The 72,089-nt window shown below is 39.9% G+C and overlaps 1 pseudogene; it reads right to left on the bottom strand.

Moving 5' to 3' along the window:
* Positions 1–30,598: 30,598 nt before the first annotated feature.
* Positions 30,599–36,903, bottom strand: LOC127672069 (sorting nexin-18-like; annotated as a pseudogene).
* Between the last annotated feature and the right edge of the window lie 35,186 nt (positions 36,904–72,089).

Genomic DNA, 72,089 nt, shown 5'->3' on the forward strand with positions numbered 1-72,089 from the left:
TTCTCCAACTGCTCCATTGAGGAACCTATGCTCGGTCTATTGGTTGGTTGTAAGCCATCGTGTGTTGATCCACCTTTCAAGAAGGATCAATGTACCCACACTTTGGTATTATTCTTTCTTGAGCTTCATGTGGTCTGTGAGTTGTATCTTGGGTGTTCTGAGCTTTTGGGCTAATATCTATTTATCAGCAAGTGATTACTGTGTGTTTTCTTTGTGATTGGTTACCTCACTCAGGATGATATTTTCAAGTTCCAACCACTTGCCTAAGAATTTCATGAATTCATTCTTTTTAATAGCTGAGTAGGACTCCATTGTGTAAATGTAACACATTTTCTGTATCCATTCCTCTGAACTTCTTAGACAGCAGAAACTGAGTTTTCCTTCCTCATGGTCATGAAAATGCATTACGTTCCTATGTGTACAGAACCACTCATAACTATGTGAAGTTTTCTGGTTCTTACTTCAATAAATAGGCTATTTGTAAGACATCTCCTAAAGTTGAACATTCCCTGAAAGCTCTTGTGCATTACATGTTTAATGGGGACAGACATCCCAATCCCACGCCTACCACTTGATTACCATAATAAGGAAATCCCATGGTGGGATTATTTACCAAATTCATAAAACTCAATCACCACATGTGAGGTTCTATCCACTCTAATTTCTTTAGCAAAAGAGATCTGTGAATCCAACACAAACATGCAGCAATACAGATGCACAGAACTATGTGTATGTGTTTGTGTGTGTGTTTGTGTGTGTGTGTTTATGTGCATGCATGTGCACGTGCGCTAGAGATCTGGAATGGCAGCAGGCCTGACCAATGGTTTTGATCTTTCCTGTCTTTTTTTTCTGTCTTAGAACATCCTCAGACATCATAATGACACTCTACCTCCACAAGAGAGATTCCAAATCTTAAGTGCGCTAGAGCAGAACATTGAAATCAACAACAATTATTTGTTGGCTTAGGAAAACTTCTTCAAAATGGCAGCCGACCTAGATAAATGTGGACAAGGAAAAGCCGTCTTTGTGCTCTATCACAAATTCCTCACATGAGAACCTGCAGTTTCTACTCCTTTCCTGGAACTCTACCCTTGTTCATCCTGCTGTTCTATTCAGGGTTCTCTCCTTGGCTGAAAGCTATGGAACTTGAGGCTGTCATCTCTTTATCAGATTTCTGGCAGCTCACACACAGGCTTTTTCTTGCAATTCAAAGACATGTGGACTAAAGGTGGTGATATCATGAGTAAGGAATATTATTGGTAGTAGACTTAGTTCTTGAACCTGTGCACACATGGTCCAGATCATAGTAGAAGAAAAGGGGGCCAGAAAGCAGGGTGTATCTGACCTGGTAGGTGTTTTGATTTCCAAATCTCCTCTCAAGAAGTCACTGGCTTGTCTCTGATGGGTGGCCAAGCTCAGTGAATTCCACGGGAGAGAGGTAAGGGTTCCTATAGTTCCATAGTCACCAGAGGATTGTGGACTACTTGTCATCAGTGTTGTTAAGCACAGTTAGGCTTTTTTCAAACTGGTTATCATATTGGGTAGACAGAATAAAAAGTAGAAAGCAGAGCTGTCACCAGGAAATAACTATTACAGCCTCAGTGACTGACAAGTGTGCTTTACCTATAGTAAGGGGATGATAGAAAAGTCTCACCTACCATAACAGGTCCTGAGTTGTGAAACAGAATATAAGGAGATACACGTGACTCTGAGGAGCTCAGGCACTGGGGAGGGGTTTTCTGGACATGATTTTATTGATCTTCTGAAGACTGTGTGATGAGCAGATATAACACTTCCTTGTCTACAAAGATAAAGCTCAGGTTTACAGTTGAGCTCAGGTACCACAGTTTGCATTATCCTTGTTTTATAACTCCTAGAACAAGGTTTCTCTTGGGTTTCCACTGGTGCTTTCCAGCAAAATAAAGGCATTCTCTTGAGATCATAGTAAATCTCCCATTGTTTCTTCTCTTTTCCAAAAATAAATCACTCTTACTAAGGAGTCATATAATTACCCAGACATCAGTTTCTTAGACTGAGTTTATGGTCATATCCTCTTCTTAAGCAGAATTTCTGACAGGTTTGTGAATCGGTTTTGAATCTTGGACAGACCTGAGGGTTGAAGCAGTTCACCAGCATCTTTCAGTGTATCATCTGACTAGGTGCCAACAGCACAGTACCTCCAGGAACTAAGAACCTTCGGTGTCTAGTCATTACCTGATGACATCTGATGAGGTTGTGCACTCCTGGTAAGCAATAAACAAACCTTCTATGTGGACAAAGATTCATATTGTGATTGGGAATGGAAGACTGTGAACACTCTTTATTTTCTAGTTTCAAATTTATGAGGACAACCAGTTTCCTCAAATTTCTGTGGGTCCATCTGGTTCCTCCTGAGTGCTGAGGTGAGAGTGGCACTAGGCCACTTTAGCAATGCCCATTGACAGTTGAATGTTTGCTGAATGTGCCATTTTAATGGAAGACTGTGGATATTCTCTTTCCAGGCTAAGGGATGGAAATGGATGTGGGATGTCAGCGTGTACCTTTTTAAATATGAGAAACATGTGAAACCAAGTATACAGAGGCCAAATTTCCTTAGGTCCTCATTTAGACACATAATTTTCTCTGCACAGCTTTCTCTCTGTTCTATTCTGTTAAGACTCTATGTAGAAAAATCCCCACAGAAAAAAAGTACCAAGAGATTTTAGAGAATTTTAGAAGATCAAATATCCTCAAGGTAGGTTTTCATTCTCAATGTGGGTGACCAAAAATCTAAAGAGTAGTACAAGGCTACTCACAGAAAAGCCACAGATGATGACACTAGATGGAATGGAGGAAAATTCTCCTTCAGGGAGAATTTTCAAAGCAGGGGATGTCAGGGAATGGCGTTCAGGTCATGACTGAATTACTGCTGCCCTGCTAACTCATTTTCTTTGTCTTTTTGCTGACATTAGAACTGTTCTAATTATCCATTTTGGTTTGGTATTGCAGAGGACAAAACAAGTTTTTAGGAGAGATGAGGACCTGAAAAGGGAATTACTAAAGGAATACTTGGAAGAATATCTAAGCTACTTGGCAGAGAAAGTTAGTGTGAGAAGCATGGAGACAGGAGAACTCTGTGTCACCTACTAAGTCTGTTCCCAGGACTGTCTTGTGCTGTGTCAGTGGAGTGTGTTATTTAATAAAAGGGCTCCACATGCAATGTGCATATGAAGCAAAGACACACACACTCACACACACACACACACACACACACACACACACACACACACACACTGGAGTGGCATACTGAGAAGACTCAGACCTAGCTTTACTGAAAACAGAAAATGAGTAAAGTAGAAGAATGGATTTTCAAACACACCAGGGATACAGGTCCTAGACTGAGATGTCAGACTTTAATAGAACTACATTTGGTTAATATCTGGGCTGACAAGAATTTGCTTGTAAGACTTAAAGCAGTGGCCTAAATAATTTTCCCTTCCTACAGAAGGACAAAGAGGAACTTTACCAAACAGCAGCCTTCTGGGAGGAGATAAGAAATATTCTAGTAACATGGGGATTATTCAAATGGGCTTTCTACCCATTTGGAAAAATGGATGGTCCTGAAGGAAACAACTTTGGGGAGGAGGGCCCTGGAGCACCATTAGCATAAAAGGAAGCTCAGCCTTCTTCAGTAACAACAAGGACCTTCAGCCCACCAGTGGTGTCTTCAGGAAAGGAAGCCTGTGAAGAAGCAGCCCCAGCTACATCACCAGCTTCCAAAGAGGCTGCAGAAACACGCACCTTGGAAAGTCCAGGTAAGTTACCACAGGTTTCTGACTTGGACAAGCCTTGTGTAGAAGTAGTTCCAATTTCTTCTGGGTCAGTCACACAGGAGTTCAACTGAAGCTCATAAGTAAGGTAAGGCAGAGATGCTGGACAGGTGTCTCAAGTCTGGAGCACTGGATCCCACAGAGAATACTCAATCTCCGGCCATGTATTCAGCATTTTGCTACCAGGGATCAACTCACTATGCTGTGGTAACAGAACCTACTGTGATGAGTGTTTCTTTTTTCAGTCTTGACAATCTAACTGTCTTGTCACCTTGAGTAGACGTAGAAATATTTCTGGATGTGTCTATGAGTTGATGGCAAGAAAGAAAACTTCTGAGCTTGCCTTGAAGTTCTGAGGCCACAAGGGTCTCTCTTTCCCTACAGTACTGTACTATTGTGGATATCCCCTGATGGTCTGATCTTGAGAATAGACTGTCTTTCTGCTGTGTGCAGCCTCTTAATACCTGATGGCGTTTCTCATAGGCTCACAGCTCTAGTGTAAATGCTCCATATGATTGAGCATGCCCACAGCTGGCTTCTTAAAGGAGGACTCTATGAAATACTTGCAGTTTGACTCTATGTCTGGAAGTCACAGACTTGTAAGTCACTTGTGTGAGACTGTGCCTAAGGAAAATCCCAGCAGGACACAGGAAAACACATGTCCAGATCTTAGAATCCAGAGGCCAAAAAATCTGGAGATATGAACTAAGAATAGAGGCAACATGTCTCTGCTTGGGGAAACACAGCAGAAGTTTTCCTATTCTCTGACTGTTTAGATCCCTGGAAGCATATGGTCCATACCTCAGTTAGAAGACTTTGTCCAATGAATCCCTCCACACACATAGAAATTTTATAATCATCTCAGATTCACATCCAGAAACATTGCTCTATCCACTTAAGCTGATAGTAAAGTCCACGGCCCCATCTCCCAGACACCAATAGCCAGAACCTAGAGTAAAACTTCCTGCCAATTATCAGGAGCAGAATGAAGGAAAGAATCCCTATGACTTTAAATTTCTTTCCCAGGCTGACTGACTGAGTGCTGCTCAGAGATACCAGCCCTGTCACCTCAGACTTCTCTAAATTTTTCATTAGAGTTCAGAAGGGAAGAGACCTGCACCTGCTGGTCCTCCCTCAGGATGTATGTGAGAAATTCCTCACCTCAGAAAGGAAGAACACTAAGAGAGGAATCAAGAAATGTGGGGTGTTACATGGAGCCTTGGTAAAGATATGAACACTTCTCCTGATCTTAGGCTGTTTCTTCCCCCTTGTTTTTCCATGACTGTCAGGGAACATATCTAGGGCATATATCCACATACATCACCCTCCAGAGGGAACTGTGGGTGACAAGGACTGGCCATCTTGAATTTGATGACTGTATTTGGTTGCTTTTCAGAGTTCATGGAAATGAACAATGTGGTTCAACACTATAATTAGAAATTTTCATTCTAGTTGGGGGCTAGAGCCAATAATTCTAGTCACTCACACAATGAGGCTGAAGGCTTCCTACAAGCTCAAATCAGCTCCACAGTCTGAGTGCCATATTACCTAAAGGATAAAGAAGGCAGACCGAAAACATAAGGCAGCCAGGGAGGCATAAAGCAGGAATAGAGACATGGTGCCTAGTTGCAAAGAGAAAAGGAAACACGAATTGCTTTTGGGTCCTTGACTTAGTACCTACACTGGTAAGCTTTGGAGTATAAATTATCAAGACACCTCAGGACACCTGAGCAGACCTGCTGACTGCTACAGGAAAGAGCCTAGGACCAGGAGGTGTCAGGGTGAATATCTCCGATTCTACTTAACATCTTTTCCTTTTTACTGTATCTCAACAAAGCACAATAGCACCCAAGGTTTTGAAACACTAAAGAGAGTAGGAACAATGAGATGCATGCACTGGTGTGGTCTGGGTCATGTGTGTGTGAGAGTATGGGTCTGAGTCCTCCAAGAGTTGTGACAAGTTGTTTTCTCCTGGTAGGTTGAAGGGGAATATCATGTTACCCATATCATCATTCCTCTCCAGAAAGGAGCCCTAGATTATTGCTATAAGGATTATCAGTTCCTCATATAAGAAGAACTGGGGTTTCTTACATTAGGATGGATTCATGTAAGCAAATGGAACTCAGTAACTGGGGAACCTCTTGTCTCTCTCTTAGAAACAGCTAGCCTAAATAGTGCTCTGCACAGAGTCAATCCATTGCAGATCTTCATCACTGACCATATACAGTCAACAGTGAGCAGTTCAAGTGAAAGGAGCATTTCCTAGTACTGTTACAGCTCCTTGTATTTTATGTCTTACTTGGAGTAATTCTTCAATGTTCCAACTTGATACGAATCTGCATGGAGAATGGTTGCTTACCAGGATGTATTAAAACAGTCTGTACAGACCACATACCTAAAAGATGTAGAAATGAAACTTAAGTAAGCCAAGAGTGTCCTTTCTAATGGTTGTGTTTTGTATTTATGAAGAAGTACGTCCTCTGTGCCCAACAAAGAGATCCTACATGCTAGGTTTTCAAGTATTTGCACATGCACAGCATACATCTCTTGATTTTATAGGGGAGGTAGATAGCACTGAAGAGTGATACACTGACCTCCTGTATCAGTGAGCATTTCTGTTGGCTAGGATTTATCGTATGTATTGGAAAAGAATGCCTGATATGTGTTGATATCAGCCATTAGAACCATGGCATCCCTTGTCTTGGATGGCCTGGAAAAACAGTGGCCATTTTGAGTAGGGGGAAAACTCTGTGGGTTATTCTGAGCAAAATTATGGTGTGATCAAAGCCATACTCTAGAACCTAAAATGAAGGAGATGCAAAGCTGCTTGGTTAGGGAAAGTCAGGTGAGGTTTGGGAGCTGATACCATGGAATGATGATAAGAGGGTGATAGTCTTGTGTGTGTGTGTGTGTGTGTGTGTGTGTGTGTGTGTGTGTGTGTGTAGGACTGATCAGGGGATTTCAGATATCCAGGGAATAGGGATAGAGATTGAGGAGTCTGAGACAGGGCAGGATTTCAGTTGGGATCATGGAGGGGCCAGTGTTTATCTCATAAACATGAGTAGGGTTTGTAGAAGAGGACAGAACTTGAAAGTGAGATGCAGTTATAAAGTGGAATTGAAGGCACCTGTGAGATATTACAACATCAACATTGGGAGGATGTTGTGAGAAGGCTAGAGAGGGACCTGAGGCAGTTAAACATGCAGGTGGCTCATGAGCTCAGTAAATATGGAGAACTGGCTGCAAGAGAAACAATTCCTGGTACCTTAGGTGAATGTCTAATGAGGAAATCAGGGAACACAGTGGGGATGAAGGAGCAACAAGGATGAAAGGGCACTGGATATGAGGTTCACTGAAGCCACAGGATGGGGACACAGGAATCAGGAATTCAGGATGGAACCTGCTGGCATTCTGGGGATATTTTAATCCATGGTGTACAGAGACTGCAATGTTCAATAATGTCATCAAAAACTGGGTATACTGTCACTCTCCTAGACCCCCAGCATTCAGGAAGATAGACTGAAAGTTGGTGAATTTGGTGCCATGTTGACTGAACAGTAATATTGTGCCTCAAAACAAAAGTCACTTGATGAGAAATTGGCCATTGTGGATTCTGTTATAACTGTCATACTGAAGCTGGCATCTAGGCCCTAGAATCTAGGGGAATTTGAAGTGAGAAGGCTGCTCTTTTGGAATGGGTTGACGGATTACTGTCATATAGGACCTGTGAAATAGTTTGGACATGGTTTCTTCTTGTTTATTGTTTTTTTTTTTAATTTTTCTTTGATTTCACTTTAGATTTCCAAAGGCTTGATGTTTTAAATGATAGCTTAGGTGTGAGTATACATACATAAACACAGTTGTTTAATGGCTCTTGGAGGAAGAATCTATGTTCATACACAACTTAGAGAAAGAAACGAGAATCTGCTAGAAGCCTGCTCCAAATTTCTCACTTTCTCCCTCAAAGAATGAAACCCCTCTTGCTCTCACCATGTCTTCCTCCATTTTACATGTGCACCACTTCCATTCTAAGAGTGATTCAATTGCAATGGGTAGAAATGTAACTTTTACAACTGGCTTTCAGGGTTTAACATCTGCAAGATTTATCACCATTCATGCATGCAATTGTTTGCTGGGTTTTTACATATGCTGACCCAGTGAAGGAAGAAGAAAAGTAATGGAAAAAGACATAGTATGATCATATGACAGTAATACTATACCACATCAGAAGGACAGAAGTAGCTCCTTGTCACATAGGGAGAAATCCCATGTGTCTCAGGGGCAGGATTCAATATAATCAGCTGCATTCCCAAGAAAATTGTTGAAGCAGTCATCAGAAATATTGATGAAGCAATCAGTCTGCTGTTGTCAGGAAAGAAGCAGAGATAGGTTAGAAGTGAAGAGAAAACTTGGAATAGTTACTGTCTAGACATCAGGTTTAACTAAGCGTGGATGACCAAAAGGGCCCTGTCCTGAGGGACAAGATAAAAGTAAGTGGTTGGAATACTCCTGTCCCAGGCAGGGTATGGTGTATAGCCTTGTTGGAGTAGTATTGGCATTGTTTTAGAAAGTGTGTCACTTTGGGCATGAACTTTGAGTTCCTCCTTGAGAGAGGAGGAGACATTCTTCTGTGAAACATTCTTCTCCTTTTTGCCTTTCAAACAAGATGTAGAAGTCTGTGTTCATCAGGCACCATGTTTGCTTGAATGCTATCATACTTTCTGCTATGATGATGAGACTGAACCTCAGTACCTATAAGCCAGCCTCAATTGAATGTTATCCTTTATAAGTGTTGGACTGACCATGGTGTTGATTCACAAGAATGAAAACACTAAGGCACTAAATGAGAAAAACACAGTACATTTTGAACATTATGAATTAGGAGGACAAAGAAGATGGTTCCACATTACTGCTGCACATGACAGATGGCAGTCTACATTCAAGGATTTTGGAAATCACAGGAGAGAACAGATTGTTAATGCTCCTTGTGCCTCCCTTCCTTGGTGAATCAAGCACAGCTGGCTGGGCTAACTTAGAATTCTTTGCTTCTTTTGTCTTCTCAGACTGATCAAACCCAGACAGCCTTCTGGTCAAGTGCAGAACTGCACACATAGTTTGGATATCAAATGGTGCTCCCTAAATCCATAGCTGTGGTGTGTGCCCCCAAGTATAAACAGTAAGTATGTGAGATTCAAGTCTGGAATTTACAAGTATAGAATCACCAATGTCTCAAAACTATTTAAAAACTGTCTTTGTTCAGAATGTCTTAACTGATTGCTATGAAAGCCTTCCTTTTATGTGCATATTCTAATGATCACCAAGCACTCTTAAAAGACATAATGATACCACTGCTGGTTTTTAAGACAACCTCTTAAGAAGTAACTTTAAGGGGCAGAGATTGAAGAAATTCCAGAAGAAACACTGAGATTTCCATGATTTTTCCTTCCCAATGCTGTATTCTTCTGAATTCTTTATGCAAGGTAGTGTTCAGCAAGCAATGAATATGCTTTCTTTTATAATACGTTTTGTCACTTGATGTCCTAAAGGTACAAGCTAACACTAGTTCTAGAATATTGTCCCTTGTTCCTCACAATCAATGGGCAAGAATTCATTGTACAAGAAAGGGATCCAGAGACGTTGAGACAAAGATGTTTATATACACACAGGGGAAAGAGAAGGAGGACACAGAGTAGAGATGGAAGGACATTGAGAAGATGGAGGAAAAGGAGGAGGAGTATGAGAAATAAAAGGAAAATGAGCAAAGAAAGAAAGAAAACAAGGAAGGAGGGAAAGAAAGACAGAAAGGAAGAAACAAAGACAGACAGAAAGAAAATGTGGATGGAAGACAAGGGAGAAAGAAATAGAAATGAAAGAAAGGACAAAAATAAGAAACTAGAGGGCATTAAGTTTGGACAGGAATGACAAGGTCTAGAAGGAGGACAAAGATAAAAATGATGAATTGCAAAAGGAAGATTAGTTCACAGTTTCTAAAAGAGAATGGTAACATTGTGCAGAGAAGATGAGAGGAGAGATGGGAGGCAAAGAGAGAGGCAAGAAGGGAAAGAGAAAGAGGGAGAGATAGGGAGAGAAATCTAAGAAAGAAGAGAAGGTAAATGAGTAATGGAAAATTGAATGAAAGGAGGAAGGTGGAGAGAAAGGTGGACATGAGAGACAGGAAACTTGGACTTGGAGGAAAATGTGTGCAACTGTGAGTCTGCCTTTTCTCATTTCGGAATTGGGATTTTCACACTGACACCTACTGGATTAAAATAAATATCCAATTGTCTACAGAGTGGGCTCCATGCCCACAGACAGGACACAGCTCTCTTCTGTGTATGTATCTTTGTGCAAGTAATCAAGGCCGTGTTTTCAGGCAGGACACAGCACTGATTGGGTTTTTTCCTTACCCTCCTGGCAGTTCATCTTCATCACCCCCCTTCTTAGAAATCCATAATAACCAAATATCTATGATTCTGGGATTAGTGAACATAAGTTTTCTCATATTTGAAATCTGATCATTCACTGTCTCTGAGATGCTATTCCTTTCTGTCCCATAATCCTGATATCCTGGGATACTAATACTCTCAGGAGAAGATTAAGGAAGTAGGACTTGTGTGTACCTCAGGGTCAGAGTGTGAGAGCAGCATGCTGAAGGCTCTGAATTTCATCCCCAGTAACATGAGGAAAAGAACAATGTATGAAATCCATTAGCTTATACCTCTCCTGGGCATATACCCAGAGGATTCCCTGGCATGCAATAGGAACACATGCTCCACTATGTTCATAGCAGCCTTACTTATAAAGCCAGAAGCTGGAAAGAACCCAGATGCCCCCAGTGGAGGAGTGGATACAGAAAATGTAGTATATTTACACAATGAAATACTACTCAGCAATTAAAAACAATGAATTCATGAAATTCTTAGGCAAATGGTTGGAACTAGAAAATATCATCCTAAGTGAAGTAACCCAATCACAAAAGAATACACATGGAATGCAATCACTGATAAGTGGATATTAATTTGCCCAGTAGTTCTGAATTCTCAAGACAACAATTAGCATATCAAATGATAACCAAGAAGAGGGAAAGAGAGGGCCCTGGTTCTGAAAAGAGTTGATCCAGCATTGTAGGGGAGTACCAGAACAGGGAAATGGGAGGGGGTGATTGTGAAATGGGCTGAGGGAGGGAAGAGGGCTTATGAGACCGATGGGGAGGGGGTAACTGGGAAAGGGGAAAGCATTTGGAATGTAAACAAATATAGGAAATAAAAAAAGAAATCCATTAGCTTATTTAATGCTTATTCCCTGTTACTTTGTCCTTTATCAATGTCAGTTACAAACTTTCAGTCAGAGATCTGAATGCAAAGGACAAACTGGCACAAAAGGTAAATTATGCAAATCTTGTTCTGGAATTTTGTCTAGAAGTGTATGGTTCTCACCATCTAGGGAGGTGGTTTTTTCTCCTATGTTGTGTTCTATGATCACACACTTAGTATGATCAGATCTCTGGGTGTCAGATCCACCCCAGATGGCAAGATTATATCACTTTACTGCATATCAGCCAGGACTCTTCCATTGAGTATAGATTCAGAGGAGATGCAGCAACATAGGGAAAGGACCAAAACGTGTCCCATGAAATAGATAAGAACCAGAAATTCAGTCATAGAGATCCAAAGTAATCTAAGATCCTATATCACTCTCTCTCTCTCTCTCTCTCTCTCTCTCTCTCTCTCTCTCTCTCTCTCTCTCTCTCTCTCTCTCTCTGTGTGTGTGTGTGTGTGTCCATATAAATGTGAATGTATATGTGTACACCTTTTGAATTTTCTCCTGATCATAAAAATACTGAGACCTAATAAAATTTAAGATTTCTTTTACAAGATACACATATTATCTTCTTTCTGTAGCATCATTGTGTAGACATGTGAAAACAGATACTATTGTTAGTTTATGCCTTTATCTGTGGTTTCAGTACCTGTTGTGAGAAGAATTTGGCAGATGCTCTAGATCTGGAGTCAGGTTATTGTGAAGTGCCTGCTTCCCTGCATGATCAGTGGATACTGTTACACACTGTAAGATTTCCCCAGATTCCCTTTATGTAATCTCATGGATCAAAAGCAGAGAATGATTTTCAGTTGAATGTGAGAAAGACTTTTCTAGCAGATCTGATCTAAACTACATAGCCCTATCTTGGGAGACAATAATGTTTAGTTACTGGGATGTTGAAAGAGATTGCACAATTATAAAAATTGCCTAGAACTCCAAACCGAAGGTTCTTTGTTGTAAAGACCCTTTCTATTTCTGGCCAATGTAAAGCATACCTGTAATGGCAGCAGCAGGACAACTATAGCAGGCGAATCGTGAGTAAGAAGCTATCTAATACTAAGTAGTCAAATTGTGTTAGTCTGATTAATCCTTACATTTTTGTATGTCATATTTGAGCATCCCTCCCCGGCATGCAATAAAGACACATGCTCCATTATATTCATAGCAGCCTTATTTATAATAGCCAGAAGCTGGAAAGAACCCAGATACCCCTCAAATGAGGAATGGATACAGAAAATGTGATATATTTACACAATGGAATACTACTCAGCAATTAGAAACAATGAATTCACAAAATTTTTAGGCACACGGTTTGATCTAGAAAATATCATCCTAAGTGAGGTAACCCAATCACAAAAGAATACACATGGAATGCAATCTCTGATAAGTGGATATTAATTAGCCCAGAAGCCCTGAATATCCAAGGCACAAATCGCATAACAAATGACTCCCATGAAGAAGCATGGAGAGGGTCCTGATCCTGGAAAGGATTGATCTAGCATTGCAGGGGAATATAAGGACAGAGAAAAAGTAGGGAGGTGATTGGATAATGGATGGAGAGAAGAAGGTTTATGGGGAGGGAGCATCCAGGAAAGGGGAAATCATTTGGAATGTAAACAAAGAATAAAGAAAATAAAAATATTAAAAAAATTATTAGGTAACTTTTACCATCTGATTTATATCATGACTCCAATATGACTGCACTAACTGGTACTTTTAATAAAGCAATATTTTGCAAGTGACTCTGGGTAAAATGTGCCAAGGTACGTGGTCGTGACACACTGACTCTGACCATAAGGAGAACTATGTAGGAGTACTGGTCCCTAGACCCTTTCCCATAGCTGCCACCAACATTGCAATCATACTCTCTAGGCTGAGAACTATTGCCCTATAGTGCACTTTTTATATTAGAGGTTGGGGACAGGGCTCAGTAGGGAGAGTGCTTGTTTTTTAAGCTTTAGGCCCTGGATCCAGTTCCCAGCACTTATGCAATCTGTCAAAGAGCTGCTTGCCTGTAATACAGCACTAGAGAGCAGGTGTCAGGAGGATAATTCCAAGATCCTTCTGTGCTCTCTAGGATATATGGTGTAGCCTAGATCACATGAGACTCTCCTTTAGTATAATATAAAATGTATAAGTTGTTTCAAAATGTGAGTTTGCCATGACTTATCAACATTTCCTTTTCTCCAATACAGGACTGCAGTCATGTCACCATCTGGAACATCAAAGTAACTGTCACAGATTTGAGATGAATCAAATCTCACACACCTTCAGTTGTGGGAGTGTGTGTGTGTGTGTGTGTGTGTGTGTGTGTGAGAGAGAGAGAGAGAGAGAGAGAGAGAGAGAGAGAGTTTAAGTGTGTTTGTGTGTGTCTGCACATGCACTTATAAATGTCTTTGTGTGTTTTATATATATGAATGTATTATATGTATGCATGTAGTGTAGTGTAAATAACTCTGTATATTCAATGGGTCTTATGCATGTTGCTTTTATGTCATGTATAATTTATCTATGTCATTTATGTGCACTGGCATGGATGGAAGGCATACTATGATTATATAGAGTGTCCAGAAGGAAAAAAAATATATATATGGCTTATTCAAAAATAGACTAGTATTTGAGGAGTTCATAGCAATTAGAAATTAATTATTTTATATAGCATATTTATTAAGAGGTTAAGACAAAAGTTTTGGCTGTGTACCAGTACGTGTGTAAGGTTCCAGTGCACCCAAAGCTGCTCTGCCTCATCTGCTGCAGTGTCAATATGGGCCAGATTGTAAGTCCAACCCTAAGTAATCAACTGCAGAAGAGAAATATCTCAAAGGATCCAGATATTGGTCTATATTTTTCATGTACTCAAAGTGTTACCCTGAGTGATAAATTGATTTTTAAATAATTAAGAGAATTTTCTGACTCAAGAGAAACTTACTTTCTTTTGGGCTGACTTTAATCTGAGATGTCTACCACCAATATTCAGTTTCTAATACAAAGCGCATGATATGATGTTTCTCTACGTGAGACTCTATTATCCTCTGGTACCCCATCATGGGAAACTGAAAAAAAAAAAAGTATTTCCCGGAAAAGATCCTAGTGTTTCTGCTAGGCTCCCGGAAGAACCTTTGAGGATGCCAATTGAGGCTTATACCATTAAAGCAGTGACAGTTGCACTTTGATATTCACTGCATATTGAATCTGCAGTTCATCACAGATGGGAAAGGAATTTTGGTAACTAAGTGAGCACCTCTCAAACCCTGGAAGACAAGAGGTAATGACTACAGCCCTGTGGAAATTGTTACATTTATATAACATAAATAGGACAAGAAAGCCTTTCTCCATTCTTCATACACCATGTCACCTGCTCCAGTCTGTCCAGTCCTGCAACCAAGTTGTCCTGATGGTCATATTCCTGACTGACCAATCTAGCCACAAAACACATCAAAATAGACCAGGAAAATCTGTCTGACCTAGAGGCAGAAAAGTGCTTGCCTGAACATGGTTCCTACAGCATGTGATTTCCGTGAATTGTTAATGACCTGGCCACTGAGGCTAGGGTTTGTGTCTACCTCACACAAAGTTATTGTCCTGAACAAGGGATGACACAACAAGCTCACTGTTGCTGACAGACTTGCAGAAAGAAGCTCACTATGACCTGAGGGTGGACATCCATTCTCTTCAATGCCTCTGACTTTGGCCCTGTGCACAAGTGAAGCTAATCACAACACATTGATATTTCCCTCAAATTTCACAGAATCCCTGTGATTTAGAGCTTCAGGCATGGATTCCATCCTGTGAAATGGCCAAAAATTCAACCAGAAATTGTTGGTTACTATTATAACAATAGTTCCATGATTGCATCTATAGGCATATCCTTCCTATCAGGTCAGCATTATAGCAATAAGAATCCAATACTTGTCAGAAAATTACTTTTCTCCCAACACTATGCATAGCACCATACTGCACAGAGAATGAAAGGCAGCAGGGAAGAAGTTTGCCAGTCTCAGATCATTTCTCTATTGCCAAGACTGAACTGTGATGTCTTCAACAGTAGGTTCTTACCATCTACTTCTGGTCTGTAACCAAGAGAAATAGTACAAGTTTATATTGTTCATGTAGCTCTAGGCTTCCCCAAATAAAAGTACATAGTGGATTTCTCACACCTGAGCCTGAATTTCTTTGGTCATAATCAATAGTAGCTAATAGAACCTTGCTGTATTCTCTACAGTGGATCCTCCCTTTTCCTTAAGACTTATGGTCTTCAGCTTGGGCTTTGAAGTCTATTCAGAGTCCCAGATTACATACAATGTAAGAGTTCAGTTGCCCAGACATCCATGCTCCTAAATTAACCTGTTGACCCTTTGGCCTTAGGACCTGCCCTAGGATGGTGTAAAGCTGAAAACAATAGTGAACTGTTATTTATGAACTGAGCTGGTTATTTCAAGGTTGCCTAGAAGTGTGTGAAATTAGCATGACAGGACTGAGTATCATGTGTTCATAATGATTGCTACTGTATCCCCAAGAGCAGCCAGGGGCTCACTAACCATTGCTATCTGATAATAATGAGCTCTCATTTATTTCCACAAGTCAACACTCAGACAATGGATAATACATGGAAGTCACACTGATGGCCGTCCCATCCCTACAGTGCAAGGCGTTCTTACCACTGGCTTCTTGGGTGTCTCTGGGGAGATGAGTACAGGAAGTGCATCTGTGTCCTTCCTGCAATGCTCACATTCCAGTGCACATGTGTCCTAGACAAGCTCTGTTTTTCACTTCTATTATATCCTTCCTTTGTATGCTCTCCTATCCTTCTTGTTGTTGGTGTAAGTGAAGACAGACAGTATGTTTTTGCGTATCACAGTTAGTCCTGTTGACAGGGATACAACTCAACCCTGAGCCCAAATTGTTGCAGACCAGTGCAGAATTTAAAGTGAGGTGGTAATATCAGTAAAAGACCAGGCTAAGTGTCCAGGTCATCACTTTTATATGTTCCTAGATGAAAAGACGAGGAGTAAACGAAGCATTCTGATCTCCAATGCTCTCCAGAGCACCACTTACTTTAAAGATGGTAAATGGAGCTCCAAACAAGATTCAGTGCTAAAAAGAACAGCACTAAATCCGTGGATCTTATTTGATCTCAGCACCCATATGTTGGCTCACAAGTCTTTGTTCTCTAGTTGTAATTTCCTGTGGTAACCTCGGCTCCCATCAGGAATGCATATACCTACATGTTGATGAAATATTCACACAGAAAATCTATACAAGCAAGAAAAATAGAAATATATAAACATGGGAGTCTATAACCATGTACCTGCTCATGAGATACCCTAGGTTTGCTCAGACTTGAGGCAGGTCCCTCAAGGGAATGTAAGCTGAGGATTTGGACAGAGAAACACGGGGAAGCAGAGACTTTAGAGTTCTAGTGGAAGCTTATTGTGACTGAAAACCCCAAGACACCAAGAGATGGAGAACATGGAACATTTTAACCAGGTGCATATGGACTTTCTCCTCAGTCATTAGCTCTCCCTGATTTGCACCAGAGAAAGCATAATAGGATTCATGATGTGGGCACTGAATGAGTTTTCTAGAGAAATCTTGGAGCTGCAAGTGAGGACCTGAAGGAGAAAATAGAAGATAGGAAACCTTGCCAATCTTCCTATAGTTTATTGTCGTGAGCACAGGCCCCTCAGTACGTGCTCTGGGAGTTCAGCCTGACTGGGATAAACTTTATGTGCACATGTTCTTGGCTGAGTTAAATGACAAATTTAAACAGTGTCTGAAGGAACATGGGATGAGGAAATTGAGCAATGAGGAAGGAATAAATTTCCTGGTCTTGGTGAGGTTTTAGGTAGAAGGTTGCTAATATCTTTCCTTTTCACTAAGGCTCAAGGTAATTAAGTAAGTCGTCCTGAAGAAAAATGCAAAAGTGTTTTGGTCATGCTGGCTTATATCTGAAGTCTTGATACTTTGGATAGAGACAGAAATATACCATGACTTTTATCCTGTTTTGATTTTATAGTGAGACCTGGTCCCACTAAAGGAAGTTCTAGATAGGAGAAGAGGAGTGTTGGTACTTCTCCATCAACAAGCAGAGAACCTCTCAGGTGCTTTCGCTAGCACACTTATAGAGCTGTTTCTCCTCCCTGCTGCTGACATTTTCCTGTTATCATAATAACTGGGATTTGTAGTCTATGAGATGCCAGGTATAATGACATATCTGAATAAAAATCATGTGGGTTTTTTTTTTTTTTGAGGTAGGATATCTATTTAAGGCAGGCTAGCGACAGGATTTTCTTGCATCAGCTTCACAGAGCTTTGGGTGACAATGATGTTGATGTTCTATTTAGGCCAGAGTTAGTGATACAGAATGCTCAAGTTCTGGAGCACCAAAATCCACAAATCATTAATGTAGCTGCTAGAAGCTAAAAGATGATACACAGGTAGGCAAAGACACAGGTGACAATAAACAAAAGCTTATTGCACACAACATAGGTCAATGCCCTGCTCTCTCTGGCCACTTACCTTTCTATAGCCAATAGAGATTTAGTGGGAGCAGAAGAATGAAGTTCTCCACAGACTGACTGGAGCCACCTGAGGAGACAGAGATTCTAAGCTGAATGAGGAAGTGGAATGCCTGTCAGTTACCATTGAGTGCCTCTCCCCTCCCTGACTTTCTGGATAGATGGCTGTAACACTGGCCACCACACTGGTTGTCCATTTGGCATTCCAGGACTCTTAGCAATTTCATTCAGCAGTATCTGTAAGAGAAAACATGATTGTACAGTGGTTGGAATCCCACACATTATGATGGAAGACCAGGGAAAGGAGGAAGCAGTGGATGCTACAGTTTTCATGAACTAACACCCAAGCTTGATTTCATGGAGACAAGGGGCAGTTTCTCATGTGCACAGTAAAGAAAATGGTGATACAATTATAAAAATATTAGTTGAAGTATGTGTGCATACATGTGCGTTTACATCACAGGAGGTTTCTCCACTTATGTGCAATATATGAGTATGTATACAAGTGAGGGTCTTCATGAGTGTGAGCATATACTTGTAGACGTTAACATTCATCCATGTGTTCTTTGGTCTGTGTGTGCTCTCCCTGCCTCTAAGCATATAACCTATAAGGATAAAGCAAAGAACTTGTTGTCAGGGATTCTACTGCTGCCCTGGGATCCTTTTACCACAGCTCAAAGGGCATCCAAGCAAGAGAGAGATGTGGGAAGGCTGGGATGAACTTGAAAGCCTAGAGGGCCCAGGGTCTTCAGAAGAGGGATGGAGGCTTCTCTGGATTCTCTGTGAAAAAATCCTAAAAGTGTCTATTTCTCAGCTTACTCCTCCATACACCCACGAAGCTGCAACCCATGCTGTTTTGGAGATATGCATTGTTGAGTGCATGGGGAAAAGCAGGGCTTTTCACAGACAAGCTTACAATATAAAGAACACAGAGATTTCTGTATAGGTCAAAGCTGTAGGCCTTTTGATGAGACAGACTCTCAGCTATCTCAATTAAACTTACTTCAAGTTGTTCAACAATCTACCTACCCACGTGGTTCTCACTGACTGTTTACAGCTCTTTTTCCTATCTTCTGTCTTCATCAGTATCTTTTGATACTCCTGAATCTGCTTTTGCCCCTTTTGTCTCTCTCCTCCCTGGTCAACCCCAGTAATTTCTGACCCAACTATTGGCTGTCAGATATTTATTATTAGCACTCAACAGTAAGACAGTGCCAAAACATCTTCTGGGTTGCCATCAGGCAATGGCAGGTGGGAAAGGACAAAATTTGCAAGTCTGAAACCCAGTGATGGGTCATAGAAATGGCAGTATCAAACTCCTGCCTTCGCTGGGCTGGGGTGGCACATGCCTGTGTAATCCCAGCACTTTGGGAGGCAGAGGCAGGTGGATTTCTGAGTTCAAGGCCAGCCTGGTCTACAGAGTGAGTTCCAGGACAGCCAGGGCTATACAGAGAAACCCTTTCTCGAAGAAAAAAAAATCCTACCCTCACTTTGCTCTTTGTCAGTACAGAATTCACAATTGAAAATGAACACACACCTTCATACAAAGTAAGTAATGCCACCACAACAATTGGTGGATGTGCTCACAGCATGCAAATGTGGAGGACAGAAGACAATCTAGGGTGTTCCTTTTGGGATGGCTCTACTTTTACAGTTTTGAGCCAGCTGATGAGGTGCTAGCAATTAAATTCAGTTCTTCTGCAAGAGCAGTGCATGCTCTTAATCACTAAAGTGTCTCTCTAACCCTCATCTAACATATTTAACATTTGTTTGTGTGTATCTTTGTTTGATATGGAGCATTAGTGGTATGAAGTGTGCACATTAGCAGACAATATCGGGAAGGGAGTTCTATTCTTTAATCTTTATATTGAATTTGGGAATGAAACTAAAGCTGACAAACAGAAAATCACAAGAAATTACGACATAGCAAACCAAAAGAAGAAGAGAGCTTAGGAGAAGACAGAAGATTCTGAAACATATTTTTACATATTTAGGAGTCACCTAAAAATACTATATTGAAAGCTGTGTTTGGGAAAGACTTTGTAGAACTCTTTAGACCCTATGGTTCCTGCTTCAGTCTCGGTTTGTACCAATCAGCTTTGATCAGTTGACTTAGAAGGTTTTAGTCTTCATGTGTCTAGTGTCTCCTCTGGCAATTGTACTATTTCTACTTATTTTTCTACTTCAGGGTTCCCTGAGCTCCTCCAATGAGGGGTGTTTAATGGAGATATCTCATTTGGATTGTGTGCAGCTCTCTCTCTCTCTCTCTCTCTCTCTCTCTCTCTACTCCCCTCCCTCCCTCCTTCCTCTCCCCCCCTCTCTCTGTGTGTTTCTGTCTGTTTGTTTCAATGTCTCTCTGCCTGCATAATGTCTGACTGTGGGGTTTTGCATTTGTTGACATCAGATACAGGAGAAACCTTCTCTGATGGATGAATAAGGCACTGACCTATGAGTATAGCAGAATATCATAAAAGGGAATTATTTTGTTCACTGTATTCATTTGTGTATTTATTTTTAGATCTGTAGGATTGATATTAAGTATTCTGAATATCTAGTTTCCTTTCCTTGGCCACTTAAGCAGGGTCTGATATATGTAACTCCCTTGAGGCTCAGGAGTGGCTAAGCCCCTCCCCCCTGAGCACCTCCAACTGCCAGGTTCCACAGAGAGAACACTCTAACTGCCCTACAGGCTGGCCTCAGTTTCCCCATCCACACTCCATCCTCACAGAGTAGCCCAAGCACAGAAGTCGAAATCGCAGCCATCCCTACCCCAGAAAGCTCTGTGCCCAGCCCCATGAACAGGTTTATATCCCTGTCTTGGATTAAGTTTTTCGATGCTTTGCATTTGAGCAGAGGCAGCCGCACCAGAGGAAGTTAAGTTTGCTTCTTACTCCCAGCCCCATTCCCCAGGAAGAAGACTCGAACTCAAAATATATTTATAAATACACTCGTCATATAGTTAGGCTCATTTCTCACTTATTCATAACAAAAATTAAGCGATTTAGTCTAATTGATATTCGGCTGGGAGTCTGTTTACCTTTGCTCAGATAACGTGGGCCTGTTTTGTCAGTTTCCCAGGAGAATCTTCCACCCAGCACTCTCCCAGAATCCTTTCTGCCTCCTGTATGTCCCGCCTCCTACATTGTGCTAAAGCTATAGGCCATCAGACTTTAATTGACAGGTGCCTCATCCACACAGATAGAAGATATTCTCTCCACACAGCCCTCTGGGTTTTTCCTTCCCAATAAAATTTTTGTGTGAGAATTTTGGGCTGTGTGACTCTATAGAATTCCTTGCCTTCTGATTGCCAGGTTACTTTTCTATCCCTGCTGTAACATGTACAGGGGGGGTTCCATCTCATATGACATGAACTCAGATTGTTTGGTTACTCCCACATCTTTTGTGTCACTATTGTTGTAGCATATTTTCAGTTAAGATATTAAAAATATTTTTACATTTCTTGGTTATATAAGTGTAAGTATTTTGCATGAATATTTGTGTGTGTGTGTGTGTGTGTGTGTGTGTGTGTGTGTGTGTGTATACAGTGCATATCTATTGGCTACAGAGGTCAGAAAATTGTTTCCAAGTCCCTTGAAAATACAGGAAGTTAGAGGCAGTTCTGAGCCATTCTATCAGAGCTGGAGCCCAAACCAAGGTCTTCCAGACAAACAGCCAATGGTATTAATCACTAAGCCAACCTCCCAATCTGTCTCTTGTTTTCTTTCTGCATCAACTGAAAGATACTTGAGGCATAAGAAATAATATTAAAATAAAATAGATTATCTCTACTTTCTTATTTTGGACATTACACATAGAAAAACATGATCATACAGGTTACCTAAAATGAGGAGCCAAGATGACATGCATAGGAGAAAAATGATATTTAGATATATTTGCTCTGTTTACTCTTTGGTGTATATCTCTGACTGATTTTAGTGAATTATTCACTCCATGAAGATTTGCTAATTTTTACTGTTCAGGAAAAAGAGAAATAATAACACATTTAGATGTATTTCAAAGATATTTACTACAAATTAGAAAATGGTTTCAGAATGCCATTATAATCAAGTTGTGCTTGGCTCCAAAATGATGAATGTAGATATTTCCTTCCCTTGATTTCACAGTTTATGGTTTTCTAATGTAACAAAGATAACTATTTTAACTAAGTGTAGGATCCAGAATATCAGCTGCCAATCACGAAGCAACCACTTCAGAAGCACTTTTCCCCGGTTATAATTGAGAGTGATTGTTTGCAGGGCTGAGACTGCTTGGTGAACAATTAAATAGGATGCATTCCATTGTCATGGTGCTAAATGAATGACATAATCCATGTCCATAAAGAGGGAAACATTTTGTTCAAAGACTCTCAATAACAATTATAATACAGGCTTCTTCAGAAACAACTTCCAGGATATAAAACAGCAAGGGAAGGGACAGAGAGGAAGAAGAGTATGGAATTCTACCCTCTGGAACAGGCAGTAGGCAGGGAAAGATATTTTATTAATATACAAGAATAGTTATATGGAATCCATTGATCTTAGATGGATTAATGTCAACTCTCTGAAGTTTTCAATAAGTTTTAATAACATAATGTTTAAGCCTATATTTAGAAGACATCCTAAAAAATTTAAAAGTCACAACTTGTTGATGCTAATAATAATAATCTGTGTGTCTGTCTGTGTGTGTGTGTGTGTGTGTGTGTGTGTGTGTGTGTGAATGTCACATTGTAGCCCTATATAGTAACTCACATGTAGATCAGGCTGGACTCCATCTAAGTGATTTGCCTGCCTCTGCCTTCACTTCCAGGATTAAAAGTATCTACCAGTACTCCAGGACAAGAGCATCAATATTTTAAAAGCCTGAAGAATTCTTTACCAGGGCTTCATTAATAGTTTATTAGAACTCCATTCATTGAAAATAAAATTGTTAATTTTAGAGGTTTTCATCTGAAAATTGCATGGATAGGAGAGGAAATCTGAAACAATATTACCTTCAGTCACTTTCCTATATTTTTATACCTTTCATGTATACATCTTTAGAAAACGTTTTAGATCATCACTAATCATTTAAACTTTTACTTCCTTAGAAATGTACAATTTGTATTTACACATCTTAAGCTACTTTTTAGACCCTCACAACTTACTTGAGCTTGAACCCTTTTCATCCAATCATTTACCAGGAAGCAACAACTTTAAATAAAGAAATAGTAAAATAATTACTTTGAAACTTATTTTGTGAGTTTGTTTATTTAAGAGGGAACTAGTTCTGCAAGGTAGACTGTGTTTGCCTTTCTCAGCAAGAGGCCTACAAGTTCTAGAAAACTGTAGGTAGAAGCCACAGTTATATGACTTAACAAGGCAGCTAGTGTCTTGGTAAATAAGCTTATGTGTTTGCCCTGTTAAAGCTACAGTTCATAAGTCCATATGCTCAAAATTCTGAAAAGAATAGCAGGAAGTATTATCCAAATGGTCTCTGTTTCCACTAAAATTACAAAGACTTGCAGGCTACCTAGATATTTGTCCTGGTTTCCATGGTCAACAAGATGGCTTCCTTGGCCAGCCTTTGGCTGTCCTACAGGAAAGCATTAAGTCTTCTGTTCCTGCCAAGGCAGCATGGACTTTCAGCTCCCAGAACCAGAAGGTCTAAAAGAGTTTCCTGTAGAGAGAACACACTAGGGAAAACTGAACTTATTTGAAAAGGCAGTGTCAACAGGTGTCCACAGTCTTGACAAACCCTGCTGGAGAAAGAAGCTTGTGCACACTTCAGTCTAGTGGTTACCACAGTCCAGGTGCACTGTTATCATGCCCATTGGTCAATTAAATCTCTGAAGAGATGGAGGATCATGTATTAAGTAACCCCCATTTTAAGTAAACTTTACTTGTTTTAATTACCAGTTTTAGGATTAACCTTGAAGACACATACAGGAAGCTAAATAAAGTTTGTCATTCATAGGAATGACATAACAGTTTACAAATTAGTGGCATTCATAAGAGTAAGAGTTGATAATTTTATCCCTGTTCAACTTGAGCTTTATAATTTTGAGTTGAAGATTTAAACTGGAGATCTTTTGCCATTAAAATATAATGTTTAACTATAAATATGCTGCATAGAAGGCCTGGAAATTTTTCTTGATCCTTTTTACAGTGCAACATTATAGAACATCATAATTTCTTGTATAACTCAGTTTACCCAAACAGCTAAAGCTCAGTAAAGTTAGCAAACAAATCATACAGACATCTATTTTTAAGTCAAATACTTCTTTTTTTTATTTTTTTATTTTAGTCGATATATTTTTTCTTTACATTTCAAATGATTTTCCATTTTTTGGTCCCCCACTCCCCGAAAGTCACATAAGCCCCCTTCCCTCCCCCTGTTCTCCCACCCACCTCTTCCCACTTCCCTGTTCTGGTTTTGCTTTATACTGCTACACTGAGTCTTTCCAGAACCAGGGGCAACTCCTACGTTATTCTTGTACCTCATTTGATGTGTGGATTATGTTTTGTGTATTCCAGTTTTCCAGGCTAACATCCACTTATTAGTGAGTGCATACCATGATTGATCTTTTGAGACTGGGTTTCCTCACTTAGTAGGATGTCCCTCAACAGAAGAATGGATGCAAAAAATGTGGTATATATACACAATGAAGTCAAATACTTCTAACCAAGTAGATCTTAGGTATTTATCAACCTTACATATCAAATACATATTGTTCCTCACATTAATTTAGAAGTCTGATATTTAATATCATTAGCAAAGATATAAGCATATCCCTAAGTCTGTTTGTGTTATCCTGAGTATATCTTTATACTTTTAGGAACTTATCATAATACAAAAATACCCTCCATTATAATTCCAATACTTGGTTTTGTTCCTATATTCAAAATCAAATTGCCTTAGTTGGCTTACAGTATAGGGTCATCTTAAAATGGTGATGAAATCAAATGGATTGAACCATTTAAACTTAGTAAAGATTGCTGCCACCTATGTGCTTGCTATTTAATACATCTTTTTTTTTTTTTTAGTAAATCTGATTTTTGAACAAGAGTTGAATCCAAGTTTCATATACAGTATATATATTTTACTGGAAATCAATGTGTCAGTTTATCATAGGACTGGGAATAGTCTCACCTCGAAACACAGCTGTATCATTCCTTGGCATATACTTAAAAGATGCTCCACTATCCCACAAGGACACATGCACAACCACGTTCATAGCACCTTTGTTAATAATAGCCATAACAGTGAGCATTATAATATAATATAATATTATATTATATTATACTATATTATATTATATTACAATATAATGTGTCCTGCCAACAAATTGCGCAGAGACAATGATAGAGACCGAGGGAATGGTAAACCAATGATTGGCCCAAATTGATACCCATCCCATTGGCAATAACCAGTCCTGAAACTATTAATGATACTCCTTTATGCTTACAGACAGGAAGTTACTCTAACTGTCCTCTGAGGGACTATCACCCAACGGAAATAGAGGCAGACTTGCTCCCAAACTTTAGATAGATTTTGTGGAGTCTTATTGCAAATTTATCCAACTATGAAGATGATGAATTTAATATTGTACTTTCATCCACAGAGATGATTCAAAGTTGCATGAACATAGAAATAGAGGAACATGCAGAATGCCCACATTATCATACAGTTTAGGATTAGTGGGGACAACATGTACGTTGTACTTTTCAGATGGTTATTGCATTTAATATAAGAATTTGAGTGTTATTCCTGCTACCTGTTGGACACTATTACAGTTGTTACTATTGGTAACAACTAAAAAGAAATGTATTAAAGGTTATTTAGTTCTCTTACATAGCAACAAAATATGGCCAAACTTATTCTCAGAATCCATCTACCTCCAGGATGTCTTCTCTATTAAAAACTCAAAAACAAACAAATGAAGAACAATAACAACAACAAAAAATCAGAAGAACAAAGCAATGAAAAAATGAAATAATCAATGATATTTTCTCTCATACCCTTATTTATTTCCCTATATCATCTATGGTACTCTACAGAACATATTCAGAACCTACCATCTCTTTGTGTAAGGGTACATGATTCACCTAAGAAGGAAACGCTGCACACTAATCTGTATAAGTTATTCTGTATAAAATGTATACTTATTCTGTATAAGTTCAACATGCTGGGGTCTCGCCATTACCAAGGTAGATGACCAAGGGAGCTTGCAGGCACATGAGTGTATTCCAGGATAGGAGACCTCTATCTTACTCCATCTTAAAGGCATTCATTACCAGGCATGGGAGCTGGAACTTGTTACTGGGGAGATCTGGAAACTTGCCTAACCAATGTTCTTGCTTCAGGCTAAGTAACTGGGCACTTTCTAGTTTTTGACAAACTGCCTGGAGCCTGAGATTTTTTGTACCTGACTTGCCTGGACTTGCCCAGTTGTTTAGTCTTAGCCTCATAAACTGCCAGTTTGAAACCTGTCATGGAGTCAGCCTAGCCTTCTCACATGAAGCCAAACACTATTCAAATGATTACAGTCTCTCAGTGTGCCATAGCTACTTTTTTTCTTTATCTCTTTACATTTTTCTTTTCTCAGGAGTTTTTTTTATGCACAACTTCTAAAGTTTCCCATTCTCTCACAACAACAGCACTTTTGCCATACTCTCCTAGTACCTGTGCCTGGGGCAATGTCACCTGAAATTTGCATTTGTTTAGCTCAATGCACATTTTGTTACCCTTTCTTCTCTGCAGACTCTCAGATTCCACCTTTTCAATTGTTAAACATCTCATTGAAGGCTTTGTGACAACTCTGAGTAAACTTGAAACCAGAAAACCAAGACTCTGATTTAAAATCACAGCTCTTAATGATAGAGAACTTTAAGAAGGACACAAATAACTCCCTTAAAGAAATACAGACCCAGAAATGAACCCACACACCTATGGTCACTTGATCTTCCACAAAGGAGCTGAAAACATGAAATGGAAAAAGATAGCCTTTTCAACAAATGGTGCTGGTTCAGTTGGAGGTAAGCATGCAGAAGAATGTGAATTGATCCATTCTTATATACTTATACTAAGCTCAACTCCAAGGGGATCAAGGGTCTCCACATAAAACCTGACACGCTGAAACTAATAGAAAAGAAACTGGGGAAGACCATTGAGGACATGGGCACAGGGGAGATGTTCCTGAACAGAACACCATTAGCTTATGCTATTGACAAATGGGACCTCATAAAATTACAAAGTTTCTGTAAGGCAAAGGACACTGTCAAAAGGACAAAAACGTCAACCAACAGATTGGGAAAGGATCTTCACCAACCCTAAATCCAACAGAGGGCCAGTACCTAATATATACAAAGAACTCAAGAAGGTAGAACCCAGAGAACCAAATTACCCTAATTAAAAAGTGGGGTATAGAGCTAAACAAAGAATGTTCATATGAAGAACTTCAGATGACTGAGAAGCACCTTAAGAAATGTTCAACATCATTAATCATTAGGGAAATGCAAATCAAAAGAACCCTGAGATTTCACCTCACACCAGTCAGATTGGCTAAGGTTAAAAACTCAGGAGACAGCATGTGTTGGCAAGGATGTGGAGGAAGAGGAACACCCCTCCACTGCTGGTGGGATTGCAAGATGGTACAAACACTTTGGAAATCAATCTGGTGGTTCCTCAGAAATCTGGGCATGACACTTACGGAGGACTCTGCTATACGACTCCTGGGCATATACCCAGAGGATACCCCAGCATGCAATAAGCACACATGCTCCACTATGTTCATAGAAGCCCTGTTTGTAATAGCCAGAAGCTGGAAAGAACCCAGGTGTCCCTCAACGGAGAAATGGATACAAAAAATGTGGTATATTTATACAGTGGAGTACTATTCAGCCATTAGAAACAATGAATTTATGAAATTCGTAGACAAATGGATGGAGCTGTAGAACATCATACTAAGTGAGGCAACCCAGTCTCAAAAGATCGATCATGGTATGCACTCACTGGTAAGTTGATATTAGCCTAGAAACTTGGAATACCCAAAACATAATTCACATATTAAATGATGTCCAGAAGAATGGAGGAGTAGTCCCTGGTTCTGGAAAGACTCAGTGCAGCAGTAAAAGGGAATACCAGAACAGGGAAGTGGGAAGGGGTGGATGGGGCAATAGGGGGAGGGAGGAAGGCTTATGGGACTTTCGGGGAGTGGGGAGCCAGAAAAGCTGAAATTATTTGAAATGTAAATAAAAAATATATTGAATTACATCTGGAACAACAAAAAACCCAGGATAGCTAAAACTAGTCTCAGCAACAATAGAAAGTCTGGGGGAATCAGTATCCCTGACCTCAAGCAATACTACAGAGCAATAGTGTTAAAAACTACATGGTATTGGTACAGTGACAGGCAGGAGGATCAATGGAGCAGGATTGAAGATCCAGAAATGAACCCACACACCTATGACCACTTGATCCTCGACAAAGAGGCTGAAAACATCCAATGGAAAAAAGATAGCCTTTTCAACAAATGGTGCTGGTTCAACTGGAGGTCAGCATGCAGAAGAATGCGAATTGATCCATCCTTGTCTCCTTGTATTAAGCTCAAATCCAAATGGATCAAGGACCTCTACATAAAGCCAGACACTCTGAAGCTAATAGAAAAGAAACTGGGGAAGACCCTTGAGGACATTGGTACAGGGAGAAAGTTTCTGAACAGAACACCAATAGCGTATGCTCTAAGAGCAAGAATTGACAAATAGGACCTCATAAAATTACAAAGTTTCTGTAAAGCAAAGAACACCATCAAAAGGACAAATCGGCAACCAACAAATTGGGAAAAGATCTTCACCAACCATACATCAGATAGAGGTCTAATATGCAATATATACAAAGAACTCAAGAAGTTATACCCCAGAAAACCAAATAACCCTATTAAAAATGGGTACAGAGTTAAAGAAAGAATTCTCACCTGAAGAACTTCGGATGGCTGAGAAACATCTTAAAAAATGCTTAACTTCATTAGTCATCAGGGAAATGCAAATCAAAACAACCCTGAGATTTCACCTTACACCAGTCAGAATGGCTAAGATTAAAAACTCAGGAGACAGCAGGTGTTGGAGAGGATGTGGAGAAAGAGGAACACTCCTCCACTGCTGGTGGGGTTGCAAATTGGTCCAACCACTCTGGAAATCAGTCTAGTGGTTGCTCAGAAAACTGGGCATGTCACTTCCGAAAAATCCTGCTATACCACTCCTGGGCATATACCCAGAGGATTCCAAAGCATGTAATAAGGATATATGCTCCACTATGTTCATAGCAGCCCTATTTATAATAGCCAGAACCTGGAAAGAACCCAGGTATCCCTCAACAGAAGAATGGATGCAAAAAATGTGGTACATCTACACAATGGAGTACTATTCAGCCATTAGAAACAATGAATTCATGAAATTCTTAGACAAATGGATGGAGCTGGAGAACATCATACTAAGTGAGGTAACCCAGTCTCAAAAGATCAATCATGGTATGCACTCACTAAAAAGTGGATATTAGCCTGGAAAACTGGAATACCCAAAACATAAAACACACATCAAATGAGGTACAAGAAGAATGGAGGAGTGGCCCCTTGTTCTGGAAAGACTCAGTAAAGCAGTATTCGGCAAAACCAGATCGGGGAAGTGGGAAGGGGTGGGTGGGAGGACAGGGGGAGAGAAGGGGGCTTATGGGACATTCGGGGAGTGGGGGTCCAGAAAAGGGGAAATCATTTGAAATGTAAATAAAAAATATATCGAATAAAATAAAAATACATCAGAAAAAAAGAAGAAAAAAGAGAGAAGAGACAATATCAAGGTAGAATATTGGACATACCTGGGGGAGTGAGAGAAACACTTCCTTCATAAAGCAAAGGGTGCTTCTATAACATTTTGGGAGTTATCTTAGTGCATAAGCTGATGGAGATGTTTGGGAAGGAATGGAAATCTAAAGAAAATGAATAACAATTACTTTTACTGCCTGTTCAGGTAAAAGTAAGGGTTAGTGTGGCTATTAACAATCTGGATAGGAGTCACTAGTCAACGGAGTTCCATTTTCTTTTCCTGTAGGCAAGGGAAATGACTCTAATCTTTGAACAAGATTTATTTTTATTAATTTTTTATAAATACTAATTTTGGTTTTGATCTTTTTGTTTGTTTGATTCTAACCACCAGGAATCCATATGTAATCTATCTTGAGCTGGGCAAATCTTGGGATTTTAGAATATATGGACTCCCTGAGAACTAATTAGATTTAATTTTTAGGAGAATCTGGTTATTCCCTTGACCTCAACATAAATTAGCTACATAAACTTTATTGAATCCTAATAAGTGCGTGTCTTCTTCTATAGGCTTCAAAGATTCCTGTGATTTTTCCATTTATTAGACTCTAAGGTTCACAGTGCTGATGAAGTCTACATGCTGTCCTTTTCACATTCACTTTGAATAGGTTTAAAAAACTAGAAACTGAGTACCTTTGGAGATGTATATATATCCTAATATTTTACACAAATAGTTCTCATATTGTTGCACATATATTATTGTGGTTATCTATCTATCTATCTATCTGTTTATCTATTTATTTATCTATCTATCTGTTTGTGAAAATACGTTATTCCTTACAATTTTTCAAACAATTACAAAAAATATTTTTGAAGCCACTAAGAATAAAGAAAGGCAATGTATGTGTCAGTGTGTCAAATGACATGAGCCTTAGATAATTGACACCACAATTGTCCATCAGTCTGACTACTAAATGAGCCTCAGACCGCAGTAGTTTGTCTACCAACTTTAGTCACCAATTTGATGTTTAATAGGAAGAAGGCAAAATAAAATTTAAATTCTATTGATAGATTCTCACTTCCAGGCTCCACAGAAAAGGTATTTTTATATCTAATTTGAATCTTATAATAGACTAACGATATCAGGAATCATTATGTATTTATTCCTCCACAAAATGGATTTCCCACTTCTTGGTCACTTTTTGGAAAAATATTATTTGTTGTTGTAAAAAATGCTGCATCTGTGATTTAAAGTCTCTTACTCTAATTTGATGGAAGTGATGAATCTCGGCCAATGTGGTGAAGGAGACAGTGTTACAACGGTCTTGAATGACATCAGCTTTTTGACCTCCATCTTCCCTTCTTCCCCGTGTAGCCAACTCTCCTTTCCTTTGGTAAGAGCTCCTTTCTGAACATGGATGATGTCTGGGAAGTTGGCCAGGTGCCCCTGATACAGTGCTAACAGTCCATGATCAGGTCCATGGCCTGCCTGGGCTGCTCAGCAAAGAGTTCTCTGATGGCGTCATAGGCGTCTCCAGGGAAAGCAATGGCCTGGTTCAGACCCGCGGACAAGGCCTGCTGATGCAGCTTCAAGGCTTAGCTGCGGCCCAGGAGGGACTGGCCCACCTTCTGATGCTCCTTCTTGAAGCCAGTCACCTGCTTGCGCGCGCGAACTCGTTGGCAGTGTGTTTGAGCTGCAGCGCGCTGTCATCCATCTTGGGGAAGGATTTGAAGCAGTCTTTCTTGCTCTCCACCTCCTGCAGGTCCAGGGCTGCGGCAGGTGGTGTGCTCAGAGTGAGGAAGAAGTTGGAGCCACCATCTCATCCTTCTCAGCCTTCTGCTTATCCTGTTTCCAGGTCTTCTCATCAGTGCTGCTGGGACTGCTCAGAAATGCTGGAAGACATGGCACTGCACCAGCACAGGGTGGCTGGCCATGTGGTTCATCCAGCAGATCAGACCCTTCCTGCGCTTGGAGATGAAGTCCTCCTCGAAGCGCCTGGTGGCCTGCTTCTCAGGCAGATGGGGCACCGAGATGACGGGAAATTTCTCTGCCAGGCAAGCACACAGCCAGTCCAAGTGCTGATAGCACCTGTGCGCGGGCACCTGGGTATGCATGGGCACCAGCTTGTAAGAGATGCAACTCTTCAGTCCTTGAACTTGGTCTGCTCGGTGGGGTCGTAGATGGTGCACTGGAAAGGGTAGGGGCTCTCCTGCCACTCGGGCCGTAGGGACCCAGCACCATGCACACAGCTTGTCCCCATCCTTCAGGAAGCCTGATGCCTCTCTCAGCACCAAGGCCTCCCGGCCCGACCTGACAGAGGTGGAGAAGTGATTAAGGTTGAGGCTCACCGAGGCGGAGCTCTTGGCTCCAGACACTTGCTGAGGCTGGGGAACCGAGTAGCCGCGTGAGCCCAGCGACAGGTCCCAGCCTGTGGACAGAGGTACCCGCTGGCTGCGCTGCCGCCCGCCGCTGCCGAGCCTGCGAGGTCTGGGTGTGCGCCTCTGCCCAGAGCGCCTGGCTCATCAGCCACCTTGGGGCTGTCATCCCACTCATCATTCCAGTCATCATCTCTGCCTAGGCTGACCTGGTGACCAGGGAGGAGCTGCTGGGGCGACGGCTGTAGGGCGCCCCTGCTGGAAGGAAGCTGGCGATGCCAGCTGCCAGCAGCTGGAAAGCAGTGGGCAGCAGGGCGGGCAGAGGCTCAAAGCCGCCCGGGCGGCGCGGTGGCCACGGCTGCTGATCCCTTCGAGCCAGCCCTCCACATCCTGATCACTGCACAAGCTCAACACCTCCTGCTCCTGCAGTGAGATCTCAAGGGGGTTCTTCGACTTAAAGCCTTAGAGAGCCCTGGCACGCAGCGCCACGTTCCCGAGCCCCGCGCCCTGAGCTCCGGCCAGTCGGAGGGCCCAGTGGTCACTATCCGTGTCCCTGAACGCAAAGGGAGCTTGGAAGGAGCTTGGAAGGCAGCACAAGGTCCGCTTCCTGCTTCACTCTCGCCCTCCCTGCAGATCTGCTCTGCTAGCAGGAGCTACTGCTGCACAGGCCGCTTCTGGCCAGGGTGGGGCCCGGGCCTCCCCACAAGGTTTTCTTACCACTGGTCCCTTTGCATGTCTGTGCCTAGATGAGTACAGAAAGTGAATCTCTAAGTGTCCTTGTTGCAATGCTTACATTCCATTCCACGTCTGACCCAGACACACACATTTTCTTCACTTCTCCTGACACAACCCAATCCCAGACCGACTTGCTACTAGCCAGAGCAGAGTTGTAAGTGAGGTGGTACTATCAGTACAGGACTAGGCTGAGGGGCCAGGTCATCACTTGTAAATGTTCCTAGATCAAAACATGAGGAGGACACAAAACATTCTGATCTCCAATGGTCTGTGGAGTAGAAATTAATTTATGGACAGTGGGTGAGGCTCCAGACATGGCTCAGTACTCAAAAAACATCTCATTCAATCGGAACTTATTTCATCTCAGCACCTATATGTTTGCACATAAGTTCTCTACTCAATTTCTAATTTCCTTGGGTAACCTTGGCTCTAATAATGAATTCATATACCTACATATCGACCAAAAATTCACATGCACAAAGTCTTCTGAAAAAAAAAATTAGAAATCCATGAACATAGAACTCTGTAACCATGTACCGGCTCAGGAGACTGCCTGGGTCTCCTCAGTCTTGATGCATGTACCTAAGGGGAGGTGGGGTGGGGGATCAGGCAGAGAACCCATGGGGAAGTAGAGAGTGTGGAGTTCTAGGGGAAGCTTAAAGTCCCTGAAATTCCCAAGACAGCAAAAGATGGAGAATATGGAATATTTTAGCCAGGTGTGTATGGACACACTTAAAGAGCAGTTTATCCTCCTTGTTGCTGACATTTTCCTGTTAGCATAGTAAGAGGCATATGTAGTCTATGAGGTGTCAGGTATAGTGACCTGTCTGAATGACAATCATGCATTTTTGAGGTAGGATATCCATATAAGGCAGGCTGGCCACATGTTTTCTTGCCTCAGCTTCAGTGAGCTTTGAGTGACAGTGATGTTGATGTTCTATTTAGGCCAGGGTTACTGATATAGCATGCTCAAGTTCTGGAGAACCAAACTCCACAAATCACCAATATAGCTGCCATAAGCTAAAAGATACTAAATGGTTACACAAAGGCACAGGTGACAAGAAAGACTCATTGCTCACAAGCTCTGTTGCTGTGATCTCTTAGGCAACTTACCTTTAAATGGTCAAGAGAGATTCAGAGGGAGCAGCGGGATGAAGTTCTCCACAGACTGAATGGAGCCACCTGAGGAGACAGAGATTCTAAGATGAATGAGGGAAGTGGCATGCCTGTCACTTACTGTTGAGTGCCTCTCCCCTCTGCATTGTGAGAGCACTATGCATCTATCTCCATCTGTGACATGGCTTTCTAGATAGACGTACCAGGCTGAAAGATTGGCCACCACACTGGTCCTGCAGTTGGCATTCCAGGACCCTTACAGATTTTATCCAGAGATATCTGAAAGAGAGAACATGATTGGACAGCTTTTAGGGTCCCACACATTGTTTGAAGTCCAGGAAAAGGAGGAAGCAGTGGATGCCACAGTTATTTATCATGAACTAACACACAAGTCTGGTTTCATGGTGACTCAGGGCAGTTTCTCAAGAGTACAGTAGAGAAAATGGCTATACAATTGTAAACAACCATTTTGCAGTATGTGTGTCTACATGTGCCTCTCTCTCACGGGAGGTTTCTCCAATTGTGTGTGATACATGAGTATGTACAGAGATGAGGGTCTCCATGAGTGAGAGATTATGCTTGTAGATGTGAGCATTCATACATGTGTACTTAGTTCTGTGTGGGCCTTCTCTGCCTCTTACAGCACAACGAATAAATCAAAGATTTTGTTCTCAGGGGCTCTATTGCTGCCCTGAGAGCCTGTTACCAAGGCTCAAAGGGTATTTGAGCAAGAGAAAGATGTGGGAAGGCTGGGCTACACTTGTCAGGCAGGAAGGTCAATTGTGTTTGGAAGAGGGATGGAAGCTTCTCTGGATTCCCCTATTTAGGAAACCATGAAATTGTCTATCAGTTTAATCATCCATACACCCAAGAAGCTGCATCACATACTGTTTTGCAGGTGTGTATTGTTGTGAGCATAGGTGAAAACAGGGCTTTTCACAGAGCAGCTTACAGCATAAATAAAACAGATTTCTGTATAGGTCAAAGCTGTAGGCATTTTGATGGGATAGCTCATTTCAACTTACCTCAAGTTGTATAACAATCTACCTACCCATTTGGTTCTCACTGTTTACAGCTCTGTTCCCTATCTTCTGCTTCCATCAGTATCTTTTCATACTCCTGCATCTGCTTTTGTCCCTTCTGTCTGTCTCGTGCCCTGGTCAACCCCAGTATTTTTGACCTGACTATTGGCTGTCGGATATTGGTAATTAGCAATCAGCAGTAAGGTAGTGCCAGAATATCTATTGGATTTCCACCAGGCAATGACATTCATATTTTGAGCAGCTGTAGATCAGCAAAATTTAAAAACTAAAACACAGTGATGGTTCAGAAATGACAGCATCAAACTCCTGCCATCACTTAGCTCTTTGTCACTACAGATTTAACAATTGAAAATACAGAGATGCACCTTCATATACAGTAAGGAATGTCACCTGAACAGTGGGTGGATATGTGCACACAGCATGCAAATTTTGAGGTCAGAAGACAATTTCAGATGTTTTATGTTACCTTCCACTTTCATAGCTGTGAGCCAGCTTATGAGGTACTAGAAACTAAAGTTGGAGTTGCCAGGGTACTTTTCTATCCTTGCTGTAACTTGTACAGAGCATCCCATCTCATATGGCATGGCCTGAACTCAGATGGTTTGTTTACTCCCACATCTTTTGTGTCACCATTACAGTAGCATATTTTGCAGTCAGGATTTTAAAAATATTTTTAGCATTTTTGTTTTTTGAGCATAAGTGTTTTGTATGAATGTGTGTGCACACTATGTATGTCTATCAGCTATAGACGTCAGAAGGTCATTTCCGAGACCCTTGGAAATGCAGGAAGTTAGAGGCAGTTGTGGGCCATCCTATGCGAGCTGGAGACCAAACCTAGGTCGTCTAGACAAACAGCCAATGCTCTTAATCACTGAGCCAAGCTCCCAACCTGACACTATTTTCTTTCTGTATCAATTGAAAGATACGTGAGGCATAAGAAATCATATTTTCATTTAAACAGAATATCTGTTCTTTCTTGCGTTGGACCTTACAGATTAAAAAAATGGGTATATGGGTTGCCTAAAATGAGGAGCCATGATAGCATCCTTAGGAGAATATGCTATTCAGCTATACTACAGTTGCTCCTTTTACTCTGTGTTATATATCACTGACTGATTTTAGTGAATTTTTCACTCCGTAAAGATTTGCTAATTTTTGCCGATTAGGAGAAACAGAAATAATAATACATTAAGATGTGTTTGAAAGATATTTATTATGAATTGGAAAATGATTTCAGGATACCATTATCATCAAATTATTCTTGGCTCCAAAATGATGAATGCAACAATTTCCTTCCCTTGATGCCATGGTTTATGGTTTTTCTAATGTAAGAAAACGTAACTATCTTGACTAAGTGTAGGATCCAGAATCTCAGCTGCCAATCAGGAAGCAACTACTTCATAAGCACTATATCTTGCTTATGATTAGAGTGATTGATTTCAGGGCTGAGACTTTTGGGAGCATATTTACATAGCATGTATTCCACTTTTTTTTGAGGTTCTTAAACAAATTCTTTTCAGTAGCTGAAAAAGTCAGTTTCCTGTGGATTGACAGGAATTACATAGAAGCAAGCAATTTCATTCTCCTCAAATGTAGCAATAATTGTAATCTGTACATTCATAAAACAAACAGTGCAATTATAAAACCGTGCAGGTGACATGCATACATTAATGTGCAGTGGGGATGGGGAGGACATAAGCATCTCCAACTTTCCTTACTGCTGTTCTTTTCTAGGTCTTTAGGTTAAAGGGCTGAGTCAGGAGACTTCATCTGGAATGCTGAAATCAAAGGTGAACTTCCTGGTTGTGCAGGTGCAGGCTGGCTCGGGACAGCTTGACTGAACACATTGTTGTGTCCCATTGCTCCTTGCTGCCAGGCCTTCATGTCTGGTGACTGGTACCCAGAAGTGGGCGGGGTTTGTTGGAGCAGAGAGCTTTGCTGGAGGGGTGCCGGGCATCTGCACCGTGGAGCCCCCAGGGCTCAGCATCGGGGTGAAGCTGGCCTCGACTTCGGGAACCAGTCCTGATCCCGGATACTGGAAGACATTCTGCTGCATCTGAGGACAGGGCCAGGTGAATGGCTTCAGTCTCCAGCTTGCCCTGCCTGAAGAACAGGCATTTCAGCTGCTCTCCAAGGCAGCCAAGTTCTCCTCCTCCACGGCCGCCCCGCCCTGCTCGCTGCCCTGCCCCCCACATATTCCACATTTAGGGAGCAAATTGAATGAGATTAGTCATGCCCATAAAGAGGGGAACCACTTTTTATTAACAGACTTTCAGTAACACATTTGTAATATAGGCTTTTTCAGACACAACTTCCAGGCTATAAAACAGGGAGGGAGTGGGAGAGAGAGAGGAGGAAGTAGGAATTCTACACTCTGGAACAGGATGCAGGCAGGGAAACATAGTTTATTATTTATACTTATTATTATTAACATATTATTTAAACTATTGACAAGAATAGTTATCTGGAGTCCATTTGATCTAACGTGGTGGATACATGTCAACTCCCTCAAGTATAAATGAAGTATTTAGTAGAATAATGTTTAAATTTATATTTAGAAGACATCCTTAAAAATTTAAAACTTAGAAATTTTGGCAGTAATAATATGTATTTATAAATGTGTATATATGTATGTTTGTATATTAATTGCTATGTAGCCCTACATATTAATTCACTCTGTAGATCAGGCTGGCCTCCATCTAAGTGATTTGCCTGACTCTGCCTCCAGTTCCAGGATTAAAAGTATCTACCACTAATCCAAGCCACTAGCATCAATATTTTAAAAGCCTGAAGAACCAGGTCTACATTAATAGCCTATTAGAACTCCATTCATTCATGTTAAAATTGTGAACTTTAGAAGTTTTCATCTAACAATAGCATAGGAGAGGAAATCTGAAACATTATTACCTTTAGTTGCTTTCTTACACTTTTATAACTTTCGTTTACAAATCGTAAATCAATGTTTAGAACACTAATTATTTAAGCTTTTACTTCCTTAGAAATTCTAAGGAAGTGTACTTGCATGTCTTAAGCAGGTTTATAGACCCTCACAATTTACTTTAGCTTGAAACAGTTTCAATTCATTTACCAGGAATCCCAGATGTTGGTTAACTGAGAGTAGTGATTGCAAAGCAGTATTTTTAAATAAATTAAGAGTAAAAAGTTTACATAGAACTTGTTTTGTGAGATTGTCTCTTTAGGAGGGAAGTAGGTCAACAAGGTACACTGTGTTTCTCTTTCTCAACAAGAGGCCTACAAGTTTTAGAAAACTGTAGCCTGGGGCCCCAGTTAAATGAATTAGAAAGGCAGCTAGCTATTGTCTTGGTAAATAAGCTTAGGTGTCTGCCCTGTTAAAGCTACAGTTAGTAAATCCACATCCTCAAAACTCTGAAAAGAATAAATTGTAGCAGAAGTATAAACCAAATTGTCTCTGTTTCCACTAAAATTGCAAAGACTTGCAGGCTACCTAGATATTTGTCCTGGCTTCCATGGTCAACAAGATGGCTTCCTTGGCCAGTCTTTGGCTGTCCTACAGGAAAGCATTATGTCTTCGGTTGCTGCTCAAGATAGCATGGGCTTTCAGCAGCCAGAAGCAGAAGATTTGAGAGATGTTCCTGTAGAGAATGTACTTGGGAAAACTGACCTTATTTGACAAGGCAGAGTGTCCACAGCCTGAACAGAGCCCTGCTGGAGGGAGAGGCATGGGCACAGTTCTATGTAGTGTTAACCACGATCCAGTTGCAGTGTTTATCATGCCCATATGTCAATTAAATCACTGAATAGTTTGAGGATCATTTATTAAGTAAGCCTGATTTTAAATAAACTTTCCTTGGTTTTAGTTATTAAAGATAACAGGAAGCTAAATAAACTTTGTCACCCATAGGAATGCAGTAACTCTTTTCAAATTAGTGGCATTCATAAGAGTAGGAGCTGACAGTTCTATTCCTATTAAATTTGAGCCTTACAATTTTGAGTTGAGGATTTAAACTGAAGATCTTTTGGCATCAAAATAAAATGTTTAACCATAAATATACTGCATAGGGATTCTGGGAAATAGTCTTGATACTTTATACAGTGCAACTTTATAGAATATCAGTTTCTTGGACACTGCAGTTTACCCAAATAGCTACATCTCAGTAAATTGAGCAAACAAAGCATACAGACAGCACACACCCAAGAGATTCTCCACCATCCCACAAGGACACTTGCACAACTATGTTCATAGCAACTTTAATTATAATAGCCAGAAACTGGAAATATACGATATGTCCTGCCTACAAAATGTGCAGGGACAATAATAGCAACTGAGGGAATTGCCAACCAGTGATTGGCACAAATTGGGACCCTGCTCATGGGCAAGAACCAGTCCCTGAAAGTATTAATGATACTCTCTTATGCTTTCAGAGAGGAAGTAACTGTAACTGTCCTCTGAGGGGTTCCACTTATTACCCAATGGAAATAGAAGCAGACTCATTCCCAAATATTAGACAAAATTTGGGGAGTTTTATTGTAAAGCTAGGAGAAGGATTGAGGGATCCAATAAGGTCAGGGATTCCAATGGAAGACCAACAGTGTTAAGTATCTTAGATCCTTGGTGTCTGGCAAGGAGTAAACCACCCACCATTGGGAGCACATGAGCTGGCCCTAGGCCCCATACATATATGTAGCAGATGAGCAGCTTGGTCTTCATGCAGGTCCTCCAACAACTTGAGTAGGGTCTTCCCCTGAGCCTGTTGCCTGTCTGCCTCTGGATGCCATGCTCCTAAATGGACCACCTTTTCTGGCCTCAGTGTAAGAATATGTGCCCAGTCCCTCAGTGATTTGAAGGGCAGGGCGTTGTTTCTTGGAAACTTCTAGTTGGAGGTAACACACAGAGGTCGACTGGGCAGAGGACTTGAATGAAGGTGCACTATGGAAGAGAGGAAGGGCTGATATTGGGATATAAAATAAATAAATGTGTTTTTTTCTTTTGAAAAAGAAAGCCGGCTGTGCATTCCCTGACGAGGAAACCATAAACAGCATCTTTCACCAGGCTCTGCATCAGCTCCTGCTTCTAGGTTTCTGCAATGAGTTCATGTCCTGGTTGCATTCAATATGGGCTATAGTGAGGATGTGTAAGTTAAATAAACTCTTTCCTCCCCTCCCAAAACTTAAGAAATGAAGAAAATAGTTGGATTATTCATTTCTAATCCACCTTTCAGGAACTATTCATTATTTCCTTTTGTGATATGCTTAATGACAAGACCAATGGACTGCACAAGCTAAATCATTGATGTTTTCAAAATATTGCACTTGTTCTGTGTTGTCTCCTTGTGATTGTCAGATGTGTGAGTGTATTTGGATGTCTGTATGGTAGAATATGTGAGTTTGTGGGGTGGGTATGTACATGTGTGTTTCTGTGTGTGTATGATTGCTGTGTTTTTTTTTATAGATATTGATTTAGACTTGAGGGGTTTGTAGATTGTACAGCTTACTTTGACTGAGTGAGCTGCAGGTAACCTGTTCTACATTAAAATACTTTACCATGTCCTGGTTGTCAAACATCACATGTTAAATGATATACTATATTCTCATTTGTGTCAAGCTCTATTGTTTTATGCAATGGTAAAGAGTGTAGAGACATCGTGGGAAAATAAGTGAGCTCATTCCAGGATGGACATTTTCCTCCACAGATTGCTGCAGCAGCACTGTGACTCTGAGTATGCATTACTGAATACTAGGTGTCCAGGTGTTTCACACTATAACTTACCCAGTCTCCTTGTTTAGAAAAGCTTCTATTTTATTTAACAGGAACTATCATTTACCTCTGAGCAACACATTTTGAGGACTGACATAGCTGTTTTCAAGGATAGAAATATTTCTATTCATACCACTTTATCAATCTATAATAACATCCTCAATTTTAATTGTCCTTGAAACTCAAAGATGTTTAGCTATGAAATATAATTTACCCAGTTTCTGGAGATCAGATAAGAAATGGTTAGTATATTGTCACTTTGACAGAATTCAAGTGCCCAATATAATAAATGATAAAATATGGAAGAAGTCAATGGATAGTGATGGTATTTACCCTAGTGTTATCATTCCCTAATCTGTTGTTTAGATCCACAAATTGATCCCAGCCATACTCTAGCTCTGGTAGAATTATGCAAGCAAATTGGGGTCATACTGATGCGAATGTATTTCATCAAGGAAATACCCAGGAAAAACAAAAAGGTAAGAAAATGAAGGAAGAGAGGGCAAAGGACCATGGGCTAGAGGGCAGGGCAGGCAGGCTTGTCATTTTAACTCTAAGTGCACAAGAATGTCCACTTGAGAAAGTTTTATAAATAAGGTTCCTTCCTAAGATGTTTCATTTGTTCACTTCACTGTGATTGAGACTCTAAAACTTTAGCAACTTTAATTATTGACTATCAACATATACATTAAAATAAGTTATTTTCAATAAAATGAATAAAAATAATTTTATTAACATTTTGAGTCTCTTTTCCTCCACATCCCTTTTTGGAGATAAATACTTTAAAAATAATAACTTTAGACATGTATTCTAAATGTCTACATTTACCCCAGCAATATACCCCAGCAAGGAGATTTACCTTCCTTTATATCATGCAGTCAGCCTCAATATAGCACTTACATTAGTTAGATCATTTTATTATGGATACTTTTGTGTTCTGATTTGGAAGTTGCACAGAACCATTGTGCATGAGGAATATCTGTAGAATACTGTCCAATTCTTTATTCTCTGTTTTCCATAGATTATGGGAAATTTTCATCAGATTATAAGCATAACTGAACCACCATAAGTACTTACCATACAATCTGGGAACTACTTCTGTGTTCATATTCCAGCACTGAGAAGAGGAGCTTTATCAACCAGTTGTATCTGTGACCATTTCTACCATATATGAGATATCCATGAAGTTCATCAATCAACATAAGATTTAACACAGCAGAGTTCATGCACAAAGTAAAATTATTAATATAGTGAAAGGAATACCAGGAAATAATTAAGAAAATCAAATAAAATACACCCACATTTCTCTACTCTAACACAAAAGTGGATATGTATGTTGGATCTTTATGCAGATCTAAAGAAAATGTAATCATAAAGTTTTCAGAAGATAGGAAGATATTAGAATATATACTATTAAGTGAAATCAAACAATCCCAGAAAGAAAGAAAGAAAGAAAGAAAGAAAGAAAGAAAGAAAGAAAGAAAGAAAGAAAGAAAGAGAGAAAGAGAGAGAGAGAGAGAGAGTGTGTGTGTGTGTGTGTGTGTGTGTGTGTGAGAGAGAGAGAGAGAGAGAGAGAGAGAGAGAGAGAGAGAGAGAGAGAGAAAGAGACACTTGATCTCTCATTTGCAGAACTTGGACAATAATACCTGCATATACGTGAACATATGTACATGTTAGTACAATTAACATGTAGACAGAGAACAAGAAAGTCTAAACTTTAGATCACAAGGAAGATCTTATCAAATGTTATAGACAGTTATGAAAGAACATATAAACCTTACTTATTTTTCTAGGTATAACTCAGTCACAGTGTTTTTACTTACGGTGTCTCATATGTGAGGGAAATATATTCAAAAGTGAAAGTGTATGATCCCCTTCCAGAATGGACCAGAGCCCTGAGCATGGGCATTGAATTCCAAAGCCAGTCCCACAACACACAGAGGAAGCTCCACTCTCAGGGGCACTAACAAGCCCAGGCTTATAGAATCAGAGGTGGGGAGGATACAACATCTGCCCCAACACTAGAAGTACCTGGGACAAGTGGGACCCATGCACCCAGGAACTCCTCCTAACCAGTGGCCCAGGTTCCTTCAGGTCTGGGCCAGTGCTCTGAGGAGACCTTGACTGCAAACATGGCAGAAAGTATCACACCACACAGAGGAAGCTCCACTCCCAGGTGCTCTAACATACCCAGGATTGCAGGATCACAGGATTAGAGAATCACAGAATCGCAGGAGCTTGGTCAGACCAGGATATCTTGGTCCCAAAGGCAGTTCCCAGGTGCTACGACATACTCAGGATCTCAGGATCACAGAGATATCTGAACTCTGAGGAATTCTGACAAAGCCAGGATCACAGCAAGGACAGGATCCAGTCAGACAAAGTATCAGCAAGTAGCACTAGAGATAGTCAGGTGGCCAGGGACAAGCATAAGAACATAAGCAAAAGAAACCAAGGTTACTTCGCATCATCAGTACCCAATTCTCCCATCATAGCAAGTCCGGGATACATCATCACACCAAAAAAGCAAGATACAGATGTAAAATCACTTCTTATGATGACGATAGAGGACTTTGAGAGGGACATAAATAACTCCTTTAAAGAAATACGAGAGAACATAGGTAAACAGGTAGAAACCCTTTAAGAGGAAACACAAAACTGCCTTAAATAATTACAGGAAATGCAATCAAACAAAGAAAATGAACAAAACCATCCATGACCTTAAAATGGAAATAGAAACATTAAAGAAACCCCAAAGGGAGGCAACCCTGGAGTTAGAACACATAGAAAATAAATCAGGAGTCAGAGATGCCAGCCTCACCAACAGACGAAACCGGATAGAAGAGAGAATCTCAGATGCAGAAGATACCATAGAAAACATTGAAACAACAATAAAAATGCAAAATGTAAAAAGCTCACAACCCAGAACCTCTAGGAAATACAGGACACAATGAGAAAATCAAAACTAAGGATAATAGGTATAGAAGAGAGAGATCCCCAAACATACAGATCTAGTAAATATCTTCAACAAAATTATAGAAAAAAACTTTCCTAACCTAAAGAAAGAAATGCCCATGAACATAAAAGAACCCTACAGAACTCCAAATAGACAGGATAAGAAAAGGAATTCCTCCGATCACATAATAATCAAAGCGCCAAATGTTGTAAACTAAGAAAGAATATTAAAAGCAGTAGAGAAAAAATTCGAGTAACATATAAAGGCAGACCTATCAGAATTATGACAGATTTCTCATCAGAGACCATGAAAGCTAAAAGATCCTGGACAGATCTCATACAGCCCCTAAGAGAACACAAATACCAGCCCGGAATACTATACCCAACAAATCTCTCCATCACCTTATTTGGAGAAATCAAGATATTCCTTGAAAAAGTGAAATTTGCACAATATCTTTCTAAATCCAGACCTACAAAGATAGTAGATTAAAAAGACAAAACACAAGGATAGAAACTACACCTTAGAAAAAGTAAGACAGTAATCTTCTTTCAACAAACCCAAAAGATCACCACAGAAACATAAAATCAGGAATTTCAAAGTCATCAGATGCTACTACAATAGCTTATACCCAACAGAATTGGAAAATCTGGAAGAAATGGACATTTTTCTAGACACACACCAGGTGCCAAAGTTCAAAGAGGATCAGATAAACCATCTAACCTGTCCTACAACTCCTAAGGAAATAGAAGCAATCATTTATAGTCTACCAACTAAAAAAGCCCTGGACCAAACAGGTTTAGTGGAGAATTCTATCAGACTTTCAAAGAAGACCTAATACCAATACTTTCCAAACTATTCCACAACATAGAAGGGATAGTTTGGAACACTAGCCAATTTGATCTATGAAGCTACACTAACGCTTGTACCTAAACCACACAAAGACCAAACAAAGAAAGACTACTTCAGACCCATTTCCCTTATGATCATTGGTGCAAAAATATTCAATAAAATTCTTGCCAACCAAATCCAAGAACATATTATGATGATCATTTACCATGATCAAGTAGGCTTCATCACAGGTATGGATCAATATATGAAAATCCACCAACATAATCTACTACATAAATAAATTCAAAGAAATAAAACCACATAAACATTTCATTTGTTTTTGTTTGTTTGTTTGTTTGTTTTTGAGACAGGATCTCCTCTGTATATCCATGGCTGTCCTGGACTCACTCTGTAGACCAGGCTGGCCTAAAACTCAGAAATTCACCTGCCTCTGCCTCCCAAGTGCTGGGATTAAAGGTGTGCACCACCACTGCCCAGCTTAAACATTTCATTAGATGATGAAAAAGCTGGAAATATCACCTAAATTTATTGATTGTCAGGATTAATATAGTAAAAATGGCCATCTTTCAGAAAGCATCTAAAGATTCAATGCAATCCCCTTCAAAATTCCAACTCAGTTCTTCATAGAACTAGAAAGAACAATTTGCAAATTCATCAGGAATTAAAAAAATCTCAGGGTAGCAAAAATTTCTCAACAATAAAAGAACTTCAGGCAGAATCACCATCCCTGACCTCAACCTGTACTACAGAGCAGTAGTAATAAAAACTGTATTGAATTGGTACAGGGACAGGCAGGTAGATCAATGGAATTGAATTGAAAGTACAGAAACAAATCAAAACTACTACGGCCACTTGATCTTTGATAAAGGAGCTAAAACCATCCAGTGGAGAAAAGACAGAATATTTTCAAAACGTGCTGGTTCAACTGGCGGTTAGCATGTAGAAGAATGCAATTTGATCCATTCTTATCCCCTGTACAAAGCTCAAGTCCAACTGGATCAGGGACCTCCACATGAAACCAGATACAGTGAAAGTAATAGAAAAGAAAGTGGGGAAGAGCCTCAAGCATTTGGGCACAGGGGAAATTTTCCTGAACAGAATACCAATAGCTGATGCTATAAGAGCAAGAATTGACAAATAGGACCTCATAAAATTGTCAAGCTTCCGGGAGGCAAAGAAAAGTGTCAATACAACAAAAAGGAGACTGAAAGATTGGAAAAAGATCTTTACCAATCCTACATCTGAAAAAGGACTAATATACAATATATACAACAAACTCAATAAGTTCTACTCTAGTGAAACAAATAAGCTTATTAAAAATAGAGTACAGAGCTAAACAAAAAAATTGTCAACTGAGAAATACTGAGTGGCTGAGAAGCACCTAAAGAAATGTTAAACACCTTTATTCAGGAGTGGAATGCAAATAAAAAAAAAAACCCTGGAGATTCCACCTCATACCAGTCAGTGTGTTTATCTCCATAACCATCTGGAAATAATTTCCATTTTTCATAGTAAATATTCAATGTTTACAGAAAGATGTGTATGTAAAACAAGCAATATGTGTTTCTAATGTTCTCATAAATTGAACAAATATAAGTTAAAGTACAAATTAAGAACCTAATTAAAATCATCATAACAAGTCAAATAGTCTATTTTTTTTCTATCTTGGAAAACGTGGATCTGATGAGTTTATATGTAAGTAGGAAAATTTATGCTAAAATATGAAACAGCATATTGCTTATGCTATGGTATGCTGTGGAGACAATAGTATGCTATATAAAACTTAATCAAATACATTCCACTCATTTACTTTAATTGGCTTATTTTCAAAGACAGAAGGTTTTCTGCCAACTTGCTGGACACTCTTATCAAACCTAAAATTAGTTGTTTTTTCCCCTATTTTTTCTTTTATACCTAGGAATATAAAAAAGCAATGAGAGGGGTAAACCGTGGCTGGTGTCTGAAAGAATAAAACCTCCAGCAGAAAGACAGGGTCAGAGAGAGGAGCTTGTGGTAGGTACAATTTTGCAGTATCACAACTACTGAAATTGAAATCTTTTCTTTGTTTTTGTCTGAGAGGCAAGAAAGTTTCACATGATTAAAAGAAAAAAGTTACATTACCCATAATCTATTAAATAAGACAAAGCCTGTCATATAAAACAAAAGTAGTTAACATTTACATTTTTATTACTAAAATTATTGAAAGGTTCAACAAGGTGAAAAAAATCAAATGAAGAACTTCTCAAGCAATAAGGGACACTGGGGTCACCACCATGACATGGGGAGTTGGGGAGGGCCTTGAAGGGAGCGGCCAATCCCATGGCTCTGGAGCTCAGGTGTCCTTTTCAGATAGGAACTGTTTTCCACCTTGGTTTTTCATTAGACAAATGTTGGGACCTCTTTCAGAAATATGGCTGATAAATCTAGAAACACTTCAGTCATTTGGAAACAATGCTAGTTTGAAAGTTCTGTGATGAGCAACCAAACATTTCAGGGCCTTCTGTTACCTGGAGAAATGGCAGGACATGGAACATCCCTCTACATGTGACAATGACAAAAACATTAAATTAGTTCATTTTTAGGACTAAAACAAGAATACCAGATTTTATGATTAGGAACAAAACATGAATAAAAAAAATTTGGCCAGATATTGTTAAGTATATAGGTCCCCTAAGACCGGAGACTTATACTTAGTTTCAACTCATGATTAAATGTAGTTTGGCAACAAAAAGGCAGCCCTTAGGTCAAGTTTCTCTAACTTGTTCCCAACCTATATATAGCAAACTCATCTTTGAATATATAACATAATACATATTGAAAATAAATCTTAGAAATGTAATCAATGTGATAAGAACTTTTCACTACACAGTTATCTATGAATACATAATAGAACTATCCAGAGTGAAAGGCTATAATAATCAGTGTGGTAAAGCCTTTGTCTGTAGCAGTAGTCTTAGAGACCATAAGAATATTTCGTAACACAGAGAAATCCTATAAACAACAAATAATTGTGTAGAGGATAAATATTCTCAAGATAGAAGAGTTGAGCCAAGGTGAGGATATTCTATATACCTGTTCCATATCAGTCAGATCTCTAAACCGTGCCTGAGCCCAGATCTACCACACAATTTTTTGTTTTTGTTTTTCTTTTCTTTTCTTTTTTTCATTTCTTTGTTTATATGATATATTTTTTATTCACATTTCAAATGATTTCCCCCTTTCTGGCCCCCCACTCCCTGAAAATTCATGAAATTCTTTGGTAAATAGATGGAGTTGGGGAACATCATACTAAGTGAGGTAACCCAGTCTCAAAAGATCAATCATGGTATGCACTCACTAATAAGTGAATATTAGCCTGGAAAACTGAAATACCCAAAACATAATCCACACATCAAATGAGGTAGAAGAAGTGGTCTCTTGTTCTGGAAACACACTTTTTTTTTATTCTCAAGGCTGATGAGGCTGACAAGACCAAGCTGGGAGGGATAACAGTCTCCGTCACATTTAGCAAAACTTAGTCCAAATCCCACAGAGTTATCTGTTGGGCAAGAGGCAGGAGGCATAAAATAAGGGCTACAGATTGTGCAGTCAAAAAACAAAGGCAGAAACGACCAGTCCACAACTGGTGAACTGAAAGGCACTTAGCAGTAGAAGCATTTCTTCTTCTTGAGCTTCTTGTAGTTTCTCTGAGGTTTTATTGTTCTCATTTTCTAATCTCTGTAGGTGTGATATTACCTGCTCATGACCTAACTTCAGCTTCTCATAGAAAGAATATGCACTGTGGTAGGACTTGTCCCTAGGAGTGTAGACTCCCATGAACACTGGCCTAAAGCATCACATCAGCACAGGGTGGTCCTCAAAGAACACACCATGGAGTACAATATCCTGGATCCTGTGTAGTGTCAAATTCTGGTGATTATAAAACATATTATGCTGACACTAGGCAGACAAAGGTTATGAATCCAAGTGGAGGATGCCCTAGTTGCATGTGGTCACTCAGTAGGATTGGGAACGCAGTCTATCCCAGTATGTTCTCGGGTGCAAAATCAGTCAGAAATTACAAGTTATTGTGGGGATGAGAACGAAGAACAAGACAAATATATAAACTGCTAAGTGTTTCCAAATTGTACCAAGGTACACACTTCCTTGGAGAAGCATTTATGAACGTAAGATTAGGCATAGTGACAATCTGGAGGTGCAGCCAGGTCTTGAACAGAAGACCTGAAAAATATGAGTGGGACATTGCAGACCCAAGAATGACACCATAGGATTTGCAAAAGTGAATACCTATAGTCCAAGAATCCATCTCTGACGACTGCTAGGTCATCTTGCAGCTCATTTCTCTCACTGGGCATCAGGTGAGTGGTCAGTTTCTCCATTTATATTTTCCTGCTTCTTGATAACCACATTTGGGAGGAAGGTGTTTGTGACATACCCCAGCCTCTCCAGCTAGAGTAACACAAGTGAACTTGGAAAGTGAGAAGGCATACAAAATGCACAGACCAGGCTGAGGACCAAAGAGAAAGAGAGCACACCTGGAATACAGTGAGAAACTAAAGACTTTGGCACACACTTGAAATGCTTTCTCTGTGGATCTCAGTTCACCCATCAGCCTGTAAAGATTTGGATATCTAAGCAGCCAGGTGTTTTGGTTGCCTACATACGCATGCTTATTGTGACCACACAGATGGCCTCCCCAGGACTGCTAACAACTGCACAGGGTCCCACGTGGCTTCAGAGTTCCAAAACATGTAGCTAAAGAAACCCGGAAATATGGCACAGTCCCCACGCACCCATATTCAGTGGTCATAACCAGATGCCCTATAATGGATTTTAGGCTCATAACTGTGGATTAAATAGTCATGCATGGCAAACCATCATCAAAAGACTGAAAAATTCATCCAACTGAAAGATCAAAATAATCTAGATCTGGAAAATAGGTCCGGTCTCTGATTTTGACAGTTTTATGGGGCATAAAAGATCTGTGTGACACACAATCTGCTCAGGAAGCTTAGGGTATCATTCACACAGATAAGGTTGTCAGAGGAGAGTTGAGAATGTAAGGTGTCAAAAGAATATTTTGCTCTGAGTTACTATAGGCTGATAGCGACTGTATCTAGAAAAACAAACAGGGAGTAAGTGTTGAACGGATATAAACTGGGAAATATTTCCTCCCTGACTGTTAATGGTCTCATTATGTCCCCAAGTTATACCACAATGGCCAATAAGATGAAAATGTAAAAATTCACAGCAGAATAGCTTAGGAGGATCCAGCTCCTATCTTTGGGGATGAACCAACTAATGTAATAGAATCCTCAGCTTTCAGAAATTATGATAAGCAGGAATGTTTATTAGCGTCACAGTTTAATCATTTCCTGCTATTTTATAGTCATGAGCTTCTTTCAGTGGATTTGGACTGAGAGAAAGCAGAATATCTGGAGGCAACACATTAGTTTGCGTGATACTGTGCCCAATTATGTGTTTTAATGATGCAAACAAGTTTATTGTTTTACACTGGATTATTGGTTTACATTTAAAAGTCAATTTTTTCCATATGTATGACTTCTGGTTCTGTGACAAGCTGTCCTAGAGTGCTGAGACTTGTTTCTAGGGGAATGTGAAAGGAGAAATCTTTAATAAGAATCCCATGTAAAGAAAAATTTCAGTTTTAACAAAAATATTTTCAGTTTTAACACAAATATTTTCCATCAAAATCTCCAATTTTATCAGAAAAACTTTCTATGTGCTTTGACAATTAGTTAAGATTTTTTTATATTTACTATTTTCAAATTATTGTCTTCCATCAAATTCTTCAAATTTAATGTATTTTCTATATATTTCTGATTTTTAAAAAAATAATAAAGATAAAATGGTAGACATAGAAATATTTCTAAAGAGTTGAGTCAAACACATAAGAAAAAAATTAGTCAACACTACAACCATGGTCTAGAAATGTCTGACTGGAGACAGACACAGAAAATTTATGACATCTGACTCCTACAATAAAGACATTTAGATATGAAGATATGAGCCAGTCCAAGGGAAATGCTTGGTAAAAGGTAATTTAATTTCTTTGGTGAGAGAGATGGGAAAGTCTAAGGTATCCTGTTTATTTCAAGGTGTCTTGAGATTTCTCCTTTTCTAAATTAGATTTGCTTGTGTGTGTGTGTGTGTGTGTGTGTGTGTGTGTGTGTGGGTGCGTGTGTTTATTTGGCATGCATAGGCATACCAGTACAAGCATGGAGGTCAGAGGACAACTTGTGGGATGAGTTCTCTCCTTTGATCATATGGGTTCCAGAGAATAAACACAGGCTATTGGCCATGACAGCATAAAAAAAAAGAGCTGAGTCAAAATATGCTTGATAAAATTGAACATGTATGTCAAATATATTTCTGATATAATTGAAGAAATATATAGAAAGATTGTTAAACTTGAACATTTTCATGGAAAATAATACAGATAAATGTTAGACATAAAAATATTTTCCAAAATGTAAAGGAATTAGAAACATTTTCTTATAAAATTGAAGATTTTCATGTTATACAAATAAAATGGAAGATGAAAAATATTTCTAAATTAATTGACAAATGGATTATAAAACACCTAATAAATTAAAGATGTTGACTGAAAACATTTCTGATAAATTTGAAGGAATATTTAGAAAAAAGTAATAAAATTGAAGATGTTCATGTACATATTATACAGAAAAATTGGTTGGCATAAAAACATTTCTAAATTAATTTAAAATTGAATTATAGACCTCTGAAAATTGCAGGTGTTGATGGAAAATATTTCTGATAAAAGTGAAGAAATATATATGAAGAGTGATAAAATTGAAGATGTTCATGGAAAATTATACAGATAAATTGGTTGACATAAAAACATTACTAAATTAATTGAGGAAGAATTATAAGCATCTTCTGTTAGAACTGAAGATGTTAAAAATATTGAAGGCAAAATAGATGAAATTTATAGAAAAAAAGTGTTAATATGGAAGATGTTCATGGAAATTATACAGATAAATTTGATGATATCTAAACATCTAAAATAATTAAAAGAGAAATTATTAACTTTTTCTGATATAATTAGAGATTTACATGGATAATAGTTCTGATAAGTTTAAAAATATATGTAGGAAAAGTTTTAAAAATTAAAATTATCTTAAAAATTATACAGATAAAATGGTAGACAAAAACATTTATAATTAATTTAAAAGGGAATTATTAATATTTTCAGACAAAATTCAAGATTTACATGGAAAATATTTCTGATTACATTGAAGAAACACATAGATAAATGTGTTAAAATTGAAGCTTTTCATGGAAAATTACACAGTTAAAGGGTAGACATAAAAAGCAATTCTTAATTAAATGAAAGAGGAATTATAAAATATTTTCTGATAAAATTGAAGGCTTACATGGAAAATAAGTCTAATAAAATTTAAGAAATAGAAAAATGTTAAAAATGAAGCTGTTCATGGAAAATTACACACAAAGGTGGTAGACATAAAAATGTTTCTAAATTAATTGAAAATTGAATGATAAGTATCTGATAAAATTGAAGATTTACATGGAAAATTTTTCTGAAAAACTGAAGCAATATATAGAAAAAAGTGGTAAAATTCAAGATGTTCATGGAAAATTATACACATCAATTTGATGATTTAAACACATTTCTAAATTAATTGAAAATTGATGTTTAAAGATAATCTGATAAAACTGAAGATGTGGAAAATCTTTCTGATAAAATTGAATAAACTAGGGTTAAAAAGCATTAAAAATTGAAGAACAACAAAAAAGTGAACAACAACAATCACAATAACAAATTCTGTGGCTTTCTTGCTCCATATCCTGATTAAAGGACTGGGTCTTTCAAGCTCAAAATGGTTTGCATTAAAGGCAAGTCTTCCAACAATAAAGACATTGATTACTTTTTACAAAGTAAGCAAATTCCCTTGCAGGTGGGTCCTCAAATTTTGGATTTTGCATAATTCGAGATTTATTCAAGTTGACAACACAGAATAGCAACCGCAGGGAGTGTTTCTCTGTGTAACCCTGGCTGTTCTGAAAATCACTTTATAGACCAAGGTGACCACCTAGTCAAAGATCTTCCTGTCTCTCCTTCCTCTCTCACCTAGTCAAAGAATTTCCTCCTCATGCTGAGATTAAAGGCACACGTCCCCAGGCCCTGCTTGGAAACCCTGTTAAGTGTCCTTTCTTTAGCTGAAGACCTGAGCAGATGTTCATCTTGTGTTCCCAACAGAGAGATGGTTGGGGGAAACAGCTAAGTGTAGAGCTCAACCTTCAGGACAAAGACTCTCCTCTCCACCTGCCCACTCCCCAATCCCTGTTTCTGTCTCACATTTTATGTCCTGCTTTTGAGATGAATACCCTTAACATATCCATCCCCTAGTCTCTGTGTCTGCACAGAAGGCAGGCAAGGATCTCCTGGGTTAGCTGGGCTCCATGCTGCCATGGACTGCACTCATATTTACAGGGAAACAGACAGGAAGATTGGAAAGCCATTCCTTGAGGGAATGTCAAAGCACAGGTCTTCTAAGTCAAGGATATCAAGGGCAGAAAGCCCTGGCTCTAGGTCTGCTCATGGCAGAACTGGAGGCCAGGTGGCACTGGAGCAGAATCCCAAGACAGCTTCTTCACACACAAACAAAAAGCCAGCTCTCCTGCTCTAGGTCCAGGCACACAAGGACATCAGCAGCTGTGTTCCCTGGGATGGATCACACTGAGCCTTCTGTACTCCATCTGTGGGTGGTATTCATAATCCTGAAAGAGGTAGGGGAGGCAAGCAAAGGACCCTGAAACCTGTGCTTACAAAACCACAAAACAGACACAGAAGTGAAAAAGGCAAATGTGTAAGAGTTCATAAATCACGGAGTTAGGGGGAGAGAAGAGGGCAAACCAAAGCTACACTGCAGTAAGCAAGTCTGTGGAAGGACAGTGTCCTCCTGTAGATGCTGTGGGAATCTGAGTGAAAACCTGACATCTCACCCTGGCTCAGGGATGCTCTCCTGTCTGTTCTGCATCCTGCTGGTGGGCATCAGGATTGTCAGTTAGTGGTGCTCCCTTCAGAGCCTGTCTAATAGAAATAGTAGCAGGCTCAAAAGTAAAATATTATAAAGTTCTTTTCCCTGCCACTTTTGTCAGTGGGGAAGACATGCAACCAATCATTTAAAATAGGGTTTCCCTGAAGCAACCCAGAATTGCTGGGCCAGGTTAATCCCCTGCATTCCTGAATGCCTCTGTTAGGATCCCAGGGGCAGGTGCCCTGCTAGCTAAGATTCCCTGCAGAGTCAATATCCTTTGCTTGGTCCCTGGATAGGTATGGCCAACCTTTAAGTCCCATGAAATCACAGTCAGGCAGCATTGAAAGATACCTGTATTTCAAACCATTTCACAGCCAGAGGAACAGACAGAGAAACCTGCAACTCTGGGAACCTGGGAGGATGCTACAGAAGAAAGATTCCCAGTGGAGATGTAGCCCAGGTCCTGTTCCAGACTGCCCCACCATGGGGAGGACACACAGGACCCTGCGACCTGTGGCAGAAATTCCCCAGGGAACTCTAGCAAATGGCCACCAGAGACCAGGATAGATTCAGGATTTTCTGAGGACTCCTGTGGTTCAATCACGGATTGCTTAGCTGCCTGCTCTGTGGCTGCTGCCCTCTGGCCTTTGGCAGCAGGGAGGCTTACAGAACAGCAGGCGCCTTTCTGGCAATTTAGATTAAGGTCTGAGCTAAACAGGATCGGTGCCTAAACAGCTCTTTGATCCCAGAAGCCAACTATTTTCAGGTCAGCCCCCTGCTTCCAAAATAAAACATAAGATTTGCCTTCGATGCTCCGTGTCATTTCTTAGTCTTTTAATAGATAATTTCAAAGGGAATGTCCAGGGTAGTGCCCGCCCATTTTCGAAGGCACTGATTGCAGCTGGGATCGCATGTTTCTAAGATTCATGGAAACGCCAGAGATGGGGCAACTGCAATCCAACCTCCAAGGGGAAGGTAGGTCTGACTTTAGACTTTCATGATTCAGGGAAGGTGTTGTTCTAGGCACTAAAGCTATGACCTGTCTGCTGGCCTCTCCATAGCCATCTTTTCTGAGGAGGTCTCTCTGTTATCCGCTAGCATGTACTTGTCCAGTGCACAAGCAGCCAAAGATAGCAGCCTAATGGCACCTCACTGGCACCATCCGGGTTTGAGCCCAGCCTTGACATCCTGGAGAAATCCGTGGTTAGTGTGCCTGCCCACTTTTCCACATTGGTAGCGGGCTCCCACGGAGTAGGAACCAAGTAAGGAATTCTAGCCAGAAGGGAAAAGTTGCAAAAGAACTTGCAAACTGCCAATTCGGCCCTGGAGCTGTAGGCACTGTAAGCTCCTTACCACCAGGGGGCGGAGTGGCACTGGCATTCTGACTGGTGGAAAGTAATGATGGTGAGCTCTGGAACTTTAAGTTCTGTGGACCATGTTCCCTAGTAGCAGCATTTTCAGCTTGTCTCTTTGTAATGTGGAGCTTAAATCTGAGGGTGATTTCAAATCTCGTGTATTATTTTATCTCATGATTTAGTATGTGGTTATGCTTTCTTTGTTTTTTTTTTTTTTGTTGTTGTTGTTTTGTTTTGTTTTTCCCAGGGGCACTGGACTCTGCCTGTCCAGCTGCAGAGGACAACTGTGCGAATCCACAGATTCTGGAGAGAGTACTGAGGAGATGCAATGTGATCGCCTGGGTTTCGGTTTGTTCCCTGGGCATATTTGCTTCTGTGTGTTTCTAAAAGCTGAAAAATCGCCCAAGTTCTTTCTGTAGGCAGATTCCATGCTCTAAGGCACTGGCATAGTTACATTTTCCAAATGGGAACTGTTCGAAGTGGTGAGAAAAGGACCCCAGAAAGATGACAAATTTCAAGTGAACACAATCCCCCAAAGCAGTTGCTTCCCTTTCCATGTGCCTACCGTTTTCGGGTCCACAGGACCACAGCTCAAGAGACATTCATTCTTGTAGCCCTTTCTGCTGGCCTCGAACTCGTCCTGATCCTCCTGCCATTCTTTCTTGGCTGGCCCTTTCCACTTCAGCGTCCCTTTCCCACTCGCCAAGGCAGATGTCCAGCAGGCAAAAGGAAGGAGGAGGGCAGCTGACAGTTTCTCACTAGGATCCCCAGCGCAGTGGGGTAGAATCTGATACTGGAGAAGTCAGTACTTAACAAGCCTGCTCACTTGTCCACACTGCTTGGGGCCAATGAGTCCCAGCTGCATCTGCCTTCCAACTCAAGTACTGAAGACCAGGGGTTACCTATGATTCCTCCAGGCCTTGGGAGGCAGATGAGGACTGCTCCAAAAGATGCAGAAAAATGGCATCTGATATTGAAAATTGGAACCAGGATGCAAGTGGCTATTGGAACTAAATTTGACTTTGTATTTCTTACCCTTTAAAAACGGAATTATAGGCCAAATCTAGAATTAGTTGGAGGGATGCACGGAAAGACCCTATGATCCAATAAGCACGACTTAATGGGTAATCTAGTGAGATCTCAGAAACCAATGGCAACAGCTGTGTAGACAGTGAAGGCTGGAGAATTTGACAGCAATCAGGTTGAAGTCCTTTTACATCTCATCCTGCAAAGGAATATTTTTCTGCATTTATCTATGCCTGGAGGTTTCAAATGACTCTGAGATAAAAATGACTGAATGACTTCCACCTGCCTCATCCACATCCTGCCTGTGACATGTGTCTGCCGTGTTCATAGGCACCTCAGCCTAAATCTTTTGATGTGCAAGGAACATAATATGGAATCTAGGCTCAAACATTTTCCCAATTACATTGTAATAAACATCTGAGAAAAGGGGTCAGGAGTGTGTACCTTTCTGAGGTAAAGAATTAAGTGGAATCCTTTTCCAAAATAAATGACCAAGGTAGTGGATTCTGTATTATCATATACCACAATTATCAAAAACTATGAAACTGTTATTAAATTGATGCAACTTGTTATCATATTTAATATTACTTGCTAAATGTATACTAAATAAACTTGTTTGAGGTACTTTTTACTTACTTTGTATCTGCGGGTATATATGTGAACAGACACCACAGCATGCATATAGAGGTAAAAAGATCAGTCCTTTCTCTCCACCATGTGAGTCCGGGAGTAACTCACATTATCAGCCTGGGAAGCAACTCATACCAATTCCTCCTGTTCATATTGAATCTTAGAATTACCAAACCCCTTAGAGTGTGTACTGGTAGCAGTCAGAAGGAAGAAGCCTCCATTACCTTCCTCTTCTATGATCTACAGTATAAAACTCACTCAGGGTTTAGTTAATAGGAATTATATCTTGTCTGCCCAGGTGCTACACAATGCGTACTGTGATTGCTGTTTCTAAAGCCAGAAAATAGGTGTTCTAACACTGAGCCACACAGTGGCAATAACTCAAGAACATGTGGATTTCTCTATTTCAAGATGCAGTTATACTACCCAAAAGATACTTCTTCCTATCACAGATACACTTATTCAAACCTGTTCAGTGCTACAGCGTTCACAGTAACCAGAAGTTTGGAACAACCTATATGGTGCTCAACTGAAAAGCAGGTAAACAAAATGTGGTACATTTACACTATAGAGCATTACATAGACATTTACATGAATGAATAAATTATGAAATTCAAAGCTAAATGGAACAAGAAAAAGGCCCAGTGCTTTCTGCTTCTCTTTTCCATTTCATGCTAGCTTTGCTTAGATGAATTGGAGGGCTCTGTTCTTCTTTTCTTGTATTCGGTCTTCTTTGACATCATTTTGCCCTCCCATTCTGCACAGTGCCCTGATATATGAATGTATCTGGGTAGGAGGATTAATGGAGACACATCACATAGGGCTGTGTTTTTCATAATCTGTCTCTGTCTGTCTGCCTTCTATTTGCAGTCTGTCTGTCTCTGTTAGTCTTTCTCTGTCTCTATCTCCCCACTTTGCCTGTCTCTGTCCCTCTGTATTTCATTCTATCCTGTTTCTGTCTCACTTTCTCTCTTTCTGTCTCAGTTTGTGTCTCTATCTCTCTGTCTATCTCTCTCAGAATGTCTGTCTCTGTCTCTGTCCCTGTCTCTGTCTCTGTCTCTCTCTGTGTGTCTCTGTGTCCCTCTGTTTGTCTCTCTGTTTGTCTGTCTCTCTGTCTCTGTCTCTGTGTCTGTCTCTCTGCATCCTTTGGTTTATCATGAAAAATTCTGATATGACATCAGTGATTCTACCTGCTGCAGGAGGAAGCCTTTCTTAAAATGGCTGAATAGGGAACTGATCAGTGGGATTAGAAGAATTGGACTGCTAGATTGTTTCTTTTATTTAATTGTTTAGAGCAGTAGCATTTGATTTTAAATTAGGTCTCTGGCCATCTACACTCTATGTTTTTGTCACCTAAGCAGTGTCTTGTATGGATTCTATCTAACTAATTGGGCCTTAAGTCAAATCAGACATTTCTATATTATACCTAGATGTTCTCTGACACCACTGCCCTAGCATATCTGGCAGGTAGAACTGCTCAATGAGACTGAATAACAGACTTTCAACAGAAAATACTGTAGGTCAAGGGTTTTGTGGCTGAATTGGTATTTGTTTCTCTTTTGGTGGCCAACAGAGAACTCTCCTACAACAAAGAAACTAGAACAAAAGGGTAAAGGTTTGAAGCATGCATCTGCTCTAATTCAATTTCGATGTGCTGAGTAGGTGTTGGCCTAAGCAATTGAACTCTACTCTCAGTTAGCAAAGAGTAAACAGTTGCCTTAGCAACAGCCTGGGTTGTTTGTATATTTCCATGGGATGACCTTGCAGAACAACTCAAATGAATGCAATGCAGTCACTTTTCATGGAAGCCTTATTGGTGACAAAAAGTGGCCTGTAGAGATTTTGTATGCCCCATCAGTAGAAATCACTAAGATTGCCTTCCTATAATTTAGGATTTCCACTACACTAGGTTTCCATATTATGTCTCAAATGCCACTGCAACTGAACCTATATCTCCAAGGATTCTCTTCCTTTCCCTTAGCTCCCTTCCTATTCCTCAGGGACTGTGTCCATTGTCTTTTACATAGGTCACCTGTAAAATCTAATCAATCTCTCACTTCCATGGAGATGCATGTATCCATCCTAGTTCATTTCTTCATACCCTATCTCTGGATGTATGGATTAAATGTTGGTTAGTATCCTTTAGTGACTACTATCCAGATGTAAGTGCATACATATAATATGTATATTTCTGGATCTTGGTTATGTCACTCTGGATTTTTTTTTATTGCCAAAGTTTTTTCTGCAAATGCCATGATGTCATTATTTTTTAAAATATCTAATCTGCCACTATGTAAATGTATCACATTTTCCCTATAGGATCTTTTCAATCTAGGACCATGCTTTGGTTCTTGGAAATTGCCCAGTGAGATTAAATGACAAACTTTCAACAGTAATATCTTTGTTCAGCCTAGAGGTCTCTCTCCTTCTTCTTCCATTTCCTGATGATTTGAATGAGAACAGCCCCACAGACTTATATATTTGCATCATTAGTCTCCTGTAATGAACTGTATGGAAGGTCAGAAGGTATGGCCCAGTTGAAATTATGGTGCTTATTTTTAGAAGAATGAAACTTGGGGGACTGTAGGATGGGATGTGTCAATGGGAGTCTGGAAGTATATATTAGAGGAGGTAGGTCACTAGGGGAGACTCTTGGAGGAAGTGTTTCACTGGGGGTAGGTTTTGAGATTTAAGATACCAGTAACAGGACCTGAATGTAACTCTTTTTTTTCTTATATCTGTCTCTGTCTCCATCTCTCTCTCTGTCAGTCTCTGTCTCTCTGTATCTCATTCTATCCTGTTTCTGTCTCCCTTTTTCTCTGTCTGTCTCTGTCTCTGTCTCTCTATCTCTCTCAGTCTGTCTGTCTCTCTGTCTCTGTGTCCCTCTGTCTCTCTGCCTGCCTGTCTGTCTGTCTGTCTCTCTCTCTCTCTCTCTCTCTCTCTCTCTCTCTCTCTCTCTCTCTCTCTTTCTCTCTCTGTCTCTATCTCTGCCTCTGTACTCTTTGGTTTATTACAGAAAAACTCTGATACGACATCAGTGATTCTATCTGTAAAACTATAAGGAAGCCCCAATTAAATACTTGCTGTTCAAAGAAATTCCCCAGTCCTGGTGGTTCTTCACAGCAATTAAACAGCAAATAAACACCCACTGAGGACATATCTGTGACTATAACATACACTAATATTATCTGTTAGGATGTATAATCACATTTCAATGATAAGTGTCTTATTAACACTTGCAAGAAATGTGTGACACTCTTTCTTAACTAAGAGCCCAGGAAATAGGAACTACCATCTTTGGGTTTTGTGCTTATAGCTGCCATCATTTCAGCCATGTCGGGCTGCCCTAGGCTTGCTTTCTAGCATGGTGTCAAGTCTGTCCCTTTTAAAACATGGCTTCTGAGATTACTGTTGGCTTTCATCTGCCTTCTGACATCAGATTCCTTCTCAGCCAATCAGCACTTAATAGAATCTTGAGGTTACCATGGAGCTGAGTAAACAAGTCTGGCTCAGTGTTCAGTTGAACTGCTTCAACGCATACACGTGACTTGTGCTTGTGAATCTCAATAACCCCTTTACCTTGTGAATACCAATAACCCATTTACCATCCCTTTATCCAAATCCTATACCTCTACTTGTCTTCCTGCCTCCACAATGTCAGGTAGGAAAGAAACTAAAATGTTTATTTAATTGAAAGTCTCTCAAATAGGGAATCATCAAAATAAGGTGGGATTGGAAAGAAAGTATTGAAGGACAAGACTGTGCCCTAACTAAGGTCTTGGATCTGACCTTTCCTATGGTTTTAACTTTGTCCTCCACCTTGACTTATCTACTTGCTGGCAGATTCTAGGGCTCTCTAGGGAATTGAGTCTTTAGGAGGAGGGGATAGAGAAGGAATCCAGATAGTTCTTGGGGCTGTTTCAACTGAAGCAGAGAGAGAACTGTGTATAGACACAGGAGAACTGAGGCCCAAGATGCTTTTCTTTTGATGACAGACTACAGAGTATTACACAATAGTACTTCAAAGATTAGCTGATCAACAGTAATGTTGAGATAAGGAGAGTCAATAAAACATCTTCCACTGTTCAATTAGCAACTTAGATTGACTAGTTTTTGTCAACTGGCTAGATGTATTTTCCTCCTACATGGTTTCACATTTGTGTTCTCTGAAGCTGTCAGGTGGAAACAAGTCTTTCCCTGACAAAAGGATAGTTTGTTACATTCACCTGCACACGAACAGCTGTGTCCACCCTGGTGATGCACACTGGGTTGAAGATGGGCACCTTACTAATGGAGGAGGTTTCCACTCAATTTTGGCAAATGGTTTAAGATAATTACATTCCTTGATTGTCATTACAAACAAACTCCTATTGTGAATAGCTAGAGTATGGTGGCATATACCTTTAATGTCCACCCTTGGGAACCAGAGGCATGAGAACCAATGTGAACATCAGAGTTTCTCTTGGACAGTAACTTCAAGAGAGTCACTCAGGGGCTATAAGCCGGTTCCTCGAGTAATAAAAGGAAATGAATTTTAAAAATTAGCATTCCCAGTAGTAGCTCTCTTACATCTGAAACCCACTAAGAAGGAAGGGTGGATCACAGGGCAGTAAGCAAACTGATACTCTTGAGAAGGCAAGCTAGGGACCATTTATAAAAAGATCACACCACCTTTACCTAGAGACAGTGAAGAAAATGAAAAAAATGGGGCAAGATTGCTGGAGAGGAGAATATGAAGAATAGATGAAAGGAGAAGACAGAACATAGGGGTGTTAGCCATGTGACACAGGAAGCTCACCACTGAATGCTCAAGGCAGACAAATGATATTAATAAATACATTTTCAAAGGAACACTGGCTAAAAATTACTGACTACATGGCAAACATTGAAGGATTTAATGAAATATAGGTCAAGAGTTCAGGAATGATGCTGAGGCTGGGACAGGATATGACTAGAACCACTAACTTATCAGGAAAAACACATTTCATGTTTAGATATTGTCTTCTGAGTCCCTAAACCCTGATGATGCTTTACAATTAGGAAATGAGCTTTCTATGCATATATTGTAGAACCAATTCTTAGTGCAATGTCTGGGCTCAAGAGTAAAATTCTAGCTCCCAGGTGGCATAGGCAGAAGGATTGATGGTAGTTTATCCACATTCTAGAAAGAATGATGAATTATAGGCAAACCCTGGCCATGAAGTCAAATTATTACTAAAAAGAATTAGAATTTTTTTTGAGAACTTGTGTTTGGGGATTTTGTTTTACTCTGACCTTGAGCATACACAGGATCTGGAGAAATCATGGTGATCTAGATATTCTTTAGTATTAGAGATCAAACTAAAGCAAATTTCCCAGCTGTATACTCATTTACCTCACTAGACACAGTATAATCTTTGTAACAAGGAATTATAAATCTACGAAGATAAGACAGGAATCCATAAAGACACAGTTGTATATCACTAATAAACTTGTGCATCCCCAACAGGTAATTCTTGGGATAGAGGTACCAGTACAGTTTCTTGATACTATTCCACCTATTAGCCAATCAAAACCTGAATCATCTTGAGGTCCCTATGATAAGTACAAAGCTGTTTTCCCAAACTGTGTTCACATTGCCAACCTCACAATGTCTGGTATGGAAAGAAATGGGAACATTTCTTTAGCCGATATCCCCATATTTTGAGAAGTCCAGAAAGTATGGATGCATAGGGAATGTACTGAATGAGAATCTAGTGCCAAGTGTCAATTTTGGCCCTGATATATCTGAGATTATGATTTTGGACAGAGCATTCTCCCTTTCACTATAAGGATCTTCATATTTCATAGTAGCAAAACTAACAGGCTGACCTGTGAGCACAAGTAGATATAGCGTGCTTAAGAGAGCACAGTATAGAGACAGCACCCAGCTAATTCATGGGAATTTTTACAGAGAAGCAGGCAGTGGAGGCACATATTTTTAATGACAGTGCTTTGGAGGCAAATACAGGTGGATTTCTGAGTTCGAGGCCAGCCTGGTCTAAAGAGTGAGTTCCATGACAGTCAGGGCTACACACAGAAACCCTATCTGGAAAAAAAAAGAAAAAGGAAGCTACATTTGTTTACAGATGTCCTGCAAAGGATCTGTGTAGGCCCAGTTCTTTCTGCTTCTCCCAGTTCATGCTAGCTTTGCTCAAGTGAATTGGAGGGCATTGTTCTTCTTTCATTTTGTCTGCTTTGACAGTATCTTGCCGTCATATTTTGCACAGTTCCCTAATGTATGAATGGGTCTGTGTAGGGAGATGGATGAACACACATCACAAAGGACTGTGCGTTTCATTCTCTGTCTGTCTTTGTGTCTCTGTTTCTGTCACTCTCTCTGTCTCTGTCTCTTTGTCTCTCTGACTCTGTCTCTGTCTCTGTCTCTCTCTCTCTACCCCCATAATATATTGGTATGGAACTCTATATATATTCCCATTTGCTGCAGGAGGAAGCCTTTCTTATAATGGCTGAATAGGGAATTGATCAGTGGGATTAGAAGAATTGGACTGCTAGACTGTTTCTTTTATTTAATTGTTTAGAGCAGTAGCATTTGATTTTAAACTAGGTCTCTGGCCATCTACACTCTATGTTTTTGTCACCTAAGCAGTGTCTTGTATGGATTCTATCTAATTAATTGGGCCTTAAGTCAAATCAGACATTTCTATTATTATTCCTAGATGTTCTCTGACACTACTGCCCTAGCATATCTGGCAGGTAGAACTGCCCAATGAGACTGAATAACAGACTTTCAACAGAAAATACTGTAGGTCAAGGGTTTTGTGGCTGAATTGGTATTTGTTTCTCTTTTGGTGGCCAACAGAGAACTCTCCTACAACAAAGAAACTAGAACATAAGGGTAAAGGTTTGAAGCATGCATCTGCTCAACTTCAATTTCAATGTGCTGAGTAGGTATTGGCCTAAGCAGTTGAACTCTACTCTCAGTTAGCAAAGAGTAAACAGTTGTCTTAGTAACAGCCTGGGTTGTTTGTATATTTCCATGGGATGACCTTGCAGAACAACTCAAATGAATGCAATGCAGTTACTTTTCATGGAAACCTTATTGGTGACAAAAAGTGGCCAGTACAGACTCTGTATCCCCCATCAGTAGAAATCACTAAGATTGCCTTCCTATAATTTAGGATTTCCAGTACACTGGGTTTCCATGTTATGCCTCAAATGCCACTGCAACTGAACCTATATCTCCCAGGATTCTCTTCCTTTCCCTTAGCTCCCTTCCTATTCCTCAAGGACTGTGTCCATTGCCTTTCACATAGGTCACCTGTAAAATCTAATCAATCTCTCACTTCCATGGAGATGCATGTATCCATCCTAGTTCATTTCTTCATATCCTATCTCTGGATGTATGGATTAAAGGTTGGTTAGTATCCTTTAGTGACTACTATCCAGATGTAAGTGAATACATATAATATGTATGTTTCTGGATCTTTGTTATGTCACTATGGATGTTTTTTTTTATTGCCAAAGTTTTTTCTGCAAATGTCATGATGTCATTATTTTTTAAAATATATAATCTGCCACTATGTAAATGTATCACATTTTTCCTATAGGATCTTCTCAATCTAGGACCATGCTTTGGTTCTTGGAAATTGCCCAGTGAGATTAAATGACAAACTTTCAACAGTAATATCTTTGTTCAGCCTAGAGGTCTCTCTCCTTCTTCTTCCATTTCCTGATGATTTGAATGAGAACAGCCCCACAGACTTATATATTTGCATCATTAGTCTCCTGTAATGAACTCTATGGAAGGTCAGAAGGTATGGCCCAGTTGAAATTATGGTGCTTATTTTTAGAAGAATGAAACTTGGGGGACTGTAGGATGGGATGTGTCAATGGAAGTCTATATTAGAGGAGGTAGGTCACTAGGGGAGACTCTTGGAGGAAGTGTTTCACTGGGGGTAGGTTTTGAGATTTAAGATACCAGTAACAGGACCTGAATGTAACTCTTTTTTTTTCTTATGTCTGTCTCTGTCTCCATCTCTCTCTGTCAGTCTCTGTTTCTCTGTATCTCATTCTATCCTGTTTCTGTCTCCCTTTTTCTCTGTCTGTCTCTGTCTCTATCTCTCTGTCTATCTCTCTCAGTCTGTCTGTCTCTCTGTCTCTGTGTCCCTCTGTCTCTCTGCCTGCCTGTCTGTCTCTCTCTCTCTCTCTCTCTCTCTCTCTCTCTCTCTCTCTCTCTCTCTCTCTCTCTCTCTCTATCTCTGCCTCTGTACTCTTTGGTTTATTACAGAAAAACTCTGATACGACATCAGTGATTCTATCTGTAAAACTATAAGGAAGCCCCAATTAAATACTTGCTGTTCAAAGAAATTCCCCAGTCCTGGTGGTTCTTCACAGCAATTAAACAGCAAATAAACACCCACTGAGGACATATCTGTGACTATAACATACACTAATATTATCTGTTAGGATGTATAATCACATTTCAATGATAAGTGTCTTATTAACACTTGCAAGAAATGTGTGACACTCTTTCTTAACTAAGAGCCCAGGAAATAGGAACTACCATCTTTGGGTTTTGTGCTTATAGCTGCCATCATTTCAGCCATGTCGGGCTGCCCTAGGCTTGCTTTCTAGCATGGTGTCAAGTCTGTCCCTTTTAAAACATGGCTTCTGAGATTACTGTTGGCTTTCATCTGCCTTCTGACATCAGATTCCTTTTCAGCCAATCAGCACTTAATAGAATCTTGAGGTTACCATGGAGCTGAGTAAACAAGTCTGGCTCAGTGTTCAGTTGAACTGCTTCAACGCATACACGTGACTTGTGCTTGTGAATCTCAATAACCCCTTTACCTTGTGAATACCAATAACCCGTTTACCATCCCTTTATCCAAATCCTATACCTCTACTTGTCTTCCTGCCTCCACGATGTCAGGTAGGAAAGAAACTAAAATGTTTATTTAATTGAAAGTCTCTCAAATAGGGAATCATCAAAATAAGGTGGGATTGGAAAGAAAGTATTGAAGGACAAGACTGTGCCCTAACTAAGGTCTTGGATCTGACCTTTCCTAGGGTTGTAACTTTGTCCTCCACCTTGACTTATCTACTTGCTGGCAGATTCTAGGGCTCTCTAGGGAATTGAGTCTTTAGGAGGAGGGGATAGAGAAGGAATCCAGATAGTTCTTGGGGCTGTTTCAACTGAAGCAGAGAGAGAACTGTGTATAGACACAGGAGAACTGAGGCCTAAGATGCTTTTCTTTTGATGACAGACTACAGAGTATTACACAATAGTACTTCAAAGATTAGCTGATCAACAGTAATGTTGAGATAAGGAGAGTCAATAAAACATCTTCCACTGTTCAATTAGCAACTTAGATTGACTAGTTTTTGCCAACTGGCTAGATGTATTTTCCTCCTACATGGTTTCACATTTGTGTTCTCTGAAGCTGTCAGGTGGAAACAAGTCTTTCCCTGACAAAAGGATAGTTTGTTACATTCACCTGCACACGAACAGCTGTGTCCACCCTGGTGATGCACACTGGGTTGAAGATGGGCACCTTACTAATGGAGGAGGTTTCCACTCAATTTTGGCAAATGGTTTAAGATAATTACATTCCTTGATTGTCATTACAAACAAACTCCTATTGTGAATAGCTAGAGTATGGTGGCATACACCTTTAATGTCCACCCTTGGGAACCAGAGGCATGAGAACCAATGTGAACATCAGAGTTTCTCTTGGACAGTAACTTCAAGAGAGTCACTCAGGGGCTATAAGACGGTTCCTCGAGTAATAAAAGGAAATGAATTTTAAAAATTAGCATTCCCAGTAGTAGCTCTCTTACATCTGAAACCCACTAAGAAGGAAGGGTGGATCACAGGGCAGTAAGCAAACTGATACTCTTGAGAAGGCAAGCTAGGGACCATTTATAAAAAGATCACACCACCTTTACCTAGAGACAGTGAAAAAAATGAAAAAAAAATGGGGCAAGATTGCTGGAGAGGAGAATATGAAGAATAGATGAAAGGAGAAGACAGAACATAGGGGTATTAGCCATGTGACACAGGAAGCTCACCACTGAATGCTCAAGGCAGACAAATGATATTGATAAATACATTTTCAAAGGAACACTGGCTAAAAATTACTGACTACATGGCAAACATTGAAGGATTTAATGAAATATAGGTCAAGAGTTCAGAAATGATGCTGAGGCTGGGACAGGATATGACTAGAACCACTAACTTATCAGGAAAAACACATTTCATGTTTAGATATTGTCTTCTGAGTCCCTAAACCCTGATGATGCTTTACAATTAGGAAATGAGCTTTCTATGCATATATTGTAGAACCAATTCTTAGTGCAATGTCTGGGCTCAAGAGTAAAATTCTAGCTCCCAGGTGGCATAGGCAGAAGGATTGATGGTAGTTTATCCACATTCTAGAAAGAATGATGAATTATAGGCAAACCCTGGCCATGAAGTCAAATTATTACTAAAAAGAATTAGAATTTTTTTTGAGAACTTGTGTTTGGGGATTTTGTTTTACTCTGACCTTGAGCATACACAGGATCTGGAGAAATCATGGTGATCTAGATATTCTTTAGTATTAGAGATCAAACTAAAGCAAATTTCCCAGCTTTATACTCATTTACCTCACTAGACACAGTATAATCTTTGTAACAAGGAATTATAAATCTACGAAGATAAGACAGGAATCCATAAAGACACAGTTGTATATCACTAATAAACTTGTGCATCCCCAACAGGTAATTCTTGGGATAGAGGTACCAGTACAGTTTCTTGATACTATTCCACCTATTAGCCAATCAAAACCTGAATCATCTTGAGGTCCCTATGATAAGTACAAAGCTGTTTTCCCAAACTGTGTTCACATTGCCAACCTCACAATGTCTGGTATGGAAAGAAATGGGAACATTTCTTTAGCTGATATCCCCATATTTTGAGAAGTCCAGAAAGTATGGATGCATAGGGAATGTACTGAATGAGAATCTAGTGCCAAGTGTCAATTTTGGCCCTGATATATCTGAGATTATGATTTTGGACAGAGCATTCTCCCTTTCACTATAAGGATCTTCACATTTCATAGTAGCAAAACTAACAGGCTGACCTGTGAGCACAAGTAGATATAGAGTGCTTAAGAGAGCACAGTATAGAGACAGCACCCAGCTAATTCATGGGAATTTTTACAGAGAAGCAGGCAGTGGAGGCACATATTTTTAATGGCAGTGCTTTGGAGGCAAATACAGGTGGATTTCTGAGTTCAAGGCCAGCCTGGTCTAAAGAGTGAGTTCCATGACAGTCAGGGCTACACACAGAAACCCTATCTGGAAAAAAAAAGAAAAAGGAAGCTACATTTGTTTGCAGATGTCCTGCAAAGGATCTGTGAAGGCCCAGTTTTTTCTGCTTCTCCCAGTTCATGCTAGCTTTGCTCAAGTGAATTGGAGGGCATTGTTCTTCTTTCATTTTGTCTGCTTTGACAGTATCTTGCCGTCATATTTCGCACAGTTCCCTAATGTATGAATGGGTCTGTGTAGGGAGATGGATGAACACACATCACATAGGACTGTGCGTTTCATTCTCTGTCTCTCTCTTTTTGTCTCTGTTTCTGTCACTCTCTCTGTCTCTGTCTCTTTGTCTCTCTGACTCTGTCTCTGTCTCTGTCTCTCTCTCTCTACCCCCATAATATATTGGTATGGAACTCTATATATATTTTCATTTGCTGCAGGAGGAAGCCTTTCTTATAATGGCTGAATAGGGAATTGATCGGTGGGATTAGAAGAATTGGACTGTTAGATTGTTTCTTTTATTTAATTGTTTAGAGCAGTAGCATTTGATTTTAAACTAGGTCTCTGTCCATCTACACTCTATGTTTTTGTCACCTAAGCAGTGTCTTGTATGGATTCTATCTAATTAATTGGGCCTTAAGTCACATCAGATATTTCTATATTATTCCTAGATGTTCTCTGACACTAGTGCCCTAGCATATCTGCCCAATGAGACTGAATAACAGACTTTCAACAGAAAATACTGTAGGTCAAGGGTTTTGTGGCTGAATTGGTATTTGTTTCTCTTTTGGTGGCCAACAGAGAACTCTCCTACAACAAAGAAACTAGAACATAAGGGCAAAGGTTTGAAGCATGAATCTGCTCAACATCAATTTCAATGTGCTGAGTAGGTGTTGGCCTAAGCAATTGAACTCTACTCTCAGTTAGCAAAGAGTAAACAGTTATCTTAGCAACAGCCTGGGTTGTTTGTATATTTCCATGGGATGACCTTGCAGAACAACTCAAATGAATACAATGCAGTCACTTTTCATGGAAGCCTTATTGGTGACAAAAAGTGGCCAGTAGAGACTCTGTATCCCCCATCAGTAGAAATCACTAAGATTGCCTTCCTATAATTTAGGATTTCCAGTACACTGGGTTTCCATGTTATGCCTCAAATGCCACTGCAACTGAACCTATATCTCCCAGGATTCTCTTCCTTTCCCTTAGCTCCCTTCCTATTCCTCAAGGACTGTGTCCATTGTCTTTCACATAGGTCACCTGTAAAATCTAATCAATCTCTCACTTCCATGGAGATGCATGTATCCATCCTAGTTCATTTCTTCATATCCTATCTCTGGATGTTTGGATTAAAGGTTGGTTAGTATCGTTTAGTGACTACTATCCAGATGTAAGTGAATACATATAATATGTATGTTTCTGGATCTTGGTTATGTCACTATGGTTGTTTTTTTTTTATTGCCAAAGTTTTTTCTGCAAATGTCATGATGTCATTATTTTTTAAAATATCTAATCTGCCACTATGTAAATATATAACATTTTCCCTAAAGGATCTTCTCAATCTAGGACCATGCTTTGATTCTTGGAAATTGCACAGTGAGATTAAATGACAAACTTTCAACAGTAATATCTTTGTTCAGCCTAGCGGTCTCTCTTGGTCTTCTTCCATTTCCTGATGATTTGAATGAGAACAGCCCCACAGACTTATATATTTGCATCATTAGTCTCCTGTAATGAACTGTATGGAAGGTCAGAAGGTATGGCCCAGTTGAAATTATGGTGCTTATTTGAATAAGAATGAAACTTGGGGTACTGTAGGATGGGATGTGTCAATGGGAGTCTGGAAGTATATATTAGAGGAGGTAGGTCACTAGGGGAGACTCTTGGAGGAAGTGTTTCACTGGGGGTAGGTTTTAAGATTTAAGATACCAGTAACAGGACCTGAATGTAACTCTGTTTCTCCTTATGTCTGTCTCTGTCTCCATCTCTCTCTGTCAGTCGCTGTCTCTCTATCTCATTCTATCCTGTTTCTGTCTCCCTTTTTCTCTGTCTGTCTCTGTCTCTATCTCTCTATCTCTCTCAGTCTGTCTCTCTCTCTGTCTCTGTGTCCCTCTGTCTGTCTGTCTGTCTGTCTGTCTGTCTCTCTCTCTGTCTCACTCTCTCACTCTCTCTTTCTCTCTCTCTTTCTCTCTCTGTCTCTATCTCTGCCTCTGTACTCTGGTTTTTTACAGTAAAACTCTGATACGACATCAGTGATTCTATCTGTAAATCTATAAGGAAGCCCCAATTAAATACTTGCTGTTCAAAGAAATTCCCCAGTCATGGTGGTTCTTCACAGCAATTAAACAGCAAATAAACACCCACTGAGGACATATCTTTGACTATAACATACACTAATATTATCTGGATGTATAATCACATTTCAATGATAAGTGTCTTATTAACACTTGCAAGAAATGTGTGACACTCTTTCTTAACTAAGAGCCCAGGAAATAGGAACTACCATCTTTGGGTTTTGTGCTTATAGCTGCCATCATTTCAGCCATGTCGGGCTGCCCTAGGCTTGCTTTCTAGCATGGTGTCAAGTCTGTCCCTTTTAAAACATGGCTTCTGAGATTACTGTTGGCTTTCATCTGCCTTCTGACATCAGATTCCTTCTCAGCCAATCAGCACTTAATAGAATCTTGAGGTTACCATGGAGCTGAGTAAACAAGTCTGGCTCAGTGTTCAGTTGAACTGCTTCAACGCATACACGTGACTTGTGCTTGTGAATCTCAATAACCCCTTTACCTTGTGAATACCAATAACCCATTTACCATCCCTTTATCCAAATCCTATACCTCTACTTGTCTTCCTGCCTCCACGATGTCAGGTAGGAAAGAAACTAAAATGTTTATTTAATTGAAAGTCTCTCAAATAGGGAATCATCAAAATAAGGTGGGATTGGAAAGAAAGTATTGAAGGACAAGACTGTGCCCTAACTAAGGTCTTGGATCTGACCTTTCCTATGGTTTTAACTTTGTCCTCAACCTTGACTTATCTACTTGCTGGCAGATTCTAGGGCTCTCTAGGGAATTGAGTCTTTAGGAGGAGGGGATAGAGAAGGAATCCAGATAGTTCTTGGGGCTGTTTCAACTGAAGCAGAGAGAGAACTGTGTATAGACACAGGAGAACTGAGGCCCAAGTTGGTTTTCTTTTGATGACAGACTACAGAGTATTACACAATAGTACTTCAAAGATTACCTGATCAACAGTAATGTTGAGATAAGGAGATTCAATAAAACATCTTCCACTGTTCAATTAGCAACTTAGATTGACTAGTTTTTGCCAACTGGCTAGATGTATTTTCCTCCTACATAGTTTCACATTTGTGTTCTCTGAAGCTGTCAGGTGGAAACAAGTCTTTCCCTGACAAAAGGATAGTTTGTTACATTCACCTGCAGACGAACAGCTGTGTCCACCCTGGTGATGCACACTGGGTTGAAGATGGGCACCTTACTAATGGAGGAGGTTTCCACTCAATTTTGGCAAATGGTTTAAGATAATTACATTCCTTGATTGTCATTACAAACAAACTCCTATTGTGAATAGCTAGAGTATGGTGGTATACACCTTTAATGTCCACCCTTTGGAACCAGAGGCATGAGAACCAATGTGAACATGAGAGTTTCTCTTGGACAATAACTTCAAGAGAGTCACTCAGGGTTATAAGACGGTTCCTCGAGTAATAAAAGGAAATGGATTTTAAAAATTAGCATTCCCAGTAGTAGCTATCTTACATCTGACACCCACTAAGAAGGAAGGGTGGATCACAGGGCAGTAAGAAAACTGATACTCTTGAGAAGGCAAGCTAGGGACCATTTATAAAAAGATCACACCACCTTTACCTAGAGACAGTGAAGAAAATGAAAAAACTGGGGCAAGATTGCTGGAGAGGAGAATATGAAGAATAGATGAAAGGAGAAGACAGACCATAGGGGTGTTAGCCATGTGACACAGGAAGCTCACCACTGAATGCTCAAGGCAGAAAATGATATTAATAAATACATTTTCAAAGGAACACTGGCTAAAAATTTCTGAGTACATGGCAAACATTGAAAGATTTAATGAAATATAGGTCAAGAGTTCAGGAATGATGCTGAGGCTGGGACAGGATATGACTAGAACCACTAACTTATCAGGAAAAACACATTTCATGTTTAGATATTGTCTTCTGAGTCCCTAAACCCTGATGATGCTTTACAATTAGGAAATGAGCTTTCTATGCATATATTGTAGAACCAATTCTTAGTGCAATGTCTGGGCTCAAGAGTAAAATTCTTGCTCCCAGGTGGCATAGGCAGAATGATTGATGGTAGTTTATCCACATTCTAGAAAGAATGATGAATTATAGGCAAACCCTGGCCATGAAGTCAAATTATTACTAAAAAGAATTAGAATATTTTTTGAGAACTTCTGTTTGGAAATTTTGTTTTACTCTGACCTTGAGCATACACAGGAT

The sequence above is a fragment of the Apodemus sylvaticus genome, chromosome 1 (genome assembly GCF_947179515.1).
Source record: "Apodemus sylvaticus chromosome 1, mApoSyl1.1, whole genome shotgun sequence".
In the NCBI taxonomy this organism is placed as follows: Eukaryota; Metazoa; Chordata; class Mammalia; order Rodentia; family Muridae; genus Apodemus; species Apodemus sylvaticus.